Here is a 68,031-nt window from a genome sequence, read left to right as displayed (position 1 = left end):
CTGAGTCACGCACGCACAGAGCCGGGCGTCTGCAGCGACTCGTGGCGCGGGAGGCTTTGTGAGCCGCCAGGCTCCTGGCGCGCTGCTTGGCCGGGCCCCGTCTGCGCTGGGGGCACCTGGCTGGGAATCGCCTCCCAACCGGGCGCCCGGGGGAACCAGAGTCTGATCGAGGCACGTCCCAGCCCCGGGCTTTGGGGCTGGTGAGTCACCGAGGCGGGTGGTGAGCGGGACTAGGAACAGGGGGAAGGGGGCGAGGGAATGCAAGTGTGTCAAGGAGCACACGAGTGTGTCAGCCTGTGAGTGTGAGCATGGCGGGAGGGAGGGCCGTGCCAGCCGGATTGTCCGTGAGAGAGGAGTGTGCGACAGCCAGGGAGTGTGACCTGGGGAGCCCCGACTGGCCGGGCGTTGCTCTAACTGTCGTGGTGGCCGTTATTCTCTTGCACAACTCGTGTGCTGAGGGGATGGGACAGGATGGGTGAGGAAACTGCCCTGGCAGAGCGGGCCCTGCAGCCCGGCCTGGGGAGCACACGCCTCCCGTTGGGTGATGGGCCAACGCACCCACGTGTAACGGCAGCCCCCGTGGGGCACACGCAGCGCCCGGCCTGCACACGCTGCCAGGCAGCACACCCAGGCACTAACATGCACACCCAGAGAGGCACCCCCCCACCCACATGTGCAGACACACGTCCATAAAATACAGACATGGTGTGTGCGCATTGAGCTGTGCACTCACACACTGACACACCCCACGCACGCAGAGCCATGCATGTGCACAGCCCACACACCATCACACACACACACACACAGATTCCTTGGGCGATTATTTTCCTATTTCCATCTAGTTCCCTTGACGCTCCCAGCCAGAGGGGCCGGGAGACGAGCCGATGCCCAGCGCGCTCTCCTGGAAAGCGAAGGCCCCAACGGGGGGCAGATTGAGGGCCCCTCGGACGCGGAACCCCGGGAGCACGGGGAGATCTGGCAGCGGATGCTCCTCCCTCCCCCGCATCCCCCCAGGCAGGAGAATTAGACCATTAACCCCAAGCAACAAAGACAGCCTGTGTGCTGGGCCTGTAATTACAGTGAGAGCATCCGGCTGCCCCAGGACGGACGGGTGCTGGTGCCCAGCCTCCCACTGCCCTTCCCTGCCTGCCCCGGGGCATCGGCCGCTCCCACTCGCAGCCTGTTCTGCCTGCTGGGCGCTGGGGCCCGGCACAGCAAATCTTCCCTGGTGGGCAAAGACGCTGGGGACGGAGCTGTGAAGGGCACCGCTGCTGGGGCCTTGTGCTATGCTGCCCGGGGCCAGCCTGGCTCTGCCCGTGACCTGGCTGGCAACTGGGGCGCTGTGCCATCTCTCCCATCAGCTGCCCATCACACGACTCCCAACCCGGCCGTGTCCTGTCCAGAGCTGGCTCCCGGGGGGAGCTGGGCGCTCGGTGCCCCAGCAGCGGCTCATCCTCTGTCCTCACTGGTGCCCTTCCGCCAGCCCTGGCTTGGGTCGGGGCCCCGTGGGGACGCAGCGGGTCAGGCAGCCCCTATGAGTGGCCGTGCGAACCCAGCTCTGGCTGCCGTGAGCGAACGGACGGGCAGCAGCACACGGGTGTGCCCACAGCCATCGCCTGGACACAGCTCAGCTCTAGGGGCCAGCCTGGAGCCGTGGCCCCCAAGAGGGCGCGTGGGAGACCAAGCGGGTGATGTGAAAGAAGAGGGCCGAGGGAGGGCAGCGGGGAAGGACCGTGCCCAGTTCACCAGCCTAGAGACCCGTGCAAGCAGCCCCCAAACGCTGCCCTGCGCCAGCCCCTACCCAGCTCTGTGCCAGCCCCTGCGCTAATGCTGGGAACGGACAGCTGGAAGCAGAGAGCCCAGGCCCAGCCCCACACCAGCCAGGCGGGTCCCTGCAAGCCTGGGTGGGGGGCATCCAAGCCGGGGGACAGAGAACAGGCCCAGCCCCCACCTCAAGCAGCCCAATCTCTGTGGCCATCGCGTCCCCGGGCTCTCTGCCCAGGGGGCCGGATCAAGGGCATTTTATCCCCTTTCGTCTCTAGGCCCCGGTCTGAGGCCCCTCAACTCGTCACACAAATGGGCTGGATCGGGGCCAGCCCCCCGAGTGAACAGGCCCGTGGCCGAGCCGGACGGGCTGCAGCATCGATTCCCACGTTAACCGGCTTCGCCCTGCCCCCGAGTCCCATTCACCCCACGGCGCTAATGGCCGGCCCCCCTCCATCCTCGGCCGCCCCCGCGTGCACTGAAGGGCAGCATTGTTACCGAGCCGATTGGCGTGAAGGGGCTTCCTGTGCAGCTGGGGGCGGCGCTGCGGGAGGGTGACTTCACCCTGCTGGAAAGCCTCAGTGGCGCGGGGCTGGGGGGGAGCCCTGGGGGGCGGGGGGTTCTGCTCAGACCATCCATCAGGCCTGGCTGAGAACACGGGGCCCGTCACTGGGGGGGGAGGGGGCGGAGCCGACGCAGAGCCAACAGAGCCCCCCCCCAACCCCCCAGGGGCCAGGATCCTCGCCCCGATCCCGTGTGCTGAGCGTCCCAAGCTGGGTGTGGCCTGACAGAGGCCCCAAGACGGAGCTTCGATTTGCTCGGCCCCAAAGGCCCAGCCCCAGCAACACACGTGGCAACCCCCCAAGCCTATAACCCTAGTCCCCGCCCCAGCCTATAGTCCTAGCCCCCCCCGCCCCCCGCGGCCACCCCTTCCACACCCCCAGCCTATAACCCTAGCTCCCCCCTGCGGCCACCCCTTCCACACCCCCAGCCTATAACCCTAGCTCCCCCCTGCGGCCACCCCTTCCGCACCCCCAGCCTATAACCCTAGCTCCCCCCCGCGGCCACCCCTTCCACACCCCCAGCCTATAACCCTAGCTCCCCCCTGCGGCCACCCCTTCCGCACCCCCAGCCTATAACCCTAGCTCCCCCCCGCGGCCACCCCTTCCGCACCCCCAGCCTATAACCCTAGCTCCCCCCCGCGGCCACCCCTTCCGCACCCCCAGCCTATAACCCTAGCTCCCCCCTGCGGCCACCCCTTCCACACCCCCAGCCTCTAGCCCTAGCCCCCCCCCAGCCTATAGCCCTAGCCCCCCCCGGCAACCCCTTCCGTGCCCCCAGCCTATAGCCCTAGCCCCCCCCGGCAACGCCCCCCTGCTTTATTCCCAGTAGCACCAGCTGTTCCAGGTTCCGTCCTGCGCTGACGCCCCCGTGCAGAGACACACACCCCCGAGCAGCATTCCCAGCTCGGCTGGACCGTCCGGGTCTCTACGTGGGGGCTGGGCCACGTTGGACGCCCATGGCAGGAACCTGGCTGGGCCGGGCACTCGGCGCCCCAGAAAGTCACAGCCAGGCTGGGGCTCGGCTGGGGCAGCCCCCCCAGGCCAAGAGGGGCCCTGACTCGCTGCGTTCGACCCCGGGTGGTTTTCTTGCCCTGTTGCAGCCGACGGGGGCTGGAATTGGCCCACTTGCGGCTTTCCCAATGGACCAGCCCCAGAGGCCATGGCAGCGACTGGAAACCCCCGGATCCGGCCCTTAGCCCCCCGCAGCCAGAGGGGCCAGGAGAGAGAGCTCAGAGCCACGCTCTGGGTCCAGCAGAGCCTGGGGAGGGACCGGGGGGCAGGACGGAGTCTGGGGGATGGGGGGGCAGGACGGCGCCTGGGGAGGGACGGGGGGCAGGACGGAGCCTGGGGGGGATAAGGTGGGCAGGACGGCACCAGGGGAGGGCAGGGGGGCAGGACGGAGCTTGGGGGGGACTGGGGGGCAGGACGGAGCCCGGGGAGGGGTCTGTAGGAGAGGACCCGCTGCCGGGCTGTTAATGCAGGGGACAGACTACGCGGCCCCAGGGACCTGGCGAGGCGTACGGGCAGCGCACCTCCCAGGGGGCCACCCCACGGGTGTGATTCAGGGTCCCCACTGAACAGGAACATCCCAGACAGCAGAGCCCCTCGGCCCCTGACTGGGGAAACTGAGGCCACGTCTTGTGCCCGGTTCCTGACTGAGGGACCACACGCTAACGGGGCCCAGTGGCAGAGGCGACGCATGTGTGTGTGTGTGTGTGTGTGTCACGCAAGATCACGCCCCCCAATCTCTGCCAGGGTTTATACGCCCTGCCCTGAACCCCGCTGTGTACCCCCCAGAACCCTGACAACGTGCCCGCCACTACTGACAGTGAGGGGATCTGACACGCAGGGCCGGCTGAGCGTGCAATACGTGTGTGCATGTTAACACAGGCACACACAGTCCGGGGGGGGGGGTCACCCGCATTGTCCCTCACACACATCCCCCACCCCGGCTTTGCCACCCCAGCAACCGCCTCACTGAGCCCCACACCCTGACACGGGACTCCCCTCCTCTGCCCCCCCCCCCAAGTCAGCCACCTCTGGGGAGGGTCCTGCAGCTTCGCAGCGGGGCAGGGCGACTCCCCTGAGCGGGGCCAGGGCCAGGGCAGAGGCGGGACAGCCTGGCCTGGACTTGGGCCAAGTTCACACCCAGGATCTGGGAACAGGCCCCGGCCCCGTTTGTCTCCCGGGAGCCCCAGCCAGGGAGCAGGGTGCTCGGGGCTGTACATCCCGCCCGTGGGCCCCCAGCCCCCCGCAGAGGGGACAGTAACCGGCAGAGCGGCGGGGGGCGGGTCAGCCGCGGGGAGGGGGCGGAGAAGGGGCGCCCGCCCAGCGCCGAGCCGCCCGGGGCAGCGGGTCCCTTACCGGCTGCGGGTCCTGCCCCGACCCCGGGCTCCGCTCGGCTCCGGCTCCGGCTCCTCCGCCGCTTGTGACACGTGCGGCGGGGGCGGAGCCGCATCGCATCGCCCCGCTCCCCGGCGGCGGGGGCCCGGGGAGGGACCGCCCCGGGCCCGGACCCCCGCGATCAGCCCGCCTCGCCGCCCCACGCAGGGGCTCATTGGTTGTCTGAGCGGGGCCGAGGGAGCCCGGACACCTGGGTTCCGCCCCGCCGGGGGGGGGGGGGGGGGGGAAGGGAAATCCCCGAGTCCCTCCCGGCTGCATCGCTCCGGCGGCTGAAGGGGATGGTGATGGGTCCCTCCCCCAGTGTTCAGGCTGTGAGCTACCCCGAGGGGGCCGCCTCCGCTGGGTCTGGGCAGCGCCCGGGGCCCTGATCTCAGCTGGGGTCTGGGCAGCGCCCGGCCCAACGGGGGCCTGATCTCAGCTGGGGTCTGGGCAGCGCCCGGCCCAACGGGGGCCTGATCTCGGCTGGGGTCTGGGCAGCGCCGGCCCAACGGGGGCCTGATCTCGGCTGGGGTCTGGGCAGCGCCTGGCGCAACGGGGGCCTGATCTCGGCTGGGGTCTGGGCAGCGCTTGGCGCAACGGGGGCCTGATCTCGGCTGGGGTCTGGGCAGTGCCTGGCGCAACGGGAGCCTGATCTCGGTTGGGGTCTGGGCAGCGCTTGGCGCAACGGGGGCCTGATCTCGGCTGGGGTCTGGGCAGCGCCTGGCGCAACGGGGGCCTGATCTCGGCTGGGGTCTGGGCAGCACCCGGTGTGACGGGGGCCTGATCTCAGTCGAGGTCTGGGCAGCGCCCGGCCTGACGGGGCCCTGATCTCAGTCGAGGTCTGGGCAGCACCCGGCGTGACGGGGCCCTGATCTCGGTTGGAGTCTGGGCAGCGCCCGGTACGACAGGGCCCTGATCTCAGTCAAGACATCTTGCTGCTACATGTACAAATAAGAATAATGCTGCCTGGGGGTGGCTAAATCAGTGGAAATAAATATTCCCTGCCCAGGATCCTGAAGCTTTGGCGCCAGGGAGCAGAGCGTTTGGAGGGGGTGGGAGTGCGGGAGCTTTATGGGAGATTTAAAACTGACTGTTCTGCTGAGGACAGGCAGCATCCGGGGGCAACGTGGGTTTCATGGCCGTGTGGCGTTGGTGTGGAGGGAGAAAAGGGACGAGGGGAAAGGCTTGGCCATAGGTGGCTGCTCAAGCCGTTCCCCGGCGCTCGGCGTCTCTGCCTTTGAACCCAGAAAGGGGATGTGGGTTCCAGGGGCTTGGTCGCGGGGGAAGCAGAACGTCACCGAAACGCTGCGTCCTCCGTGACGCGTTCGCCCACATCTGCCCGGCTGGAAAATCACAGCAGGATTTTCTGTGAACTCTACCAGGGCTCCCGAGGGAGCAGCGGGTACAGAGCCAACTTGGCAGCCCGTGGCGTGGCCCTAGCTCTGATAACTGGGGGGGGCACCCATCGAAGGAGCTGGGTGGGAGGAAATTAACAGCATTGTTCTTGGCCAATGTAAGCGCCGAAGCCTGCCCCAGCGCGCGGGTGACTGGCGTGTGCCCGGGGCTGGGGGGAGGGTAACCTGCCGGGAAGGGACCTGCCTCTCACCCCGTGGCTCTGTCCCCAGCAGCTGGGAAAGGTGGCTCCGCCCAGGGGAGCCCCGGGACTCAGGGCCTGGGATCTGACTCTGCCCTGGCAGCCCAGCTCCTGGGGGCTGAGAGAGCCGGGCAGGGTGAGCTCCCCGGGCAATGCCCAGCTCCCGGGGGCTGAGAGCCGGGCAGGGTGAGCTCCCGGGCAATGCCCAGCTCCCGGGGGCTGAGAGCCGGGCAGGGTGAGCTCCCGGGCAATGCCCAGCTCCCGGGGGCTGAGAGCCGGGCAGGGTGAGCTCCCGGGCAATGCCCAGGTCCCGGGGGCTGAGAGCCGGGCAGGGTGAGCTCCTGGGCAATGCCCAGCTCCTGGGGGCTGAGAGAGCCGGGCAGGGTGAGCTCCCGGGCACATGCCCAGGTCCCGGGGGCTGAGAGAGCCGGGCAGGGTGAGCTCCCGGGCAATGCCCAGCTCCCGGGGGCTGAGAGCCGGGCAGGGTGAGCTCCCGGGCAATGCCCAGCTCCCGGGGGCTGAGAGCCGGGCAGGGTGAGCTCCCGGGCAATGCCCAGCTCCCGGGGGCTGAGAGCCGGGCAGGGTGAGCTCCCAGGGACATGCCCAGCTCCTGGGGGCTGAGAGAGCCAGGCAGAGTGAGCTCCCGGGCAATGCCCAGGTCCCGGGGGCTGAGAGCCGGGCAGGGTGAGCTCCCGGGCAATGCCCAGCTCCCGGAGGCTGAGAGCCGGGCAGGGTGAGCTCCCGGGCAATGCCCAGCTCCCGGGGGCTGAGAGCCGGGCAGGGTGAGCTCCCCGGGCAATGCCCAGCTCCCGGGGGTGAGAGAGCCGGGCAGGGTGAGCTCCCGGGCACATGCCCAGCTCCCGGGGGCTGAGAGTCGGGCAGGGTGAGCTCCCGGGCAATGCCCAGCTCCCGGGGGCGGGGGACCAATGGTAGCTACAGGGGTACGAGTCGGGCCTCTTCCCATCCCCCCAGTCACTGGGGCGCAGGCGTCTCCCTTGGGCCTGTCAGAGCCGTTCCTCTGGGCGTTGGGATCCATCCTCCCAAAGCGCCGGTCTGGGGTCTCCTGAGGCTGGGTCCCTCCCGCCGGGCCCCATCCCAGAGTTCATTGGGGATCCAGATTGGCTCAGCTCAGGAGCCGCCCCTGGCCCCCCCCGGGACTCTCCTGGGGGTGTCAGCTGTTCCTGTTCGCCTGCCCGCCGGGGAGGGGGAGGGGGCTGAGTCTGCCATGGCTGGTGTTATCCAGGCCCCTGCTTTGCTGTGGGGTCTGTGCTCGCTCCCCGCCCCCACGCCGCTGACCTCGGCTCTGTTTGGAATATCAGCATCTTGGCCCCCAGCCTGGCTGGGACGGGAACTACCCCCCGTAACTCTCCCTGGCAGGTTTATCCTTCTGGGCTCGCAGCAGAGCAGGGCTTCGGCTGTGACCTGTCACTGTCCCCCCAACTCCCATCGCAGGGCGGGAGGCGCAGACACCCCAGTGAGTGTCCGTGGGGTGCGCAGAGCCCCTGGGTGCCAGCCCAGAGCCCCCCAGGGGCAGGGGGCCTAAGGTGGCCTGTTCAGCCATAGGGAGTCCGTCTCCCTCCTGGTTTGTCTGTCCATCCGTCTGCTGTGGCAGGGAAGGGTTAACCCCGCACCCACACACCCACTCTCACTGCCTTGGCAGCCCTGGCCTGGAGGTGGGGGGTGGGCGTGGAAACGAAGGGGCTTCCCAGGCGTCTGGCAGAGGGATTGGGGGGGGAGGGGAGCTGCCGCAGCTGCTGGGTCAGCACATGTGCCTTCAATCAGCCAAAGGGGGACAGAAAGTCCCTGGCGCGGCTGGGTCCTGATGACTCTCTGGCTGGGCTGCTCCACACCCTCGCCGGGCCGGAGCCCCCCACAGCCAGCAGGAGACGTCTATGCACCCCAGGGCCCCAAACATGGGCCAGACGGAGCCCCAGCCCTTTCCCTGGGGGGCAGGAGCCCATCGCCACCCACGCTGGGGGACGGAGCCTGGCATCAGGGTCGGCGCCTCGCCAAGGGGGCTGCAGAAACCTGCCCTTACACTTCCCCAGGGGTGGGAGGCAAGGCCAGCCCCCCCTCCCCCCGCATGGCAGGGGGGCAGGGCCAGCCACCCCCCCGGTACGGCAGGGGAAATGCCCAGGCAGAGGATTCCTGCCAGGAGCCAGCGACAGACATCTGGGTCCATGCCCTGGCTGCTTTCCCGCTCGCTAGGCGCCTCTGTGTGCCCATGTCCCTGTAGAGTCTGGGTTGCTGTGGGATGGGTAGGTACGAGGGAGTGCAGAGAGCAGGGAGAGGGCTGGGCTGGGCCTTTGGAGACCAGGACTCAATACCCAGCTCTGCCCCAAACTCCCTGTGTCTCTCTGCACAACGGTGTTAATAACGCCTCGTCTAGTCACACCACTCCTCACTCCTGGTCTGGGCGGCACCTGGAGCAGTGGGGCCTGGATCTCCATGGGAATCTGGGCAGCGCCCGGCACGACGGGGCCCCAATCTCAGTCCGGGTCTGGGCAGCGCCTGGTGCGACGGGGCCCCAATCTCGGACCGGGTCTGGGCAGCACCCGGCATGACGGGGCCTGGTCTCGGTCGGGGTCTGGGCAGGGCCCAGCATGACAGGGCCCCAGTCTCGGTCTGGGTCTGGCCAGCACCCGGCATGACGGGGCCCCAATCTCAGACCGGGTCTGGTCAGGGCCCAGCATGACGGGGCCTGGTCTCAGTCCGGGTCTGGGCAGCGCACGGCACGACGAGGCCCCAGTCTCAGTCCAGGTCTGGCCAGCGCCCGGCATGACGAGGCCCCAATCTCGGTCCAGGTCTGGGCAGCGCCCAGCATGACAGGGCCTGGTCTCGGTCCGGGTCCGGGCAGCACCCGGCATGACAGGGCCCCAATCTCGGTCCGGGTCTGGGCAGCGCCCAGCATGACAGGGCCCCAATCTCGGTCCGGGTCTGGTCAGGGCCCAGCATGACGGGGCCTGGTCTCGGTCCGGGTCTGGGCAGCACCCGGCATGACAGGGCCTGGTCTCGGTCCGGGTCTGGGCAGGGCCCAGCATGACAGGGCCTGGTCTCGGTCCGGGTCTGGGCAGCACCCGGCATGACAGGGCCTGGTCTCGGTCCGGGTCTGGGCAGGGCCCAGCATGACAGGGCCTGGTCTCGGTCCGGGTCTGGGCAGCGCCCAGCATGACAGGGCCTGGTCTCGGTCCGGGTCTGGGCAGGGCCCAGCATGACGGGGCCTGGTCTCGGTCCGGGTCTGGGCAGCGCCCAGCATGACAGGGCCTGGTCTCGGTCCGGGTCTGGGCAGGGCCCAGCATGACAGGGCCTGGTCTCGGTCCGGGTCTGGGCAGGGCCCAGCATGACAGGGCCTGGTCTCGGTCCGGGTCTGGGCAGCGCCCAGCATGACAGGGCCTGGTCTCGGTCCGGGTCTGGGCAGCGCCCAGCATGACAGGGCCTGGTCTCGGTCCGGGTCTGGGCAGCGTCCAGCATGACAGGGCCTGGTCTCGGTCGGGACCTCAAGGTGCTCCCCTGACAGACAAAGATAAAGCAGCTCTCGGCCGGATGGGGTTTGACAGCCTGTGAACGCAGCGGCAAGGTTGAGCGCTCTACCTCCCCCCCAGCCCACAGATCTGTGTGTGGAGCCTCTGACCCAGCGGGCGCTGCAGTTTGGGGTTTTCTGTTTAGATGGGGAACGTGACAATCTCGGGCTGTTTTCTAGGTGGGAGCCGTTTCATTGCACCATGTTCATGAGTTCCTCTTTCCCTGAACGGCACTAGACAGGTGGCTTCCGTTCCCAGCCACCCCCCTTAGGAGCTGCCTCTGGTTCCTTCACTCGACAGCTGCTCCGGCCCCCCCAGCGCCGCGGCCCTGAGTGACACCCAGGGGAGCCGGAGCCTTAGCCCCACAACCTCCCGTGGGTAGGGCCCTACTCGCGTCCAACCGGCGGGGGGATAGAGCCCGTGCCTGTGGGCTCTTATCTGGCCGACCGGCTTGGCAGCCTGAGCGAACATCACCCCTGGGGGGCGCACACACACACACACACACACACTGGCTCCGCGGCGCCCGACGGGACCCGGCCACGCTGGCTAACACCCGCAGAGGCCTGGGCGCCCTGGACTGGGCCCGTGGCCAGTGCGCAGAGCACAGACGCCTTCCCACGCACGTGTATCTGCAACGGACCCAGCGGGTCCAGCACCAAAGTCCAGCATGCGGCGTCAGACTCTGGCCAGGGTCCGAGCTGGGCCCCCGGCCTGCAGCAGGAGCCCCGTACTTTTGCTGCTGAACTTTACGCACCGAAGTCTGGATGTTGCGGTTTATTTACCTGTGTGTTTGCCTTTGCCGTTAACCCCTCGCGCGCTGCACGGCACCCGTCCTCTGGGAAGCGCAAGGAGCTGTCTGCAGCACCAAGGGGCCGCCGGGCGCCGTCGGTGCTGGGGCCGTTTGGGGATCTGTAGCTTGGTAAAGAGAGAGAGTGTGCACTCCTGTGAGCACACGGGGCTGTGGGTTTGTGTATGTGCAACGCACGGGTACGTGTGCGCAGGTGGTTTGCTCACACGTGTGTGTATGCACGTGGGTGCGCAGCTGCAGCTGAATGTGTGTCGACAGCCGTTACACACGCAGGTGTGCACTAGACTGGACGTGCGCTGCCCCCCGCCTGAACTCGGCCTGACCTCCCGGAGTCAGGGGAAGACACCTCCCTCGGGAGGACATGCCCCCTGCGGGGGGGGAGGGGAATCGGCTCCGGCAGCAGCTGCTCGCCTCTTTCCAGGAAGCGGGGGCTGCTGTGCGGGCGGTTTCCGGCCGGGGGTGGGGGGCTTTGATCCTGCCCCAGGCACTTGCTCCGGCTCTGTGGGCGTCAGGTGTTTGTCTGGCACCAGAGCTCCCGGGTGGGAAAGGCTGAGTCAGCTACCGAGCAACGCCGTCATGGGGAGTTTGACGAGGTCGCGGGCTCCGTAATACCCCCCCCCCCCCCGGACAGGTGGGCACTGCCAAGGGCTTTCCAGGCCTGCGTTCGTTAGGCCGCGGGCCCCAGGCAGTAACTAGCGTTCCCCTTGTTATGGGGAGGGGTCCTCCCCGTCAGGGTCAGAGCTGGAACCCATGGGTCCTGGCTCCCCTCCTCCCCCGCTCTAACCACTAGACCCCACTTCCCTCGCAGAGCTGGGAGAGAACCCAGGAGTCCTGGCTCCCAGCCCCCCCTGCTCTAACCCACCAGCCCCCACTCCCCTCCCAGAGCTGGGGAAAGAACCCAGGAGTCCTGGCTCCCAGCCCCCCCTGCTCTAACCCACCAACCTCCACTCCCCTCCCAGAGCTGGGATAGAACCCAGGAGTCCTGGCTCCCAGCCCGCCTTGCTCTAACCCACCAACCTCCACTCCCCTCCCAGAGCTGGGATAGAACCCAGGAGTCCTGGCTCCCAGCCCGCCTTGCTCTAACCCACCAACCCCCACTCCCCTCCCAGAGCTGGGATAGAACCCAGGAGTCCTGGCTCCCAGCCCCCCCTGCTCTAACCCACCAGCCTCCCCTCCCCTCCCAGAGCTGGGGAGAGAACCCAGGAGTCCTGGCTCCCGGCCCCTCTCCCTTCTCTTCAGAGCTGCCTGCACGTTAGCTACTGGGAGCAGGGGACCTGGTGGGAGTAGGTCTGTGGTCCTCCCATGTCTCCCGCTGAGGGCAGCCGTGCAGGGCAGCCGCTGCGCTGGACGAGCCTGGGAAGCAGCCGTGCATGGGGCTCGCTCGCGGTGAGAGCGGTTAGCAGCGGGCAGGAAGGAAGCAGCAGCACCTCTGAAGGTGCGATGCACAGACAGTGTGCAGCCAGTGGGGCAGGAGGGGACGTACATGGGGGGCCTGTGAGTGCAGAGGCCTGGGAGCGTGTGCAGGGGGATGTGGGTTTGCAGGGGGTTGTGTGTGTGTCAGGGTTGTGTGGTGGGGCTGTGTGAGCGCACAAGGGGCTGGGGGGTTGCTAGGCTCTGTGGGTGGCTCTGTGGGTGGGTCAGCGTACGACAGCCCCAGCACTTAGCGCAGGCCTGCACAATTCGTAAAGCAGCGAGGGCCATATTACTCCAAAGAAAACAGCTGAGGGCCGAACCCCGCCGAACCCCCTCCCCAGCGCCGCCCAGCCCCCCCCGAAACAACCCCCCCCCCCCCCCCAGCGCCGCCTGCCCCGTGGAAATAAGCCCTCCTTCCCCAGTGCCGCCCTGCTGAAACAACAGTATTTAATATGTGATAGCGGGCCCCTAAGGTAGTATAATGAAGGTAAAAGAAAACTGTCTTTTTGCTAGAAGTAGAATAAGATCTTCCCCCCACTTTGTAATCAATTGCCCTGTTGAATGAATGAGGAAGGCAAGTGCCTCCAGACAGCTGCAACCTTTTGAGAAGGAATGGGAGCCAGACCAGAGCAGTAGAACAGGTCAGCCACCGACTTGCCGCTCGTCTCCTCAGCCCCCCGGCTCACCTACTCACCCCCCACCACTGCCCTCCCGCTCACCTCCTCAGCCCCCCGGCTGGCTCACCTGCCCCTTGCCTACTCACCCCCCACGGGTCACACAGTGAGCCCACGCGGGCCGCGTGCGGCCCCCGGGCCACATGTCGTGCAGGCCTGACTTCGAGGCAACCCTACAATAACATGGGCCCCGCTGACTCTTTACCCCTCCCTTCCCCGCGGGGCCAGAACTCCCCTCCCCACAGGAGAACTCAGGCCCTGCTGAGACTGGAACCAGCCTGGATGACCCAGGAGGCAAATATTGACAGAGGTGGGGGGGGAGTGGGGCCGGGCATGGCTGGAATGTCTGTGGGGGGGCATTCCCAGAGACGGGTGCCTACGCCCAGGGATCCCAATGGTCTGGCCCCTGGGTTGCAGGCGGGAATCCAGGCGCCGGCCCCCTGAGCTTTGGGGCTGGAGTCCCAGGAGCAGGGGCTGCTTTAGGGTCGGATTTATTGACCCCGGTGGCAAACCCGACACAGGGCGAGATCTGGCCCCGGGGAGTACGGCCGAGCTGAGGGGCCTCGGGGTGCCCCAGGCTGCATTTTGGGGTCCCCCAATGCACATCCCCAAACGCCCCGGTGGTCGCAGGCTCCTGAGTGTTCTCCACTGAGAGCCACAGCCCCATTCCCCAGAGCAGGAGCAGGACCCGGAGGGAAGCAAACAGCTGGGACCTGAGCCCCCTCCCAGGGCGCCGTGGTGAGGCAGCTGGGATCCTGGGACCTCCCTGTGCCCCCCTCGTTACCAGCCTGATGCACGGGGGTGTGGGCCGGATGCCAGAGACCCCGTCCCTCCAGGCTGCAGCTCCCCGTTCTTCCCTTGTCCAGTTAGCCTGTGTGACGAACTGGGACTGTTCTTAATGGGGTCTTTGAATGCTGGGTGGGGAGTGTTGGCTGGGAAGGTGGCGGGGGGCGGGGGCGGGAGGGTTTGGCTGGGACGGTCTGCATTGGGGATGGGAGAGTGGCCTTGAGGGTCGATACCTGAGCAGGTAACATGAGAACCAGGAGGGGGCTGGGGCCAGGTGACACCTCTGCCCGGGGAAATGGACAAAGGCTGGGGGAGGGGCCGGGGGGAGGCGGAGTGAGATGCTGGAGGGAGTTTCAGTTTGGAGCTGGCTGGGGGAATGGAGGGGAGCCCAGATGGGGCTCTGGCCTCCCAACGGGGCTCTGGCCTCCCTGAACTCCCAAGATGGACCTAACTGAGGGGTCCTGTTATCTGTACCTGCAAGACCTGTCTTGGGCTGTGTTCCTGTTGTCTAAATAAACCTTCTGCTTTAGTGGCTGGCTGAGAGTCATGGTGAATCGCAGGAAGCCGGGGGTGCAGGGCCTTGTGTCCCCCACTCTCCGTGACAGCCTGTGAGCTCTTCAAGGCAGGGATGAGCTCTCATTGGGGTCTGGGCGGCGCCCGGCACGATGGGGCCCTGATCTCGGCCAGAGTCTGGACAGCTCCTGGCGCGACAGGGCCCCGATCTCGGTCGGAGTCTGGGCAGCGCCTGGCCTGACGGGGCCCTGATCTCGGTCGGGGTCTGTGCAGTGCCTGGCCTGACGGGGCCCTGATCTTGGTCGGGGTCTGGGCAGCGCCTGGTGCGACGGGGCCCTGATCTCGGTCGGAGTCTGGGCAGTGCCCGGCCCAACGGGGCCCTGATCTCGGCTGGGGTCTGGGCAGCGCCTGGTGCGACGGGGCCCTGATCTCGGCTGGGGTCTGGGAAGCGCGTGGCATGACGGGGCCTCGATCTCGGTCGGAGTCTGGGCAGCGCCCGGCGCGACGGGGCCCTGATCTCGGTTGGGGTCTGGGCAGCGCCCGGCATGACAGGTTCCCCGGGGTCTCACTCAGGGCCCGTCCGCACTACCATCGTGAGTCACAGATCTTGCAGGGAGCCCCTGCTGGGGCCAGCTGAGAAGCCCCAGGGATGCCCCAGACAGCAGGTCCCTGCAGGAATCTCACCGCCGAGCATGTGGCCTGGGCTGTGTTGCCCTCCTCAGGCAGTGTGGGGAGATAATGAAGGGATTGGGTTTTGCAGCTGACCACAGCTGGAAACCCGCGGCCCCAGCTGTGCCAGCCCAGATGTTGCTCTGCGAGCAGCAGGAAGTTATTAATTGTGCGCCAGTGCCCCTGCCCTGCCCTCCCTCGCCAGCCAGGGTGAGAGCTCCAGGCTCAGTGCAGCGCCCCCCACACGCCAGACCCCCAGGGCCGCGGCCGGGGCGCAGCCAGGGAGGTTTCCAGACAGTCGTTCACAAGGGACCCAGGGGGTTCATGAACTGGTGACAGGCCACCAGGCATCTGGGTTCACCTCCAGTGCCCGGCCCCATCACAAAACCAGCCCACAACTGGCAGTCTGCTCTGAGGGGGACTTTGGAGACCAGTGGAACAGGGGCTGCGGGTCGGGATTGAGGGGCACCGCCGAGCTGTTGGGGGGAGGGGTGAACCCAGGGCGCTTCAGAGCCGGTGTCCGCGGCCTCGATTGCCCAGGACAGGGTTGGGGGGGAGGGGAACGCTGCTGGGTGTGTGGGGACGAGCCTGGGGGGGCGGTCCCGTTCCCCTCTCCCTTGCTGGGGCATTTCCCTTCCCGCCTTCACCCCCAGCACGGCCAGGAGCCGCCGCCTCCCGGGCTGGGGTACGGCTCCCTCCCTGCCAGGTGGGTCCAGGAACAGGCGGGAGGGCCAGCGCCGGCCACATCCTGCCAGGGACAGGACCACGGGGCTGAACCTGCCGCCGGGGGCCTGACCTGGGGAACCACCCACAGCCAGTGCTGCCGAGCCTGGAGGAGCAGTGGGGATCGGTCCGGGGGGGGTGTGCTTGGGGTGCCAGGCTCCCTGGGGGGGGCCCTGGTGCTGCCAGGATCTCTGGGGGAGTCCAGGCCCAAGGTCTCAGCCATGGGCCTGGCAGGACGGGTGCGGAGCCCCTCCCAGAGGCTCTGCTCCCGGGGCAGGGGCAAAGGGGGAGCTCTGGTTCGGGGGGACCTCACCTTGGGGCTGGCTGGGCCTTGGGGGATCCCTTATGGGGCTGGGGGGCGAGGAAAGAGGCCCCTACGTTCGACATGCTTCATCCCAGCCCCGAGGCAGGGCCCCCAGCACCTCCCATTTCCCACCACAAGCCTGGAAGAGCAGCTCCCCCCCCCCACTCACAGCCAGGTGGGCAGGAGTGGGAGGAAGGCGTGGGTGGGGGGAGCAGATGGGGGCTGACGGGAAGAGGAAGGGGAGATGAGGGAGGAGTGGGGGGGGCCGAGGGGGGCCGTGCTGGGGAGGGGAGCAGGAGGTGGGTGAGGAGCAGGCAGGGGGCCAAGGGGGGCTGAGGGGGGCTGTGCGGGGGAGGGGAGCAGGAGGGGGGCTGAGGGGGGCCGTGCTGGGGAGGAGAGCAGGAGGTGGGTGAGGAGCAGGCAGGGGGCCGAGGGGGGCCGTGCGGGGGAGGGAGGGGAGCGCTCAGGTTTCCTCAGTTCCTGTCTCCGAAGGGAGGGAGTGGAGCTAATTGGAAGCAGACGCCTCCCGCCCAGCCCCGGTTCTTTCCGCCCTCTCCTTGGGGCGGGTGGGGGCTGGCAGCCTGTGTCCGTCCCAGCAGGTTTGGGGGAGGCCCCATGGGGCGCTGGACTCACCCGTGTGCACACGGGTGCTGCCCGGCTCCGACAGACGCACACGCAGACACTGAGTTCACACCCAGCTGGCGGGACAGGGCCGCGACGGCTGGCGCGTTAGCCCTGGGTCGTGTCACCCGTTCCTGGGCCGGCTCCAGGCCCACACACTGACTCCCTGGCACTTCCAGCTGGCTCGAGAACTGGGAGCCGGATGAGCAGCTGGGCCCCGGATGACCCGGCAGCTGGCTCCAGGTTGCCCGTCAGTCCCCCCGCCCCTCCCAGCCCCACGGCGGGCACCACAGAACCCTGCCCCGATGCCAGGAGCGTGGGAGACGGCGGCAGAGGGAGACGGATGGGGCCTGCCTCCTGGGGATGGGCTCAGACCAGCTCACAGCCGGGTGACCCAGAGATCCCTGGGGGCTGGCGGCGCCGTGGGGGGAAATGGAACCCCCGGCCGAGCATGTGGTCCACTAGCGGATACCAGCCTACTACTGGCAACAAGGAGCGGAGCTGCTGCTTTAGCTCCAGGGGTAGAACTTGGTGCTGGCGGCCCTGGCGTGGGCCCCGTGGGAAGGGGGTTGCTGCCCTCCACTGCCCGGCTGGCGCCCTCAGCCGGGGGATAAGAACCGCCCTGGGTGGCCCCCTCAGAAGTCGCGGGGCCGTGCCGGGGCCGGAGGTGGGTCGCGGGGCCCAGAGACGCGACCGCTTCGGGGCAGTCCCAGGGCATGGTACAAGTGAGCAATGGTGGGCAGCGACAGTGCGGGGCATCGTGCCCTGGGGATCGGGTCCTACCACGGTGGGGAGGGCAGGACCCCAGCCAAGGGGTCAGGGATCCTCCAGGATCCGTCTTGTTGTCCTGGTTCCCGGCTGGGGACTGATGCCCCCACCATGCGGACAGGGCTGGGTCCCCAGGAGCCGCTGCCCCATAGGGGGGCCCTAAGCAAGGGGCAGGAGGAACGGATCAGGGACAGGAAATGACGGTCCCAGGGAGGGGGCTCAGAACAGCCGTGTCAGGTGCAGGGCGGGGCCCGGGGCTGGCTCTCTTCGCCGCACAGAAATCGTTTTCCATCAGCCTCCTGCTCCTGCCTTCCAAGGCCAAGGCGTGTGCAGGGAGCGGAGCGAGCCGGGGCCGGGGCCGGGGCCGGGGCCGGGGCCGGGGCCCACGCGTGGGACGGGGAGGGGAGCGGTTTGGGGGTGGGGAGGATCCTTAGCCTGGCGCTTTGGGATCCTTGTGGCACCACCCGGTGTGGCCGGGGCTGGAGCACGCCAGGCGTCGCGGGAAGCGGATTCTGCCGCGCTCCCTCGCCCCTCCCCGCCCCTGCCATTACCCAGCTCACATGGAATTCATTTGGCTCTGGCACCGGCCAGGGCCTCATCACTGGGGATTTATCCCTGCTCTGCCGAGCGCTGAAGTCAACAAACCCAGACGTGAAGTGGTCCCAGCTGTTTGCAGCCCCCGCCTCCCCCCCCACGCAATGATCTCACCCCAGCCAGAGCGGGTCCTGATGAGGTGGGGGGGAGGAGCGGGCGGGGGGCCGAGGGGGACTATGCTGGGGGGGGAACAGGAGGTGGGGGAGGAGTGGGCGGGGGGGCCGAGGGGGACTATGCTGGGGGAAAACAGGAGGTGGGGGAGGAGTGGGCGGGGGGGCCGAGGGGGACTATGCTGGGGGGGAACAGGAGGTGGGGGAGGAGTGGGCGGGGGGGCTGAGGGGGACTATGCTGGGGGGAAACAGGAGGTGGGGGAGGAGCGGGCGGGGGGCCGAGGGTGGCCATGCTATGCAGGGAGCACGGCCCTGACTCTGGTGCAGGAGACCCCTGGGAACAGGGCAGCGGGTTTGGTCGCTGATCATGGTGCGGGACCGGGGGGTGGGGGCAGGAATGACGTGAGTCCTGCAGCCCCACGAGCTGGGGGCTGGTTGGGGGGCTGGGCCAGCTCCGCACTCGAATGGGAGAGCTCAGTAGGGGCTGATCTCCCCTTACAGGCAATGCTGACCCTGATGTCCTAGTCTAGCGCCCAGGGCACCCTGCTTCAGGGGGCTCAGTAGGGGGCACCCTCATCTCGTATTCAGTGTGGGCCCTGGCACGGTGCCAGGGGCGCTGTTCTGGAGGGAGCAGGGTGGGGGGGACCGCAGTGTCCCAGAGTGTCCCTAGGGGGTGCCGTGCTGTGGGGAGCAGGGTGGGGGGCTCAGCAGGGGGGGACCGCAGTGTCCCAGAGTGTCCCTAGGCCTCACATCCACTCGCTGATTCTTCCTGCAGAACATCTCTGAGACGCGCCTTTCCCACCCCTCACGCACGCAAAACTCTGGCCCAGGCTCTGATCAGCTCAGTTCTGCAGCAGCCTTCGTTGTGGCCTGGCCAGAGCCAGTCCTGCCCCACTCAGCTCCGAGCCGAGCGCAGCTCCAAAGGCCATTCTCCCAGCCCGCTGCTTTGACCATGTCTCCCCTTCTCTGCATCCCTCCACCGGTCCCCGTCTCTGCATCCCTCCACCGGCTCCCTTCTCTGCATCCCTCCACCGGCTCCCTTCTCTGCATCCCTCCGCCGGCCCCCTTCTCTCTGCATCCCTACACCGGCTCCCTTCTCTGCATCCCTCCACCGGCTCCCTTCTCTCTGCATCCCTCCGCCGGCCCCCTTCTCTGCATCCCTCCGCCGGCCCCCTTCTCTCTGCATCCCTCCGCCGGCTCCCTTCTCTAGTGCATCCAACACAAGCTGTTGGGCTTCGCTGTAAGGCCATGGATGCCCTATCCCCACCCTACCGAGCATCTCTCACTCACCACTGCGACCTCGGCTCCCGTCTCCTGTTGGCCCCTGATCCCGGCCTCCAGCACCTGCTGGGGACAGTTCCAAACTGGCCCCTTGGTGCTTCCCCTCCCCCCGAGGAGCCCCCTGGAAACAGCCCCCCAGCTCCTGAACCCCCCCCCCCCGAGAACCCTGCTCTGCCGGGAGGCCGAGAAAAGCCCTGACGAGGGTCAGGCTGCTGGAGGGGCTGGGCTGCCCATTGTCTCCTTGTGCTGCCCGCCTGCCTGTATCCATCCACTGTCTCTTGTCTTAGCCTGTGTCTACCCACGGAGGCGGTCCCGGCAGAGTTACACTGTCACACCAAGAACAGCCACCACCTCCCCAACCAGCATGAGCGACATCACCAGACGCCCCCTCCATGGATGAGCTCTGTCCTCACTGGGCGGTTGTCAGCAGAGCTGAGTCAGGCTGGGGCACCGTGAGCTCCTTGGGCCAGGGGCCCTGTTCTGAGTCCGTACAGCGCCCAGCACATGGGGTCCTGGGCTGGGGCTCTCAGGTGCTACCGTAATACACCTATTTACAGCACTGAGCAGATCCAGAACTGGGCTCCTAGGTGCTACCGTAATACACCTAATAAATAATGTACAGGGGCTACCATTCAGGCTAGACATACAGAGCATATTTTAAGAGTGAGGGGAATTAACTCTTGGAGTAAGTCACCCCGGGCTGGGGTGGGTTCCCCATCATTAAATGGAGCCTGGATGCCTTTCTAAAGGAGAGCCTTTCTCTCAGCCCGAGGTTCTGGGCCGGCTGCAGGAGTCACGGGGGCGGATTGCTGGCGGCGCTCTGCAGGGGGGCAGACCGGATGGATGAGCAGAACAGGCCCTCTGACCTCAGACTCAGTGAACATTTGAGGTTGTCACAGCGATTGATCAGCACACCTCCTCCTCGTTTTCTCACCCTGCCCCCACCAACGGGCTACGGCTTGTCCTGTACACGTGGTGCTCTTTGGGGCAGATCTGTCACGTTCTAGATGTATCCAGCCCAGCACGACGGAGCCCTGATCTCGGTCGGGATCTGGGCAGCGCCCAGTGCGACAGGGCCAATCTTGGTTGGGGTCTGGGCAGCGCCCGGCGCGACGGGGCCCTGATCTCGGTCGGGATCTGGGCAGCGCCCAGTGCGACAGGGCCAATCTTGGTTGGGGTCTGGGCAGCGCCCGGCGCGACAGAACCCTGATCTCAGTCGGGGTCTGGGCAGCACCCGGCACGACGGGGCCCTGATCTCGGTCGGGGTCTGGGCAGCGCCCAGTGCGACAGGGCCAATCTTGGTTGGGGTCTGGGCAGTGCCCGGCGCGACGGGGCCCTGATCTCGGTTGGGGTCTGCGCAGCACCCGGCACGACGGGGCCCTGATCTCGGTCGGGGTCTGTGCTGCGCCCGGCATGATGGGGCCCTGATCTCGGTCGGGGTCTGCGCAGTGCCCAGTGCAACGGGGCCTGATCTCGGCTGAGGTCTGGGCAGTGCCCGGCCCGACAGGGCCCTGATCTTGGTTGAGATCTGGGCAATGCCTGGCACGACAGGACCCTGATCTCGCCTGGGGTCTGGGCAGTGCCCGGCACAGTTTGTCCCAAGCCAGTTGGTCTCTCAGCATTTTCGCAATCTAAATGTTAAACAAATCATCACCACAATATGGATGTACTGGAGCTGTCCCCAGGGCTTTGTCCAGTCCAGGGTCATTATAATGATCTGATAGCGAGAGTTCACATTAAGGGTTCATGCAGTTTACAGAGGAAGAGGAAACCGCACTGGTGTCATTAGGAATTATCTAATAAGATGCTTTCGTCCGATTAGGTCCCATTTCTGGTACAGGTCCGGCCAGGCACCGCGTGACTCTGAATTAAAATCCTTGGCGTTGTATCAGCTGCAGAAGGAGGCGATTAAAATGCTGCTTGTACTGAGGAGCTGTTTGGAAGCAATTCACAGGCTGGGGAGAGGAGCCGGCTTGACAGACACGGGGCCTGACGCCTCTCCAGCGCTGGCAGCTTTTCAAGCTGGACTGGAGGTTTGTCTAAAAACTCTGCTCTAGTTCAACCAGGGATTAACTCGGGGTGCCTGTGACGAACTGGGACTGTTCTTTGGTGGACTTCCCAATGCGCAGCCCCCTCTGCCTGCACAGCTCCACCAGGTCGCTCTTAAGGCGTTTAGCATCCATCCTCCTGCTGGCCACCCGCCGGCCTGTGCTCTCCGCTTTCCACCGTTCCAGGGGGACCCCGAGTGTGCCAGCCCTTCTTCAGGTCACCCCCTCTCTGCCAGGGTCGAGCTGCAGACTCCTCCGCCCCGGGACCGCTCGCTGCGATCCCCCGTGGGACCCTGTTACTGCAACAGTCCTTCTCGCTGGTCACACACTCCCAGGGGTCAATCACCCCCTGAACCGTCTCTCTCTGACTCTTCAGCCCACCTGGTCCCCGTCGATCCCCCTTCGTTTTACTGCTCCCCAGTCACTTACTGCAGGAAGCGCCGTCCACAGGGTGCAGTCAATCCCACCTCTGCCACCAGTTGTCGCGGAGTGTGGGAGACTCAGGGCCCTGTACCCCCGGCTTCCTGCGATTCACCATGACTCTCAGCCAGCCAGTAAAGCAGAAGGTTTATTTAGACGACAGGAACACAGTCCAAGACAGGTCTTGCAGGCACAGACAACAGGATCCCCCTCAGTTAGGTCCATCTTGGGGTCCCCGGGCACCCCAGCCCCCTTGGGGGGTCAGAGCCCCGTCTGCCTCCCAGCCATATCACCAGGCAGCTCCTGAAAACTCTTGCTTCAGCGACCCCTCCCACAGCCTTTGTTCAGTTTCACCGGCAAAGGTGTCACCTGGCCTCCAACCCCTTCCTGGGTTCTCATGTTACATGCTCAGGTATTCTCCTTGGTCAGTCTCCCATCCCCCAATGCAGACTATCCTAGCCACACTCCCCTGTCAGCATTCAAAGACCACAGTAAGAACAGTCCCAGTTTGTCACAGCACCCTATGGCCGGCGTGGTGCCGGGGGTCAAACCGGATGGGCCCTGGAATCTAGGTTTCAGAGTAGCAGCCGTGTTAGTCTGTATCCGCAAAAAGAAGAACAGGAGTACTTGTGGCACCTTAAAGACTAACAAATTTATTATTACAATTATATTAAAAATCTTTGTCCATAGGATAAGGGTAGCCCTGACTGTGTAAGTGTCTGTGATGCCCTCCTGCTGGCGTGTCTCACCTGTGCACTAAAGGGGCCCCTCAAGGGGCCAGCTTAGTCTCAGTGGACTCTGGAGCTATTTGCTGTAGCATCCTGCAGCCATGAGTTCCATAGCTACTTGTGTGTTGCGTACCGGAGTCTAACCAGCTAACGAGAGTACGCAGAATGGCCAGGCTGGATCTGACCCCAGCCCATCTAGCCCGGCTTGTCTCTGACAGCGACCAACACCAAAGAAGCTGGAAGAACCCTGAAGTAGCAGACGTAGCTCATCTCCCCGCTCCCCCCCCCCCCCGCATGTCTAGGCGTGAGACCACCTGCTTATCAGACAACAGCTGGTTTGCGGCACTGCTTGTCACGGAGTCCCCGGGCGATGCTCTGGAACTGCTCCCCACAAAGCCAGGCAGGACTCTGGGGAGCCTCCTCTCCCTCGGAGCAGACCGTCTTCAGGGCAAGAAGCTCACACGGCTTCACCTCCTGGGTCTCTCCTGGGAGCATTCAGCATATGCCCCTCCGTGCGCTGCCCACAGCGAGTCTGCCCCGGCGGGGTCCTGGGGAAGCCAGAGGGTCCTGCACCCCCACTTCGCAGTCAGAGGTGACTCTCGGCCAGCCAGTAAAACAGAGCTTGTAGGTCCAGCGAATGGGACCTCTCTGCCAGGTCCATTCCGGGGCCTAGCGAGGCAGACCCCCGTCTGCCCTCCCTTCCAGTCCCCAGCTAGCTCCAAACTCCAAACCCGTCCAGCCCCTCCTTCTCTGGGCTTTGTCTCTTTCCCGGGCCAGGAGGTCACCTGATCCCTTTGTCTCCAACACCTTCAGTTGGCACCTTTGCCGAGGAGGGGCCCAGGCCATCAGTTGCTAGGAGACAGAGTGTCGGGCATTTATGTGCACTGGCCCTTTGCTCTGCAGCAACCCTACACCCTTATCCCACCCCCTAGATACTTAAGAACTGCATAGGGGAAACTGAGGAAAACATTAAGAATGGTCCCACTTCGTCACATCGCTACCCCGGGCTCCCTTCACGCATCCTGTTTGCCTCATGCACCTGTTACCGCTCGCCATGTACAGCACAGGGCATAACAGGGCCTGACCCTCAGCAGGGGCCCCCGGGCTCTGGCTGTGTACGAGTAACAATCCCGCCTACATGCGTGGAGTCCCCCCCACACTTGCTCCTCCATCTGCTTCACGACTTCTCGCACAGCAGTGTCCCGCTAAACACAGGGCCATCAATAATATGGCTACAGGGCCCCCTGCTGGCCCAGCACTGGCGGGCACTTACTGGGAACTGGGCTTGTCTCGCAGGGAAGTGTCACCGTTTGTCCCAGGGGAATTAGCCCGGTACAGTTAAACCAGCACACGGAGAACTATTCTGGGGTAGGCGCGCCCCTCCACAGTTTAGCTTCAACCCCTTCCAAGGGGGCATCATTCTGTCACTGATACTGACCTGTTTTGTCAGGTGCTCGGAGACCCTCTGATGAGCCGGGCTGCAGTCAGAGCAGGCTATGAATTATTGTTAAGAGTCTTCCCACGGGACATCAGACCAGCAGAATTGTGACACTGCTCAGGGTTACCTGGGGTGTCCAGGGGGAATCACTACCACCTGCTCACAGCCCGGGGAGCCCTGTCTGTGCCCAGCTACCGGCTGGTGGTAACACAGCTGCTCTTTTCCTCGGCAGGCGCCACATTCACACAGCCCAGTCTGTTGTCTGGACCCCCACAATGAACACGGATCTGCTGTCTCCCTGGAAACAGTGCGCACCAGTTCTGTGGTGTTTCACCTCAGATCAAGACTCTCCCTTAGCACAAGGCCCTTGGGGTTACAGTGAAAGTACAGAAGAGAGCTTGAGAGAAAGCGCCAGATAAAAGCAAGTGTCAGGGTTTGGAAACATACGGTGAGAAACGAAGAAAAACATAAATCACAACCTAGAGCCTCTATTGATGAACAAGTGACTGTCTGGTCTTATACGCAAAAAGAAGAACAGGAGTACTTGTGACACCTTAGAGACTAACAAATTTATTAGAGCATAAGCTTTCGTGGACTACAGCCCACTTCTTCGGATGCATCCGAAAGCTTATGCTCTAATAAATTTGTTAGTCTCTAAGGTGCCACAAGTACTCCTGTTCTTCTTTTTGCGGATACAGACTAACACGGCTGTTACTCTGAAACTGGTCTTATACGCTATTTCTCACCCGCGGCTCTGTCTTAGGTGCTGTTCCAGCCCCGTCACCACCGGCCCACACTCTGTGCTCACCCCCCCTGCAGTCAGGAATAGGGTGACTAGATGTCCCGTTTTTAGGGCTTTTTCTTATATAGGCTCCTATTACCCCCCACCCCCTGTCCTGTTTTTTCACAGTTGCTATCTGTTCACCCTAGTCAGGAAGCAACGCCCCCTTTTCACAGATGGCAGCTGAGCCCCCCAGAGGCTCAGTGCCTCAGCCAAGGATTCGAACCCCAGGCTCCCGGCCCATCCTCCTGCTCCACTCCCACAAGCTTTTCTTCCGACGCACTTGGCTGGGATAGCGACTCTCTTGTGCCTGTGTCCCAGCGCGGCCATTCCTCTGCAGCAGCGGCCAGAGAAATGCACTGGGTCATAGACTCATAGACGATCAGGGTTGGCAGGGACCTGAGGAGGTCATCTAGTCCAACCCCCTGCTCAAAGCAGGACCAACCCCAACTAAATCATCCCAGCCAGGGCTTTGTCAAGCCGGACCTTGTGACGAACTGGGCCTGTTCTCACTGTGGTCTGTGAATGCTGACAGGGGAGTGTGACTAGGATGGTCTGCATTGCAGGATGGGATCTGCCCGAGGGCGCATACCTGAGTGTGTAACATGAGAACCCAGGAAGGGGTTGAAGGGGAGGCGACTCCTTAGCCCGGGAGACTGAACAAAGGCTGTGGGAGGGGTCGCTGAAGGCAGAGTGCTGGAAGCAGGCAGGGAGAGAGGGCTGGGGGGCAGAGATGGCTCTGACCTCCCAAGGTGGGCTGGGCTGGGATGCCCGGGGACCCCAAGATGGACCTAACTGAGGGGGTCCCTGTTGTCTGTGCCTGCAAGACCTGTCTTGGACTGTATTCCTGTCATCCAAATAAACCTTCTGCTTTACTGGCTGGCTGAGAGTCATGGTGAATCGCAGGAAGCCGGGGGTGCAGGGCCCTGAGTCCCCCAATACTCCGTGACAACTGGTGGCAGCGGTGGGATCTACTGCACCCCGTGGACGGCGCTTCCTGCAGTAAGTGACTGGGGAGCAGTAAAACGAAGGGGGATTGACGGGGACCAGGCGTGCTGAAGAGTGAGAGAGAGACGGTTATTACCCCTGGGAGTGTGTGACCAGCGAGAAGGACTTTTGCAGTAACAGGGTCCCCCGGGGGGATCGCAGCGAGTGGTTCCAGGGGCGGAGGAGTCTGCAGCTCGACCCTGGCAGAGAGGCGGTGACCTCGAGAAGGGCTGGCACACTAGGGGGCCCCCTGGGAACTGTGGGGAGCTGTGAGCACACAGGCCGGTGAGTGGCCAGCAGGAAGATGTATGCCAAGCGGCTTAAGAGCGACCTGGTGGAGCTGTGCAAGCAGAGGCGGCTGCGCATTGGGAGGCTCACCAAAGAACAGCTCATTGCCCAGCTGGAGGCGGAAGATCGCGCGAATGAACTGATCCCTGTGTCTCAGGGAAGCAGCCTGGCAAATGCAGCGCAGGCACCAGTGTCTGTCCCAGCTGGGAGTGGTCAGCCGGCTGCTGAGGGCTTCCCGAGACCCCTCCTTCCTATGCCTAGGGGAAGGGTGGGGAGGAGCCCAGCAAATACCGAGGGCGCCGTGACCCCCCTGGCCAGCAGGGGGTCCCCCCGGCGAAGCTCACCGGCCAGCAGAGGATCCTCCCGGCGGCGTTCGGCATCCGGGGAGCGGAATTGGCTGGAATGGGAGAAAGAGCTAAAACTGAGAGAGCTGGAGGATCGTGAACGACAGAGACAGCATGAACGGGAGGAGAAAGAGAGACAGCATCAGCGTGAAGAGAGACAGAGACAGCATGAACGGGAGGAGAAAGAGAGACAGCATCAGCGTAAAGAGAGACAGAGACAGGAGAATGAGAGACAGCATCAGCGTGAACTGGAACTGGCGAGACTGAGGGGCAGCGAACCCCCGGCTGCGGTGAGTGAGGGGGGACCCAGGACTGCACGGAGCTTTGATAAGTGCATCATGGCCCCATACAAGGAGGGGGAGGACATGGATGACTTCCTGGAGGCCTTTGAGACGGCCTGCGAGCTGCACCAGGTTGATCCCGCGGACAGACTCCGGGTCCTTACCCCCTTACTGGACCCCAAAGCCGTGGCATTGTACCGCCAACTGGAAGAGGCAGAGAAAGGGGACTACGAGCTATTCAAAAAGGCCCTGCTACGGGAGTTTGGGCTGACTCCTGAGATGTACCGGGAAAGGTTCCGGAATCAGGATAAAACCCCTGAGATCTCATATCTGCAACTAGCCGCCCGCATGGAAGGATACGCCAGCAAGTGGGCTGATGGGGCCCAGACGAAGGAGGACCTGGTCAAACTGCTGGTACTGGAGCAACTGTATGAGCGGTGCCCATCTGACCTGAGGCTGTGGTTGGTGGACAGAAAGCCAGAGAACCCGCGACAGGCAGGCCGGCTGGCCGATGAGTTCGTAAAGAGCCGGTCAGGAGATAAAAGGGAGGAGTCCCAAAGGAGCAATCCCACCACAACGCAGAGAGAGAGTCACCATGGGACCTCCCCGTGGGAAAATACAGAAAAACCCCATCAGAGGGGAACATCCGGCATCAGGACCATCCGACCCACTCAAGGGGACCCATGGGACATGGGCTGCTACCACTGTGGCCAAAAGGGCCACATACGGGCCCAGTGCCCCAGGCTCAGGGACAGACTGAGCAGGCCGAACCCACAGAGGGTTGACTGGGTAGAGACCCAGCCCGGCGAGAGGCAGCATTCCCAGGGAAGGGGGGCTGGCAGAGTACCACCTGCTAAGGAGGGAGGAGAGCCCCAGGCTAGCTTCTCTGGGGGGCCAGATGCTCCGGATTCAAAGTTCTCCGTTTACAGGGTTGGCGCGGGGCTGTCCCTGCGGAGCGAGTGCCTTGTTCCCCTGGAGGTGGAGGGGAAGAAAGTTTATGGTTACTGGGACACGGGCGCAGAGGTGACACTGGCCCGGCCCGAGGTGGTGGCCCCAGATCGGGTGGTGCCCAACACCTTCCTGACCCTGACCGGGGTGGGCGGGACCCCATTCAAGGTTCCCGTAGCGAGGGTACACCTGAAATGGGGGGCCAAGGAGGGCCCCAAGGACGTGGGAGTGCACCACCATTTGCCCACCGAGGTGTTGATGGGGGGGGACCTAGAGGACTGGCCAAGCAGCCCCCAGACCGCCTTAGTTGTGACCCGCGGTCAGAGCCGGCAAGGGGCACTGCCCCCTGGCCTTGGGGGGGGTGCTTTGCCTGAGGTGCGGGACCCTAAGCTGGTGGGGAGGGAACGCCCAGGGACGCGGCTCAGGGAGGCTGCAGCTTCGGACCCAGCGGGCGAGAAAGAGCAGGTGGCCATCCCTGTCCCAGTTGCTGAGTTCCAGGCCGAGTTGCAGAGAGATCCCTCCTTGCGGAAGATAAGGGACCTGGCCGACCTCAATGCGGTACAGACCATGGGACGAGGTGGCCGGAAAAGGTTCCTGTGGGAGAAGGGGTTCCTGTACCGAGAATGGGCTCCCCCAGGGAAAATGGAGTCAGGGGGGATCAGGAGGCAGCTGGTGGTACCCCAGAAGTATCGCCGCCAGCTGCTGTGCCGGGCCCATGACATTCCCCTCGCAGGGCACCAGGGAACCTGGCGTACCCAGCAGAGGCTGCTACGGAGCTTTTACTGGCCTGGGGTCTTTGTTACTGTCCGACAGTACTGCGGATCCTGTGACCCCTGTCAGAGGGGGAGGAAGGCCTGGGACAAGGGGAAAACAGCTTTAGGACCCTTGCCCAGCATAAAGGATCCTTTCCAGAGGGTGGCCAAGGTTAAAAGGGCGGCTCTGAACCAAGGGAGCCCAAAGCACAGACCTCCAGACTGGAGCGCTGGGAGAAGACCACAGCCCAGTTGGAACCCCAGAGGTATGGGGGTGGGAAAAGGGCGCAGGCCGCATAAACCTTCCCACATGCGAACTGCGAGTGCCATCAAGCACCCCCGACCTAAGGGGGGGCGTGAAACTGGAGGGGCCTGGTGTAATTCTCACCAAGGAATGGGAGGGATGCGGGGGCATCCATGGGAACGGGGGTAGGTTCGAACTTCCCCGGGTCACTGGCTAAAGTGACCCTGCTCAGTTCGGTCTCGAAGGGGGGAGAGATGTGACGAACTGGGCCTGTTCTCACTGTGGTCTGTGAATGCTGACAGGGGAGTGTGACTAGGATGGTCTGCATTGCAGGATGGGATCTGCCCGAGGGCGCATACCTGAGTGTGTAACATGAGAACCCAGGAAGGGGTTGAAGGGGAGGCGACTCCTTAGCCCGGGAGACTGAACAAAGGCTGTGGGAGGGGTCGCTGAAGGCAGAGTGCTGGAAGCAGGCAGGGAGAGAGGGCTGGGGGGCAGAGATGGCTCTGACCTCCCAAGGTGGGCTGGGCTGGGATGCCCGGGGACCCCAAGATGGACCTAACTGAGGGGGTCCCTGTTGTCTGTGCCTGCAAGACCTGTCTTGGACTGTATTCCTGTCATCCAAATAAACCTTCTGCTTTACTGGCTGGCTGAGAGTCATGGTGAATCGCAGGAAGCCGGGGGTGCAGGGCCCTGAGTCCCCCAATACTCCGTGACAGACCTTAAAAACCTCTAAGGAAGGAGACTCCACCACCTCCCTAGGTAACGCACTCCAGTGCTTCACCACCCTCCTAGTGAAAAAGTTTTTCCTAATATCCAACCTAAACCTCCCCCACTGCAACTTGAGACCATTGCTCCTTGTTCTGTCATCTGCCAGCACTGAGAACAGCCGAGCTCCATCCTCTTTGGAACCCCCTTCAGGTAGTTGAAAGCAGCTATCAAATTAAGAACATAAGAATGGCCATACTGGGTCAGACCAAAGGTCCATTTAGTCCAGTGTCCTGTCTACCAACAGGGGCCAATGCCAGGTGCCCCAGAGGCAGTGAACCAAACAGGAATGATCAAGTGATCTCTCTCCTGCCATCCATCTCCACCCTCTGTTATAGTCCTAGCCTTCACAACCTCCTCAGGCAAGGAGTTCCACAAGTTGACTGTGCACTGTGTGAAGAACTTCCTTTTATTTGTTTTAAACCTGCTGCCCATTAATTTCATTTGGTGACACCTAGTTCTTATATTATGGGAACAAGTAAATAACTTTTCCTTATTCACTTTCTCCACATCACTTATGATTTTATAGACTTCTATCATATCCTCCCTTAGTCTGCTCTTCTCCAAGCTGAAAAGTCCTAGCCTCTTTAATCCCCCCTCATTCTTCTCTTCTGGAGACTAAACAATCCCAGTTCCCGCAGCCTCTCCTCATAAGTCATGTGCTTCAGCCCCCTGATCATTTTTGTTGCCCTCCGCTGGACTCTTTCCAATTTTTCCACATCCTTCTTGTAGTGTGGGGCCCAAAACTGGACACAGTACTCCAGATGAGGCCTCACCAATGTCGAATAGAGGGGAACGATCACGTTCCTCGATCTGCTGGCAATGCCCCTACTTATACAGCCCAAAATGCCGTTAGCCTCTTGGCAACAAGGGCACACTGTTGACTCATATCCAGCTTCTCATCCACTGTGACCCCTAGGTCCTTTTCTGCAGAACTGCTACCTAGCCATTCGGTCCCTAGTCTGTAGCAGTGCATGGGATTCTTCCGTCCTAAGTGCAGGACTCTGCACTTGTCCCCGTTGCACCTCACCAGGTTTCTCCGGAGGACGGCGCGGCTACACGTCTGCGGCTGACGCTAGGCCGGGGGGAGAGGTAGATCCGCGGGGGGTCGGGAGCGGATACAGAGGGACCCAGACACATTGGAGGATTGGGCCAAAAAACCCCGATGAGGTGCAACAGGGACAAGGGCAGAGTCCTGCCCCTCCCCCTCCCCCTCCCCCCATGATGGGCGTTACCCCGCCCCTCCCCCCTTCCCCGCCAACCGGAAGTGCCTCCAGCCCCGCCCCTAGGAGCCCAGCGAGAGCGCCCTGCCTTCGCTTACGTCATCGGCATGCGCCGGAAGTGGCTCTGCTACCCCCCCCCGCCGCCGCTCCTGGGCGCTCACGTGGGGCCGGCGGTGGCTCTTCCCGCGGCCGGGGACAGGGCGCCATGATCCGGGCTGGGAGCCGGCTCTGGAGCCGGGGCGCGGCCGCGCGGGTGAGGGGTCAGAGGGCGCGCGGGGTGAAGGGCCCTATGGGGGGTCAGAGGTCAGAGGGCGCGCGGGGTGAAGGGCCCCGTGGGGGTCAGAGGTCAGAGGGCGCGCGGGGTGAAGGGCCCCGTGGGGGGGGTCAGAGGGCGCGCGGGGTGAAGGGCCCTATGGGGGGTCAGAGGTCAGAGGGCGCGCGGGGTGAAGGGCCCCATGGGGCGGGGTCAGAGGGGGCGCCGGGTGAAGGGCCCTATGGGGGGTCAGAGGTCAGAGGGCGCGCGGGGTGAAGGGCCCCATGGGGCGGGGGAAGAGCTGGGGGCGCAGAGCAGAGCTCGGGGCTGGGTGGTGTCGGGGTCACAGGGCCAGCGGTGGGGGGAGTGAAGGGGCCTTGGGCTGGGGTCAAAGGGCAGAGCCCGGCGGAGTGACGCCCCGTGGGCGGGGAGGAGGGGGCTGCCCCTTTGCGCCCCCAGCCCCCTCTGCCCCGGTGGGGGTGAGCGGGGACGGGCTGGAGCTGACCCAGCGGGGATGTGTGGCTCGGGGCCCCGCGTTCTCCAGGCCTCTTCCCTCCCTGGGGCTGAGTGCGGCCCCCGTTCAGGTCGCCGCTGCATCTCCTCGTCCCACCGAGGCTGGGCTGGACTCCCCGGTCCCCTGGGGAGGAGCTGGCTCAGGGGCGAGGATGAATGAGTTCGCAAAGGGCTCCAGTGTGGGGTTTAAACTCTTAGCTGATCGGGTTCTGCCAGCCTGGGACAAGCCCTGCTAGTGCTTGGTTGGCACAGCCCCCTCCTGTAGATGCAGCGTATACGACAGGCCGGCATAGCCACCCCACCTGCTCCAGTGACCCCCACACCTTGACCAGGGTAGCCATGGCGACGTAGCATTGGCGTAGGGTGCTGGCCTGCGCCTGGGGCGTTTTAACAACAGTGGGTGCAACATGCGACTTCCACCGCTGCGCCTTTCCCCTCACTACTGTGTGCTCTGACCGCTCCCTCCCCTTGTCTTTCCTCCCTCTCCAAGGCTCTGGCCACCTCGGCCGGCCGGCTGGGGCTTCCCGAGGCGCCCGCACCCTCCCCACACGTGGATGCCACAACCCAGGCAGGTGAGTCCCGTTCATGGTTCTAAAACGCTGCCTCTGCGGTTCCTGTGCCCGGACTTGGTGTGGTGGCCGGGTGTGAAATGAGATCGCAGGTGGCATAAGAAGCAGGAATGGAACAGCTTGCTGGAACAGACCAGGGGAGCCAGCTGGATTAGTCTCCTGGGTGTGACAGGGGACAGCACCGGTTGCTTCGGGGGGGAACCCTGCAGGAGGTAGTAGTGGGATAACCGTCTCCCAGGGGAAGTGTCTTCCGAACCTCCGATAGAGGTCAGCTCATCCTCTGATGGCAGGGTGGTTGTATTGCTGTTTATTTGTATTATGGTAACACCTGGAGACCCCAACTGCGGTTCAGGGCCTCTGTGGTGCTGGGCACTGCACAGGCCCCTGACTGAGGGTCGGGGGCCCCCGATGTGCCAGGTGCTGCACAGACTCAGAGTGAGAGGTGTTCGCCGGCCCCAAAGAGCTCACAGTCTACTGGGGTAGTCGGTTCTTTTTTGTCATGGTCCAAATTTCTTGTTCAAGGTATAGTCAAGGTCCAGACTTCAGAGAAAATAATTAAAAAATAACAATCATGATAAGTAAATAAAAAGATTTTGGGGTCCATTCAAAAGCATCTGGCGGTCCAGGTTTAGCCCTCAGTCTGTCTATTGATTACCCCTGGTCTAAACAGACAAAGGCAGGAGGGGAGAAGGGACTTGCCCTAGGTCACCCAGCTGGGCAGCGGTGGGAATAGGTGCCCTCGCCACTAGATCCAGGTGCTGCCTGGTCACTTGCCGGCAGACTGTGCTCTTGGATGTGTTTGGTAGCTCTGGCTTGCTTGTGACCAGTGCGTGTAGGGTGGCCAGAGAGCCAGTTTTACGCTCTCGCTCCATTGTCTGCTTTGCTGTGTGTGTGATGGTGCCTGGCTGGCTGTTGGAGTTGAGTTGTGCAGCGGGTTGTGGTTCTGCTGGAGATGAGCACCTGGCCTCTGCTCCCTGCCTTAGCAGAGTGACTTATGTGTTGCCAATCAGGGATGGTCAGTTTTAACCGGGACGGACCGTGACTGTCATGTACCATGGGCTGAAAATGGGCTGGTTATTCCTGGCCAGAGGCTGCTACGATCTGCTTGTGGCCGCACAAAGCGCGCGGGCTCAGACCTCTTTTGTTTGTGCCTCCTAGAAAAGCCGCCCCTGGTGATCTCCAGTGCTCCTGTCCTGCGGGGTTGCCACCTTGCAATCCCCTCTCACCGCACGGCCGTGCAGGCCTGGGTGGAGTCGCTCAGGCACTACGATGACAGACACGTGGGCCTAGCAGACCTGCATCCCGATGTCTTTGCAGTAATGCCCCGGTATGGTTCAGAGACGCGTCGTCGGCCCGGGGAGCGTCTGGGTTGAGGGGGAATGAGAACCCTCTAGGGGGAATGGCTGCCTCAGGGGGCGGGGATCGGGACGTGGGGCCCTTTCCCTCTGGGGTGCTGGCTCTGATCCGGCCCCGAGTCAGCCCCGATCTGAAGGTGTCTCAGAGCTGTTTGCTGGCCTGGGCCCCACAGTCACCTTTGCGCTGAGATAAAGCCGGCGGAACATCGACTGAACTGCTTTCTGTCCCCCCAAGGGGATCACCCAAGTGCCGGCCTTGTGGCTAAACACAGGGATCCTGTCTCTGTGGCTGCTGAGCCGGCCCCTTTGCCCAGGGTTAATTCCATCCCAGAGCAGAGAAATCATGAAACCCTGGGGTCTTTGCTCCTGATGTTGCTTGTTAAGTTGCAGCTCTGCCCACTGCTGTGTGCTCCTCAGACACACACAGCCTGCGCCAACCCCCTGGTCTCTGTGCTTTCCCTCTGCAGGGTCGACATCCTGCACACGGTCGCAGTCTGGCAGAGGAACTACAAGAGGATAGTGAGTGTGTGCAGAGCCGGGGGTGGGGACCCTGAGCGGAATGACAGCTTGTCAGTCTGAGGAGTGGGATGGAGCGTGCCCGTAGGCCAGTGACACCTGGGTTCTGTTCCCAGCTCCGGGAGTGGTTAGAGGTGGGGGCCTAGGAGTCGGGACTCTTGGGTTCTATCCCCATCTCTGTGTGCCGTCGGACGAGTCCCTCCCCCGTTGAGCGGGAGCAAGTTGGGTCAGGCAGGCCCGAGGTGCTCACGCCTGCTGGGTGCTCTGACCCGCGCTCTCCTTTCAGAGCTATGCCAAGGTGAAGACGCGAGCGGAGGTGCGCGGCGGCGGCAAGAAGCCCTGGGCGCAGAAGGGCAGCGGCCGGGCCCGGCACAGCAGCATCCGCTCCCCCCTCTGGCGCGGCGGTGAGTGGCTCCCAGCCCTGGCGGGTTCTGCCCGAGGTCAGGGGTTTGAGCCTTGGCTTGCTAAACCCAGGGTTGTGAGTTCAATCCTTGAGGGGGCCATTTGGGGATTGAGTTGGGGTTGGTCCTGCTCTGAGCAGGGGGTGGGACTAGATACCTCCTGAGGTCCCTTCCACCCCTGAGATTCTGTGATTCACCACATATAATTCAAATGAATCATCCAGATTCTGAGCCCATTACTGACACGCCGGGTGGGGGGCAGGGGGCAGATGGAGCCAGGGCCCCAGAAGCTGCGTGACTCTGGGCCCTGCTCCTGTTTCCTGTGCCCCAGGGCGCAGCCGGGGCCAGGTGGCCCATGACTGGTGCTGCCTGGGGACGCTGCCGCAGCGCGTGTGTGTTCAGCGGGGGGGGCGCAGCTGGGCTCCCTGGATGGGGAGTCAGTACAGTGCTGTGCAGTGTGGGAGCAGGGGGGCTGCTCAGGGCGGAGCCTGTCATGCCCCTGAATCCGAGGCGCCCTCCTAGCCCCCTCCTGCGGGCACTGATCCCTCCTGACCTCCTGCCCAGCCCCCTCCTGCGGGCACTGATCCCTCCTGCCCAGCCCCCTCCTGCGGGCACTGATCCCTCCTGACCGCCTGCCTAGCCCCCTCCTGTGGGCACTGATCCCTCCTGACCGCCTGCCCAGCCCCCTCCTGCGGGCACTGATCCCTCCTGACCTCCTGCCCAGCCCCCTCCTGCGGGCACTGATCCCTCCTGACCTCCTGCCCAGCCCCCTCCTGCGGGCACTGATCCCTCCTGACCTCCTGCTGCCTAGCCCCCTCCTGCGGGCACTGATCCCTCCTGACCTCCTGCCCAGCCCCCTCCTGCGGGCACGGATCCCTCCTGACCTCCTGCCCAGCCCCCTCCTGCGGGCACTGATCCCTCCTGACCTCCTGCTGCCCAGCCCCCTCCTGCGGGCACTGATCCCTCCTGCCCAGCCCCCTCCTGCGGGCACGGATCCCTCCTGACCTCCTGCCCAGCCCCCTCCTGCGGGCACTGATCCCTCCTGCCCAGCCCCCTCCTGCGGGCACTGATCCCTCCTGCCCAGCCCCCTCCTGCGGGCACTGATCCCTCCTGCCCAGCCCCCTCCTGCGGGCACTGATCCCTCCTGACCTCCTGCTGCCCAGCCCCCTCCTGCGGGCACTGATCCCTCCTGCCCAGCCCCCTCCTGCGGGCACTGATCCCTCCTGACCTCCTGCTGCCCAGCCCCCTCCTGCGGGCACTGATCCCTCCTGCCCAGCCCCCTCCTGCGGGCACTGATCCCTCCTGCCCAGCCCCCTCCTGCGGGCACTGATCCCTCCTGACCTCCTGCTGCCCAGCCCCCTCCTGCGGGCACTGATCCCTCCTGCCTAGCCCCCTCCTGCGGGCACTGATCCCTCCTGACCTCCTGCTGCCCAGCCCCCTCCTGCGGGCACTGATCCCTCCTGACCTCCTGCTGCCCAGCCCCCTCCTGCGGGCACTGATCCCTCCTGACCTCCTGCTGCCCAGCCCCCTCCTGCGGGCACTGATCCCTCCTGACCTCCTGCCCAGCCCCCTCCTGCGGGCACTGATCCCTCCTGACCTCCTGCCTAGCCCCCTCCTGCGGGCACTGATCCCTCCTGACCGCCTGCCCAGCCCCCTCCTGCGGGCACTGATCCCTCCTGACCTCCTGCTGCCCAGCCCCCTCCTGCGGGCACTGATCCCTCCTGACCTCCTGCTGCCCAGCCCCCTCCTGCGGGCACTGATCCCTCCTGACCTCCTGCTGCCCAGCCCCCTCCTGCGGGCACTGATCCCTCCTGACCTCCTGCTGCCCAGCCCCCTCCTGCGGGCACTGATCCCTCCTGACCGCCTGCCTAGCCCCCTCCTGCGGGCACTGATCCCTCCTGACCGCCTGCCCAGCCCCCTCCTGCGGGCACTGATCCCTCCTGCCCAGCCCCCTCCTGCGGGCACTGATCCCTCCTGACCTCCTGCTGCCCAGCCCCCTCCTGCGGGCACTGATCCCTCCTGACCTCCTGCTGCCCAGCCCCCTCCTGCGGGCACTGATCCCTCCTGACCTCCTGCCCAGCCCCCTCCTGCGGGCACTGATCCCTCCTGACCGCCTGCCTAGCCCCCTCCTGCGGGCACTGATCCCTCCTGACCGCCTGCCCAGCCCCCTCCTGCGGGCACTGATCCCTCCTGCCCAGCCCCCTCCTGCGGGCACTGATCCCTCCTGACCTCCTGCTGCCCAGCCCCCTCCTGCGGGCACTGATCCCTCCTGACCTCCTGCTGCCCAGCCCCCTCCTGCGGGCACTGATCCCTCCTGACCTCCTGCCCAGCCCCCTCCTGCGGGCACTGATCCCTCCTGACCGCCTGCCTAGCCCCCTCCTGCGGGCACTGATCCCTCCTGCCTAGCCCCCTCCTGCGGACACTGATCCCTCCTGACCTCCTGCTGCCCAGCCCCCTCCTGCGGGCACTGATCCCTCCTGACCTCCTGCTGCCCAGCCCCCTCCTGCGGGCACTGATCCCTCCTGACCTCCTGCTGCCCAGCCCCCTCCTGCGGGCACTGATCCCTCCTGACCTCCTGCTGCCCAGCCCCCTCCTGCGGGCACTGATCCCTCCTGCCTAGCCCCCTCCTGCGGGCACTGATCCCTCCTGACCTCCTGCTGCCCAGCCCCCTCCTGCGGGCACTGATCCCTCCTGACCTCCTGCTGCCCAGCCCCCTCCTGCGGGCACTGATCCCTCCTGACCTCCTGCCCAGCCCCCTCCTGCGGGCACTGATCCCTCCTGACCTCCTGCCCAGCCCCCTCCTGCGGGCACTGATCCCTCCTGACCTCCTGCCTAGCCCCCTCCTGCGGGCACTGATCCCTCCTGACCGCCTGCCCAGCCCCCTCCTGCGGGCACTGATCCCTCCTGACCTCCTGCTGCCCAGCCCCCTCCTGCGGGCACTGATCCCTCCTGACCTCCTGCTGCCCAGCCCCCTCCTGCGGGCACTGATCCCTCCTGACCTCCTGCTGCCCAGCCCCCTCCTGCGGGCACTGATCCCTCCTGACCTCCTGCTGCCCAGCCCCCTCCTGCGGGCACTGATCCCTCCTGCCCAGCCCCCTCCTGCGGGCACTGATCCCTCCTGCCCAGCCCCCTCCTGCGGGCACTGATCCCTCCTGACCTCCTGCTGCCCAGCCCCCTCCTGCGGGCACTGATCCCTCCTGACCGCCTGCCTAGCCCCCTCCTGCGGGCACTGATCCCTCCTGACCGCCTGCCCAGCCCCCTCCTGCGGGCACTGATCCCTCCTGCCCAGCCCCCTCCTGCGGGCACTGATCCCTCCTGACCTCCTGCTGCCCAGCCCCCTCCTGCGGGCACTGATCCCTCCTGACCTCCTGCTGCCCAGCCCCCTCCTGCGGGCACTGATCCCTCCTGACCTCCTGCCCAGCCCCCTCCTGCGGGCACTGATCCCTCCTGACCGCCTGCCTAGCCCCCTCCTGCGGGCACTGATCCCTCCTGACCGCCTGCCCAGCCCCCTCCTGCGGGCACTGATCCCTCCTGCCCAGCCCCCTCCTGCGGGCACTGATCCCTCCTGACCTCCTGCTGCCCAGCCCCCTCCTGCGGGCACTGATCCCTCCTGACCTCCTGCTGCCCAGCCCCCTCCTGCGGGCACTGATCCCTCCTGACCTCCTGCCCAGCCCCCTCCTGCGGGCACTGATCCCTCCTGACCGCCTGCCTAGCCCCCTCCTGCGGGCACTGATCCCTCCTGCCTAGCCCCCTCCTGCGGGCACTGATCCCTCCTGACCTCCTGCTGCCCAGCCCCCTCCTGCGGGCACTGATCCCTCCTGACCTCCTGCTGCCCAGCCCCCTCCTGCGGGCACTGATCCCTCCTGACCTCCTGCTGCCCAGCCCCCTCCTGCGGGCACTGATCCCTCCTGACCTCCTGCCCAGCCCCCTCCTGCGGGCACTGATCCCTCCTGACCTCCTGCCCAGCCCCCTCCTGCGGGCACTGATCCCTCCTGACCTCCTGCCCAGCCCCCTCCTGCGGGCACTGATCCCTCCTGCCCAGCCCCCTCCTGCGGGCACTGATCCCTCCTGACCTTCTGCTGCCTCTCCCTTCCAGGCGGCATCATCCATGGCCCCAGGGGCCCCACCAGCTACTACTACATGCTGCCCATGAAAGTGCGCGTCTTGGGCCTCAAGGTGGCGCTGACGGCCAAGCTGATGCAGGTAGCAGGAGTGTGCGACTGTCGGTGTACAGGGCCCACACGGGCCGCTGGGCTTCTTAGTGTGTGTGGGTGGAGTGTCAGGACTCCTGGGTTCTGTCCCGGGCTAGGGGACTGGGTTAGGTCGGGCACGGGGGAGTAGGAACTGGGACTCCTGGGTTCTGACCCGGGCTATGGGACTGGGTTAAGTCGGGCAGGGGGGAGTAGGAACTGGGATTCCTGAGTTCTGTCCCAGGCTAGGGGACTGGGTTAGGTCGGGCATGGGGGAGTAGGAACTGGGACTCCTGGGTTCTGTCCCAGGCTAGGGGACTGGGTTAGGTCGGGCACGGGGGAGTAGGAACTGGGATTCCTGAGTTCTCTCCCGGGCTAGGGGACTGGGTTAGGTCGGGTGAGGGGGAGGGGGGTAGGAACTGGGACTCCTGGGTTAGATCGGGCATGGGGAGTGGAGGGAGTAGGAACTGGGACTCCTGGCTTCTGTCCCGGGCTAGGGAACTGGGTTAGATCCGGCAGGGGGACTGGGAACAAGGACTCCTGGGTTCTGGCCCCTGCTCTTGCCCGGACCTGCTGTGTGTACAATCACTCGGCTCACTCACAGATGGAAGAGGGGTGGGCTGGGGTCCCCAGGATCTCATTCTGCCAGATGCAGGGCGCTGTTGCCAGGCGTTCTGGTCACTTGGTAACTAGGAGGTGGAGGGGTTGTGACCCCTTCCTAGAAGGTCCTTTCCTAGCCCAGCTGAAAGGGGGAGGGTCTGGCTGGCTCGGGGATGGGGAGGGCCTCAGCTGGCTTAGAGGATGGACGGGGGCAGGGGTCACCCTGGGGTAAAGCAGCTGAAAGGTACCGAGCGTATTTTGTGTTTCCAGGACAACCTGCACGTTGTGGATGGCCTGGACATGCCGACCTTTGACCCCCAGTACCTGGCCGACCTAGCACAATACAGGCGCTGGGGCCAGTCCGTGCTGATTGTCGATGTGTGAGTGGGAGCGGCAGGGGGGAGACGCGGAGAGCCATAAACCCCAGACACCCAGCAGAGGGCGTGATCTGGGGGCCTGGCGGGAGAGGAGAGCACTGGGGAGGCCGGGCCTGGGGCCCAGGAGTAGAGCGCCCCCTGCTGGCACGAGATCTGAGAGTGCTGCAGGGGTTGGGCTAGGGGGTAGCACTCCCAGCTTTCCCCAAGAGAGGTGGGGACTGGTCTCCTTGCTGCCCCGTGCCAATGCCCCCTGGCTGGCGTCGGCGCTCCAGGCCCTGCACGCAGCCTGGAGGAGGGTCTCGGGCGTGGGGGGCAGTCCCCAGGGCAGCCTTGGGCTTAGCTCACGATTCCTCCTCTGCCTCTGTTCCAGCAACAAGATGCCCGAGAACATCACGAAGGCAGCAGCCAGCCTGAAAACCATCACCCTGGTGCCAGCCCTAGGTGAGTGCTGGAGGGGCGGGGGGTGTGCTGGCCCTCCAAGGTCACCATGCTGGCCTCCCAAGGGGGCCCCAGCTGGGGGTGTTCACAAGAGCCCTGGCCTGTGGGACGCGGTGCCTTCCCTCCCTGCCGCGTACTGCCCTGTAAGGGGGGTTCGTACCATGGCCCTCACCTGCAGTACAGCAAGCACCAGCCGTTCACGATCCTCGTCCCTTCCTCCCAGCGTGGGTGGGGGGAGAATGCAGCTGGCTCTGGGGTGGGGTGCGGAGGCTGTTTATAGAGGGCTCCCTCGCCCGGCGCTGAGATGAGCCTGCCTCTGGGGTGGGGGGTCAGGAACCATCGCCGGAGCTGCCACATGGGCAGGGGGTGCTAGGCTCCCCTGCACCACCCAGATCCGGGCTGGGCTGGGCGTGCCGTGACCCCGCCCTGGGTCTCTCGCAGGTCTCAACGTGTACAGCCTGCTCAAGCACGAGACGCTGGTGCTCACGCTGGACACGCTCGCCTTCCTGGAGGAGAAGCTGCTATGGCACGACTCCCGCTACACCGCCCTGCACCCCTTCCATCTGCCCTACAGCGACTTCCCCTAGCCCCGAGGGACGGCGCCTGCCGCAGGGAGGCCCCTTGCGCGGCGAGCCTGTTGAGGGAGTCGGCCCCACTGAGCGCGTGCGGAAAGGGGACTGGCGCCGAGGCAGCGTCCCGCTGCCGTCCCACGATGCACCTGGGGGCTGCAAAGTGACTGTTCTCTGCCCGGTGGACAGGAGGGAAGCTGGGCCGCGCCCTCGGGGGCGGGAGGATGGGGAGGGTTTCCTTCTCCGGCTTGCCTGGAGCGTGACTGTTAAACGGCTTGTCCTGCTGACGCACGGCCATTAAAGAACTGCCGCTACTGCACTGCCTTGTGCTGGCTCGTCCTGTCTTCGGCGGGGCTGGGGCGCCAGGCATCCGAGCCCAGCATTCCCCGCGGGGGCTGCCGGGCCAGGGAGGGGTTTCCCTTTTGCCTGAAGGGTTTACCCTAAACTGGGGGAGGGGAGGGAGCGAGCAGGAGCACAGCCCCGGGGGGGGGGGGCGTCACCCCTCACCCTGCATGTGGCACGTGGCCATGCAACCCGTGTGCTGCGCTGGGGCTGCAGGCCTGGAGCAGCCAGCGGGGGGAGCGAGGATTGTCTGGTCTGGCCCTTGGGGCTGCTGCGGGCGGAGCTGGGATTGTCCAGGTGTGACGGGGTCCCTGGGGGGCAGCCTGGACTCTGGGACTGCTGAGCTGCCTGTCCCCCCAGCCTGTGATGCTGTGGCCAAGTTACCAGCCTCTGACGGGCACTGCCCAGCTGCGGTACACGAGCCATCTCCCGGTCACTCGAACCAACAACAGCCAATTCCTCCCCAGCCGTGCAGCCCAGTGCTGCCCCGTTCATTACCCGTCCGCCCCCCCTCGATGTGGTGAGGACACGCTCCGGCCTTTGGAAAATGAGCTGAGATTCCCCAAGTTCTTCAACCAAAACAGGCTGTTTTCGGTAAAATATAAAGCAGGTTTCGTAACCGCAGAGAGATGCAAGGGATTGCAAGTACCACGTGTGGAGATCAGAGTCGGTTACTTAAGAAACAAGAAATTTGCATTCTGAGTTCTGCAGGCGAAGCAGGGGATGGCTCAAGCTGTGTCTCACCCTGACCGATGGTACAAACAGGTCACAGATCCTCCCTCCCTGGCTGGGCCCATCCTCCCCCAGTTGGCTCTTTGCCTCCAGCCGGGTTTCCAGGGGTTGAGGTGGGGGGGAGTGAGGCCAAGTGATGACGGCACTTCCCTTCCTCCCGCGTGCAGTGAGGGGTCGGTCAGTCCTTGTTGGTCAGGCGTCTCCATTGCCTGCAGGCTCAAGGATGGGTGCTGATGAGCTGTTAACCGCTGTCTGGCGGCTCGCTGGGGCCTGAAGGCTGGCGGTGGGTGTTCCCAGCCTCATGAGGGATTTCAGTGTGTCAGACAACAGGCTGTTAACGTTCAACAGATCAAGATTTTTAAAATGACACCTCACTGGGCGTACTTTATACCCCCCATATCCTCATTGCGAGACGGGGGGGATACGGGGGGTCCAGGGTGCTGCTCTGAGGTACCGTGTCACAGCAGGTCCTGTGGGGGCTGGGGAAGCTGCGTGAGGGCAGCCTGTGTCCGTCACGCGGGGGCTCGGGCCGGGGCAGCTCCAACCCCAGGCATAGGAGCTGTCTCCCCTGGGTGTGCGACGGGTCGGCACCGAGTCTCAGGACTGCTGGCTGAGCTGGTCTGTCTTGCACAGCCTCCCTGCCCCACATGCCCCCAACCCCTAGGCTTCCTGCTCTGTGGCGCTGTCCACAGGCCCTGCAGGCGGGGGTGTGGCAGCCAAAGCTCACAGCAGGGGAGGGGTTAACATCCCCCCCCCCCCCGTGATGCCGCAGGGCAGGCCTGTTTTAGGCACGGGAGACAGACGGAGCATCACGCGTCCAGCCAGGGCGGGCTGGGCAAGCTTTGCTTGCAGGGCAGGAGGGCAGCGCCTGCTCGGGGCAGGGTGGAGGCTGGGCCATGCCACTCACAGCTGCAGCCGCAGTCACTCCCAAGGGCTAGTTCCTCTTGGCTGGGCCCGTTCCTCATCCGGGGAAGTTGAGCTTTCTAAAGACTTGGTGCCTTGCAACCGTTCTGTAAAATACTAGTAATGAACAGCGGCAGGCCAGTGCTTAGGAGACCCTATGATAACAACCCGGGGGGGGAGGAGACCCCACAATCACAAACCAGCCTTTGTAGCATTCACAAGAGGCCCTACAATAACACACTGCTGTGTGCAGCCTATCCTCGGAGAGACCCTACAATAACAAACCAACGTGCCGCCTCCAGACGTGCTCGTGTAACACGCTGGGACATCATCCCCCACAAGTGAGACGAGATCTCTGAGGTCCAGGCCCGCTCCCGGCCGGGACTGGACCCGGGGCTCGCTCCCCACGTCTCACACATGCTCTGCTGTGGCAGTGAAGGAGGCCAGAGCTGCTGATTTCTGGTCCTGTTTGTGCTGTGTCCGTCCGACTGCTGCTGGAGCTGGGGCAGGCTCATGGGAACGTCCACACCACAAGTGGAGCGAGGGCAGCAGGGTCAGCGCCTCCCTCCAGTCCCGCCTCCCTTGCTCAGTTTCAGGGTGTCGCCCGTCTCTTCCCTCCCAGCAGCCACTCCCGGGGCTTCAGGGAGACTGGTGCGCTGAGCGGAAAGTGCTGGGTCCTTCCTCTGTGTGTGGCTGCTGATTGCAGCTTCCTGCCTGGCTCTGAGCACATGGCTCACAGGAGACCTTTGGTGCCAGTGTCTGCTTGTGCTTCCCTCTCTGTGCAGTTCCTCCGGATCCTGCCTAGGGCAAGGGGGCAGGAACGGGCCCTGGATCTGTTTTCTTTGGCTCAGAACCGCGTTTTCCTGGTGGCTTCTGTGCAGTTTTAAAAAACAACATTCGACGCCATCGTCCTGTCCCTTTCCAGCCTCTGCGTGCCAGGGAGGAAAGCCGTTGTTCACCACGCAGGGCTGCCTTGTTAAATTACTACCCTGTTTCCCCGAAAATAAGACAGTGTCTTATATTAATTTTTGCTCCCAAAGATGCGCTAGGTCTTATTTTCAGGGGATGTCTTATTTTTCAGAAATGAAAAATGCCTTATTATCGGTGGATGCCTTATTATCGGGGAGGTCTTATTATCGGGGGGATGCCTTATATTACAACGAGAGGCAAAACTGTAAGTAGGCCTTATTTTCGGAGGATGTCTTATTTTCGGGGAAACAGGGTATTAGGTGTATTATGATAGCACCCACAGTCCCGAACCGAGATCAGGGCCCCGTCGCGCCAGGCGTCGCCCAGACCCCAGCAAGATCAAGGCCCCGTCGTGCCGGGTGCCGCCCAGACCCCAGCCAAGATCAGGGCCCCGTCGCGCTGGGCGCTGCCCAGACCCCATCTGAGATCAGGGCTCCCTCGCTCCGGGCGTTGCCCAGGGCCCTGTCGTGCCGGGCGCCATCCAGACCCCAGTGAGATCAGGGCCCCATGGCGCCGGGTGCTGCCCAGACCCCAACCAAGTTCAGGGCCCCCGGGTGCCGCACAGACCCCAGCGAGATCAGGGTCCCCGAGCGCTGCCCAGACCCCATCTGAGATCAGGGTCCCCTCGCGCCGGGCGCTGCCCAGAGCCCAGCCAAGATCAGGGCCCTGTCGCGCCGGGCGCTGCCCAGACCAATACTTCTCAACTGATTTACCATTGGGGGCTGCATCCACACAATATCCTGCCTGTGTGGCCCTGAGGATGTCACATGGGCTGTCCCAGCGGGCCTTGTGTTGGGAAGCAGGGGCCCGGAGAGACCGTCCCAGCCCCGGAGTGCTTGTGGCAGGACAAGGCAGTGCCGTTCTCCCCACGTTACAGATGGGGAACTAGAGCCCAGAGACTGAAAGGGGGGATTTTCCTATGGGCCGAGCCCCCGCACCTCCCCATTGAGCTCTGACAATCCGGCTCCAGAGATTGTGGCAGGACAAGGCCCTGGGTTCCTGGAGTCGCAGCCCAGCTCTCTGAGCACGAGGCCAGAACATTTTAACCTCGGGCAGGATGATCTTCCAGCGCCTTCCATCTCGCAGTCTCAGGCCCCGGGCAGCCGGGCTGGTCCCAGCAGGTCTGGAGTGCCCAGCCCCTCCCTTCTGCTGCTTTGGGTGCCTGTTCGAAGGCTGGCTTTTTCCGTGGAGGAAAGGCAGCCACAGAGAGCAGCAGGCCCGGATAGCCACGGCCAGCACCGTGCGCACGACGCAAGGCCATGCCGCAGCAGGGGCGCAGAACGCAGAGGGGCAGGTCAGCCGGATGTCACTCCATCTCTCCCCAGAACTGCCTATCTCCATAGAGACAGTGCAATCCCCCCGCCCCCCATACAGACCCCTCTGTCTCTCTATTCTAGCTATTCATCCCCAGACAGGCCCCATAGCTAGCCATTCATCCATCCCCACACCGTCTCTCTCCCTCGGGACGCATCCTGCTGTCTAGCAGACCCGGCCAGCCAGCCGGGCACCTGGCTTCTCACACTGGTGCCCATCACCGTTGCAGCTGGGTTTCCGAGGCCGTGCCTCTGGGCTGCAGGGAACAAGTGACCTGGCCAAGGCCAGACTGGAGCCCCTCCCTTTGCTCTCAGGGGTGCAACTGGCCTCTTCCTTTGACAGCCCCCTGTGTCTGCGTAAAGGTCTTAGCCAAGATTTTCACACACCCGGCCATGGGCTGCTGTCAACATGTTTGTTCTTGCAGACGCTGTGTGGTGTGTGATAAGAAGCAGCTTTGCCCTTTTTTGGTGGTTTTAGAAGACCTCAAAGCTCCCCAGCCTCGGGGGAGGGGCTGACCAGGTCCTTTTCCTCACCAGTGAAGTGCAGCCACCTCTGGGGTGGAGCATGACAGCTGCACAACAAGACTGCACCACAATTTGGGACAGGAAGTGAAGGAGAAACCTGGATGCAGCTGAAGCCACAGGGAGGGGGCTGAGTTACAGCCAGGACATCTGCCCGGGGGGAAAAGTCTCAGATACTTCACTGCCTTTGAGGGTCAGGACATCGATCAGCCACCCCTGTCTCCCTCCTACCGCTTCTCACCCCTCGGGGAAGGGGGCAGCAGCCGGCTCCCCGGGGGGATGCACCGAGAGGCCGGAGGCATCGGCACCATGGGGATTGAATTGCAGCTTGGTGAGATTGGGGGCTGATGCCGCTTGGGCAGCGTAAAAGGGGTGGAAATGCCCCCTACGAGTTGCCTCCCCATACAGGGCCTCCCAGCCCTGCGTGGAGTGGGCACAAAGGCCTGCGCCCAGCCCCTGGTGTGGGGGACAGAGCAGGCGCATGGCCAGTATGCGCGGTGCTGTGCCCGGTCTCTGCTCCCCCGGGGCCCGGTGGGAAGCAGAGGGGCAGAGCAGTGGTGAGGCTGTGGGGTGGGCAGTGACCCCATCTTGTCGCAGCCTGTGGGATTGCCCCTGGTAGCCGGGCTGGTCGCTCCCAGAGAGCGGGGAAAGCATGCCAGGATACGCTCCCCAGCCCGGAGCAGGAAGGGGTGGGACCTGCCTTGTGGGTGGCCTCTCCAGACACACGGTTCTCCTGGTGCAGGATGACATCTCACTGCCTCTGTCTGGGCCTGATACCCCTGGTTCTGCTCTGTTGCCTGCCTCTGGGTAAGCTGCGTGTTCTCCGGGTCCGCTGGCGGGGAGCTCAGGCCGCGTGGCTGGGGAATTTGAAGATGAGCAGTCGAGAGTGGGTTCAACCTTCTCTTCCCGACTTGCCTGTAGTGTTGCAGTGCCACACACAACAGCATCCAAACCTGCCCGGCAGGTGCCAGCTGGTGCCTTTAGCTCTGGGGCCGGGCCGGGGTGATTTGGAGCGGGGCACCGGGACCTGGGCTCTGTAGTCACAGCTTGGGGTGAGGCGAGCCCCAACGGGGCTCCGAAGGGCTAGACCGAGCGCCCTTCGGGCTGCGGCTGAAACTGCAGGGGAGGGAGCATCAGGGCCGGCCGGCTTTGATACACACAGACCTTGTGAGTAGCAGAGACTCTCCCACCCTGGCAGAAGCGTTCGTTGGAATGGCTCTGCGCTGGCCGTGGGCCCCTCCCAAGCACTAGTGATGGCTGGAGATGGTGATTCTCTGCATATTTCGGTAGCACGGAACAGCCCCGGCTGGCGTCGGGCTCCTGTCGTGCTGGGCGCAGCGCAGAAGCAGCGTGAGAACCAGTCCTACTGAAACAAGCTCCCAGAGACTGAAGGTGGAAAACAAGCCCATAAAGGGGAAATTACTTCTCCTAGGTCAGGCATAAGGCAGGAAACAGAACCTCCCACTCAGCGCTCTGCCAGCTGGCACGCTGGGCTTCCAGCCCCCGTTCCTAACCCAGAGAGAGGGAGGAGGTTAAAGAGTTAACATTTGCAGACCCGTAGGGAGGACACGGATCTGACTGGTGAGTTACAAATGAGCCACGGCCCTTGGCTTTGACTCGTTACTTATAATGATTTTATTCTTGAGTTCTTTGTAACGTCACCGCCAACCCCCCGACTTTACAAAGAAAGGCCGGGCTGCCCCGGGATGCGAGTGGGAATTGCCTACTGGGTCTTGTGTCGCTCTGAGTGAATCAAGTTTAAACAGCTTGCGGGGGGGAGGGGGGGTCCATTGGAGTGTAAATGCCAAGTCTGTGTGTGGGTGTGGGACGTCTGTAGCATCCCTCGCAGGGCGACGGGGGCCGTGTAAACCTGGGAAGTGGGTTGAGCATCAAAGGACTATTTTAAACTATGTGCCAGACAAAAAGAAACTTTGGGGATAAGAAAAATTCAGTGGGTTTCCCACGAAATACCTGGGGATGGGTGGGAAGCAAGTTCCCACCTGCAGACCCAACCTTCAGAGGCTACGCCCTGAGCAAAGAACCACTGTCCGGCTGACTAGCTGTTCCCGGGCTCTGAAGACCAAAGACCTGAGCGGTGTACAGGGGAGACTGACCTGGCACGGGGGTGCGTGTTGTTCTGAGTGTGGGGTGGGGCTTGCAGCACTGCCTGGGGTGGTCTCTGGGACGCTTGTGCCGGCCCGTTCATCGCTCTGTGTCTTCTCCATAGCGCTTTCACCTGAGAATAACAGCCCTAGGAAGGGCCGGGGAGTAGCTTGTGCTCGGGGCAAAGTGCCTGTGACAGGTCCCCCTGGGGGGGGAACCTAGAACTGGGGTACCACTGAACCCCCCGACCCACCAGCCTGGCCTCCCTTTACAATGTACTGCTGTGACCAGCCTGCCAAGCCCCCTCCCAGGCTCCAGCCGGCCCTTTACCAGCACACACACAGGTAGGGACACACCCAGCCGCAGTTACATACAGATGCTGTGATCAGCTCTGCATGGGGAGGCACAGCTAGGGCACCTCCCAGTTCCTAAGGCCCCCCCCCCCCCCAAGTGTAAACCCAGAGTTATACCCTCTTGCACTGCACCAAGAACTGCACAGTGCAAGCTCATGAAATTCGCCCCCTCCCTCAATGTGGAGAGGAAATACGCAACAGCTTTCTGCCCCAAGTTGCTACACCCACACGCTGGTTTTAGACAAAGCAAAAATAAGTTTATTAAATACAAAGGATAGATTTTAAGTGATTGTAAGTGAAAGCAAATTACCTAGTAAATAAACAAAACCGCAAACTGAGCGTAACACACTAGATAGGTAGGATACAAATTAGCAAATTCTCGCCCTGAGTGATAAACAGGCTGGCAGATTCTTAAGGCACAAGCTGCCTTGGCTTTCCCAGGTTTTCATACACAGGCTAAAAATCCCTTTAACCTGGGACCATCACTTCCCTCCTGTTCAGTCTTATTCCTCAGGTGTTTCCAGGTGTGTTGTTGTAGGGAGAGTGAAGTCCCCCCATGATGTCATTTCCCCCTTTTTATATCTTCTCCCCACTTGCTGGAAAGCTCTTTTGCCATGACTTGGGTCAAACAGTTCCCACTATGTAGAGCTGGCTCTGAGACATAGGCGCCGACTTCCCCTCTTTCCCGTGGGTGCCCAACCCCCCACTCTGCCCCCGGCCCCGCCTCCACCCCACCCTTTCCATGAGGCCCTGCCCCTTCTCACCCCTTCCCCAAAGTCCCCGCCCCAACTCTGCCCCCTCCCTGCCCTATTACAACCCCTTCCCCAAAGATTCTGCCCCAACTCTGCCCCCTCCCTGCCCCTATTACAACCCCTTCCCCAAAGTCCCCGCCTCTTCCCTGCCTCCTCCCCTGAGTATGCCACGTTCCTGCTCCTCCCCCACCCTCCCGGAATGCGCTAATGCTGCCAAACAGCTGTTTGGCGGTGGCCGGGCGGGAAGCGCTGGGAGGTAGATGGAGGAGCGGGGACGTGGTGCACTCGGGGGGAGGAGGAGGTGGGGCAGGTGGGGAGGGGAGCTTGGCTGCCGGTGGGTGCAGAGCACCCACTCATTTTTCCCCATGGGTGCTCCAGCCCACGAAGTCGGCGCCTATGCTCAGAGAGGTTTCTATTGCACACAGTTCCTGAGGTGATCCTTGTGCTCGTGTGAATTTCTTCAATCAGCCACCAACATTGTTTGGCCTTTTTACTGTTGTGCCTGAAAGGCGGCTTGTGGGTGTTTTCAGCCTCAGCACATTTCAGTAACAGGTACATTGCCAAACTTCATCACTTCACATACGACAATAGCACCGACAGTCCAACGAGACATTCATGTCTAGCAGACCAAGACTTTTAGGATGCTACCTCACAAGGCAGACTTTGTACAAACCCTGTGGTGAATATTACGGTGCCAGGGAGCCACAGCACCGTTCATGGCGTTGCAGAGAAAGCACCGTGCAGCCCTCTGGGCTGCCAGGTTTGGTCACCGCGTAGGCAGGGAACCCTGCAGGACAGTGAGATCTGCGGGTCTCTGCCCAAGAGAGGTGATGCCTGAGGAGTGCAGTGCTGGGGGAGTGGGGAGGGGGGCAAACACAGGTGCAGTTGCCCTGAACTGTGACAGACACTTTGCCAGGCCTGCTGCCCCCTTGTGCGTCCATTCTGGGCACTGACTGTGGAGGGGTCCTGGGAGAGAACAGCCCAGTGCCCGGCTAATTAACGGCTGTATCTCAAGGCGGGAGAAGGGGGGTGAAGGCTGCCGAGGCCCCCCTAGATCTGGCATTTCCTCACTCCCCGGGGCTACATGCAGCTGTAACAACCCCCCCCCCCCCCCACACACACACATACACACACAACCCAGCACTGCAGCTGGAGCCACAGGCCAATGTCCCAGAGGGAGGCCTGGGCAGCGGGACCAGCCTGGCCTGGCCCACCTGGTGTCCCCGGGGGGGTGGTGGGATGCTGTGGCCATGTGGGCTGGGGGGAGCCTGTCTGATTCTCACCCTGCTCCCCAGTGCGCCCGGACCCATGCGGCCTGAGCATCGTGCCCAAGGACCCGGCAGTGGCTTTCGGGGGTGACGTGGTTCTGAACTGCACCAGCACGTGCTCCAATCACACCAGCCTGGGCTGGGAGACGTCGGTGCCGAAGGTGACGGATCGGGGAGACAGATGGGTGTCTCTGCACATCTCCAACCTCACGGATTGGATCCTGGAGCCCCTGTGCTACGGCAACAACCCGCAGATCATAAAAAAAACCAGGCTCCATGTGTACCGTACGCTGAGGTTTAACCGCGCGCTCACTCCCCCCCCCCCCGCCCCCACTCCCCCAGTGCCGCCCCTGGGAGGGGAAGGACTTTTCCAAGAACTAGAAATCGGTGCAAAGAGTAAAACCCCAGAGTCCTGATTCCCAGTACCCTGCTCCTACCACTGCCCCTCCCACACCTGGGAACGGAACCCAGGAGTCCTGGCTCCCAGCTCCCCCCACCAGCCCCCTTCCACACCTGGGAACGGAACCCAGGAGTCCTGGCTCCCAGCTCCCCCCACCGGCCCCCTTCCACACCTGGGAACAGAACCCAGGAGTCCTGCATCCCAGCTCCTACCACTGCCCCTTCCACACCTGGGAATGGAACCCGGGAGTCCTTCATCCCAGCTCCAACCACCAGCCCACACAGTCCCCTCCCCCCCCGGAATGGAACCCAGGAGTCCTGCCTCCCAGCTCCCTCTTCTCTAACCACCAGCCCCCACAGTCCCCTTCCCCCCGGAATGGAACCCAGGAGTCCTGCCTCCCCGGGCATCAAGCACAGTCTTTACAAGAAGGCAGGGAGAAGCTACAGGAAGGTTCATTCCCCTTTGTTTCTCCTTCTCCCTCCCCCCCCCTCAGGATTCTCACCCCCCAAGATCCACCTGGGAGCCGAGATGGTGGCCGGTCACCAGGAGCGAATCACCTGCAACGTCTCCAGCCTTGTGTCCGGCTCCAGCCCCTCCGACATCAACGTCACCCTGAGCAGCGGGAACAGCACCCTCAACGAGAGCCACGGCAGCCCGGCCGTGGGGTACAGCTTCGTGGTGCAGCCCTCGCAGCACGGGCAGGAGATCGTGTGCCAGGCCTGGCTCCGCGTGGGCCTCCAGGTGCTGAGTGACAGCACCAGGGCCACCCTGCAGGTCTGGGGTGAGGAGCTGTCAGTACCTGCGAGTGGGTCCTTAGTCCTTAGTGTGCAGCAGCTTCCTGACCATCAGAACGGCCAGACTGGGTCAGACCAAGGGTCCATCCTAGGGTTACCATACGTCCGGTTTTTCCCGGACATGTCCGGCTTTTTGGCAATCAAACCCCCGTCCGGGGGGAAATGCCAAAAAGCCGAACATGTCCGGGAAAACTTCCCCTCCCGCGGCGGCTCTGCTCCTCCCCGACTCAGACTTCGGCTCTGTTTAAGAGCCGAGCTGCCCGAGCCAGCGCTACCAGCTTCGGGCAGCCCCCCTTGCCTCCGGACCCCAGCCGCCAGCTGCGCACTTCCCTTCCCGGGCTCCAGCTGCTCTGCTCCGGCGGCTGGGGTCCAGAGGCACGGGGGCTGCCCGAAGCCGGTAGCGCTGGCTCGGGCAGCTTGGCTGTTAAACAGAGCCGAAGTCTGAGTCAGAGAAGGAGCAGAGCAGCTGGAGCCCGGAAGGGGAAGTGCCCGGCCAGGGGTGCAGGGTCCGGAGGCAAGGGGGCTGCCGAAGCCCGAGCGCTACCGGCTTCACGGTTTGCCGGGCAGCCTCCAGACCCTGCGCCCCCGGCTGGGCGCTTCCCCTCCCGGGCTCCAGCTGTGCTGGGGAAGCGCCAGCCGGGGCCGCAGGGTCTGGGGGCTGCCCGGCGAACCGTGAAGCCGGTAGTGCTCGGGCAGCCCTTTTCGCGTGGCTGGGAGGGAGGAGGGGGAGTTAGGGCGGGGACTTTGGGGAAGGGGCGGGGAAAGGGCGGGGCCGGGGTGGGAAAGGGGCGGGGCCAGGGGCCGTGGAGTGTCCTCTTTTTTTATTTTTTAAATATGGTAACCCTAGTCCATCCAGCCCAGTGTCCTGTCTGCCGACCATGGGCAGTGCCAGGGGCCCCAGAGGGAATGAACAGAAAAGGGAATCATCCAGTGATCCATCCCCTGTCGCCCATTCCCTGCTTCTGGTCAAACAGAGGCTAGGGACACCATCCCTGTCCAGCCTGGCAAATAGCCATTGACGGACCTACCCTCCATGAACTGATCTAGTTCTTTTTTGAACCCTGTTATAGTCTTGGCCTTTACAATATCCTCTGGCAAAGAGTTCCACAGGTTGACTGTACATTGTGTGAAGAAATACTTCCTTTTAAACCTCCTGCCTATTAATTTAATTGGGTGACCCCTAGTTCTTGTGTTATGAGGAGTAAATAACACTTCCTTATTTACTTTCTCCAAACCAGTTATGATTTTATAGACCTCAATCCCTATCACCCCTTAGTCGTCTCTTTTCCAATCTGAAAAGTCTCAGTCTTATTAATCTCTCCTCATACAGCAGCTGTTCCATACCCCTAATCATTTTTGCTGCCCGTTTCTGAACCTTTCCCAAATCCAATATATCTTTTTTGATATACCACAATATACCACATCTGCACCCAGTATTCAAGATGTGGGAATACCATGGATTTATATAAAGGCAATATGATATTTTCTGTCTTATTATCTATCCCTTTCTTAATGATTCCCAACATTCTGTTCACTTTTTTGACTCCGCTGCACATTGAGTGGATGTTTTCAGAGAACTCTCCACAGTGACTCCAAGATCTCTTTCTTGAGTGGTAACAGCTAATTTAGACCCATCATTTTATGCGTATAGTTGGGATTATGTTTTCCAATGTGCATTACTTTGCATTTATCAACATTGGATTTTATCTGCCATTTTGTTGCCCAGTCACCCAGTTTTGTGAGATCCCTTTGTAACTCTTCGCAGTCTGCCTGGGACTTAACTAGCTTGAGTAATTTTGTATCATCTGCAAATTTTGCCATCTCACTGTTTGCTCCTTTTTCCAGATCATTTATGATTATATTGAATAGAACTGGACCCAGTACAGATCCCTGGGGGACACCACTATTTACCTCTCTCCATTCTGAAAACTGACCGTTTATTCGTACCCTTTGTTTCCTGTCTTTTAAGCAGTTACCAATCCAGGAGAGGACCTTCCCTCTTATCCCATGACAGCTTTCTTTGCTTAAGAGCCTTTGGTGATGGACTTTGTCAAAGGCTTTCTGAAACTCTAAATACACTATGTCCACTGGATCCACCTTGTCCACATGCTTGCTGACCCCCTCAAAGAATTCTAGTAGATTGGTGAGGCATGATTTCCCTTTTACTAAAACCATGTTGACTCTTCCACAACAAATTATGTTCATCTCTGTGTCTGACAATCAGGGCCGGCTCTAGGATTTTTGCCGCCCAAAGCAAAAACAATTTTGGCTGCCCCCCCCCCGTTCTTTAATTACCCCACCCCCGGCCCCGCCTCAACTCCGCCCCTTCCCCAAATCCCCAGCCCTGCCTCCTCCCCCCAGGCTCTCAAGCCTAGGAGGGAGGGAGGGGGAGAAGCGGCGCCCGCACCGTGGCCACTCGGAGTCTCCCCCCCCAGGTTTGAGAGCCTGGGAGGGAGGGCGAGTAGTGGCACGCGAATCAGCTGTTTCGTGCACCGTGGCAGCAGCAGCAGAGGTGAGCTAAGGCGGCCGGGGCACATTTTTAGGGGCGGCATTCTGGCGCCGGCCATGCCGCCCCTAAAAATGTGCCGCCCCAAGCACCCGCTTGTTTTGCTGGTGCCTAGAGCCGGCCCTGCTGACAATTTTGTTCTTTATTATAGTTTCAATCAGTTTGCCCGGGACTGAAGTCAGGCTTACCAGCCTGTAATTGCCAGGGTCACCTCTGGAGCCCTTTTTAAAAATTGGCGTCACATTAGCTATCCTCCGGTCATCTGGTACAGAAGCTGATTTAAATGATACGTTACAAACCAGTTAGTAGTTCTGCAATTTGACATTTGAGTTCCTTCAGATCTCTTGGGTGATACCATCTGGTCCTGGTGACTTATTACTGTTTAGTTTATCAATTTGTTCCAAAACCTTCTCTAATGACACCTCAATCTGGGACAGTTCCTCAGATCTGTCACCTAAACAGAATGGCTCAGGTTTGGGAATCTCCCTCATGTTCCTCAGCCATGAAGACCGATGCAAAGAATTCATTTAGCTTCTCCATCCTTGAGTGCTCCTTTAGCATCTCGATCGTCCAGTGCCCCCACTGGCTGTTTAGCAGCTTCCTGCTTCTGATGTACTTAAAATTATTTTTTGCTATTACTTTTTGTCTCTTTTTGAGACCATGGAAATAAAAAACAAAATTACTTCCCACAGCCAGGGACAGAACCCAGGAGTCCTGGCTCCCAGCCCCCCGCTCTGACCTGACCCATTTGTCCTCAGGCCTCTCCTAGAGCTGGGATAGAACCCCGGAGTCCTGGCTCTCAACACCTGTCTATAACTACTAGACCCTCCTCCCTTTGCAGCACTTGGGAAAGCCCCGGCAGGGTTCTCTTTTCTAACCCCACCCCGAGCTGGGACTCCGACCCTGGAGCCCAGACTCCCAGCACTGCCCCCCAGTAATACCAGGACAGTGATACCCATCGCCCCCTTGGCAGGGTGGCCAGGAGACAACTGGGGCAAGCCTGACGGTGTGGGGCACATGGGTGGGAGGTGGGGATCAGCCCCTCCCTTGGGGCCCACAGGGGGTCACTCCCAGATGGCCCCTCCTTGCTGACCCCTGCTCTCCCCCTGCCCTTCCAGCCCCGCCCCACAGCGTGAAGGTCTCCGTGGAGCGGCTGGAGTTCGGGGTCGGCGCTAACTTCACGGTGCGGTGCAGCACCGAGGGGAACCCCCCGCCCAAGCTGCACTGGGAGCTGCCCTCCAACGCCAGCGTGGAGCTGTCTGACCGCGGCCGGACGGTGACCGTGCACTCGGCCCAGCGCGCCCACAACGGGACCTACCGGTGCCTGGCACAGAACAAATACGGGGCCAGCTTGGGGCAGGTCGATGTCCTCGTCCAAGGTAAAAGCAACGGGCCCCAGGGCGCCTTCCTTCCCCTCTGCGGAGGGGCTCCGTGCCAGCCCCCGGAGCCGGGCCCAAGGCTGGGAGCACTTGGGACCCAGAGCCATGGGCTCCATGCCTGCCTCCGTCACTGGCTCCCTCGTGACGTGTCTGTGGGTCCAGGCCGGGGCTATTCATTGGGCCGGGGGGTGGTCTCTGTCTGGGGCAGGGTCCCCAGCCCTGCCGGCTTGGTATGATCCCCTTCTTGTCAGGGCAGACAGCAAGGGCTGGCTGGGGGCCACTGAGACAGGGCTACTGTGTCCTGTCGGGGGAGGGGGGGCTCAGGGGCTCCCGGGCACCCGGGTCCTGTGCGGGGGGGAAGGGGCACCTGGGCTCTGCAGGGGAGGGGGAAGGGGCACCTGGGCTCTGCGGGGGAGGGGGAAGGGGCACCTGGGCCCTGCGGGGGCGGGGGGGGGGGAGCAAGCTGGGGTTCCCCCCGACTCGTGTTTCTCCCACTGTCTCCACAGTTCCCCCAAGGTCCCGGATCGTGATAGTCGCAGTGGTGCTGGGGGCGATTATATTTCTCGGCGGCGTAGCCTTGGTAGTGTGGCGGCTTGTGAGAAAACGCTTCATGATGTCTTTGCTGCAGCCCACGGCGGCCACGGTCCAGGGCTGCCCCCTGCCCGCCCGCAGTGGGGAGGGTGACTCGGGGAAGGGGGAAGCACTGGGCCGTGAGGGGCCTGAGCCTTTGGGTGAGGACAAGGAGGAGCCCAGAGGTGTCTGAGCCCAAAGCCCTCACCCCGGGGGACTGGTTCCAGGGGCGGTGGGGTCACAGCCCTTTCCCTGATGTGCAGAGGAGCCGAGCCGGGCCGCAGCTCTCCAGGGTGCCTAGCCCTGGTGCCTGTGCGTGTGTGTGTGTGTGTGTGTGTGCATGTGTGTGCATGTGAGTGTGCACGTGGGAATGTGCATGTGAGTGTGCTTGTGTGTGCGTCCGTGTGCATGTATAATCCTTTTTCGGTGCCCTGGGACTGTTACGTTTACAGTGAGTCCAGTCCAGACGCCCAGGTAACCCCAAGCTCCCACCCCCCCAGTGGCTTACATTGGTTCCTCTTGGTTTTGTTGGTCTCAAATAAACTGACTGCCTGGGCACCTTCTGCTCTGTGTGTGAGGCTCACGACCTCCACCCTGGAGCAGCCCCCCGCGGGCGCCCATGGAGGTGTTAGCCGTTGGCAGGGCAAAGCAGGGAGCCTGTATCAGCTCTGGGCATTAGTCATTGTTAATGCTGCTTCGTATGGCCCCCGGGCGTTAGAGGGGCCCCACATGGGACATGGGGCCTTTCCCTTGGAGGTTGCTGGTTTGAATCCAGCCCCAGCTCGTAACATGTCCGTGTCCCCGGTTTGGAACGAGCTGTGGGGGGTGGGGTGGGCACAGCTCCGTTCTTAGCAGGGCAGGAACCTCCTGATGTTGATGGCCCTGAAGCATTACAAGTCTAGATTGAAACCGAACCCGAGCACCACGAGCCAAATGCAGCCTCAGGCCCCTGCACCTCTGAGCAGTCGCTGCTGTTTCTTCTGCTTTGGGCAGTGGTGGCACCGATTGGCACCAGTCTACATGGCACACCCAGAAAGGACCTGCCCCTCTGTCGCCCGTGCACCTGGAGAGGGCAAGACCCTCCCCAAAGGGAACAGCGATGGGCTGGAAGTCACGGGAAGGGACCTCGGGGAGTCCTCGAGCCCGCGGTGGAGAGGGGCAGGGCAGGGATCCCGTTTGGCGTGATGGGGGGTACAAGGCTTGTGCTGTAGGTGCAGATGAGTCAGTGTGACCGACCGAGGGAGGGAGAGGAACCAGGTGCGTCTGAGCCGGAATCCTGCCCACACGCCCAACCGAAGCTCGCAGTCGGGTGAAAATTACCCCGTCTGGGCCTGAGCCGGCCGCTGGTGAGTCTAACCGCTCAGGCAGGGTGGGGGCAGGAGCCGTCTGCTTCTTTGCAGAACTCCGGAGTAGATCCAAGTCTCTTCCTAGCTGGCCGCAGGAACACAGGGAGGTGGGTGAATCTCTGGGCAGCCGGGCTCAGTGAAGGGTAACGTACCGAATAACAGACTCACTAATAATAATTCCCTGATAGCAGCGGTGTCTGCGGATCTCAAAGCACTGGGCAAACCATCGTACCATGAAAGTGATCATGAAATGGTAGAGTTCACGGTTCTAAGGACTGGTAGGAAGGAGAACAGCACAATAAAGACAATGGATTTCAAGAAGACAGACTTTAGCAAACTCAGGGATTGGTAGGTCAGATCCCATGGGAAGCAAGTCTAAGGGGAAAAACAATTGAAGACAGTTGGCGGTTTTTCAAGGAGACATTATTAAGGGCACAAGAGCAAACTACCCCACTGCATAGGAAAGATAGGAAGTATGGCAAGAGACCACCCTGGCTTAACCAGGAGATCTTCAATGATCTAAAAACCAAAGAGTCCTACAAAAAAGTGGAAACTTGGTGAAATTACAAAGGATGAATATAAACAAATAACACAAGTACGTAGGGGTAAAATTAGAAAGGCCAGGGCACAAAACAAAATCAAACTAGCTAGGGACATAAAAGGAAACAAGAAAACATTCTATAAGTACATTAGAAGCAAGAGGAAGACCAAGGACAAAGTAGGCCCGTTACTCAATGCGGGGAAAAGACAATAACAGAAAATGTGGAAATGGCAGAGGTGCTTAAGGACTTCTTTGTTTCGGTTTTCACCAAGAAGGTTGGTGGCGACTGGACATCTAAGATAGCGAATGCCAGTGAAAATGAATTAGGATAAGAGTCTAAAATAGGGAAAGAATAAGTCAAAAAATTACTTAGACAAGTTAGATGTCTTTAAATCACCAGGGCCTGATGAAATGCATCCTAGAATACTCAAGGATCTGACTGAGCCATTAGCGATTATCTCTGAAAAGTCATGGAAGACGGGAGACGTTCCAGAAGACTGGAAATAGGGCAAATCTAGTGCCCATCTATAAAAAGGGAAATAAGGACAACCCGGGGAATTACAGACCAGTCAGCTTAACTTCTGTACCTGGAAAGATAGTGGAGCAAATAATTAACCCATCAATTAGCAAACACCTAGAAGATAATAAGGTGTCAAGAACAAATCGGGTCAAACCAACCTGATAGCTTTCTTTGACAGGGTAACCAGCCTTGTGGATGGGGAGAAGCGGTAGACATGGTGTATCTTGACTTTAGTAAGGCTTTTGATTCTGTCTCACATGACCTTCTCATAAACAAACTAGGGAAATGCAACCTAGATGGAGCTACTATAAGGTGGTTGGAAAACCATTCCCAGATTGTAGTTATCAGTGGTTCACAGTCATGCCGGAAGGGCATAACGAGTGGGGTCCTGCAGGGATTGGTTCTGGGTCCGGTTCTGGTCAATATCTTCATCAATGATAACGACATAGAGAGCACACTTATAAAGTTTGTGGACGATACCAAGCTGGGAGGGGTTGCAAGTGCTTTGGAGGATAGGATTACAATTCAAACTGGAGAAATGGTCTGAAGTAAATAGGATGAAATTCAATAGGACAAATGCAAAGTACTTCACGTAGGAGGGAACAATCAGTTGCACACATACAAAATGGGAAATGACGGCCTAGGAAGGAGTACTGGGGAAAGGGATCTGGGTGTCACAGTGGACCACAAGCTAAATATGAGTCAACAGTGTAACACTGTTGGAAAAAAAAAAAAAGCGAACATCATTCTGGGCTGTATTAGCAGGAGTGTTGTAAGCAAGACAGGAGAAGGAATTCTTCCGCTCTACTCCACGCTGATTAGGCCTCAACTGGAGTATTGTGTCCAGTTCTGGGCACCGCATTTCAGGAAAGATGTGGACAAATTGGAGAAAGTCCAGAGAAGAGCAACAAAAATGATGAAAGGTCTAGAAAACATGAGCTATGAGGGAAGATTGAAAAAACTGGGTTTGTTTAGTCTGGAGAGGAGAAGACTGAGAGGGGACATGAGAACAGTTTTCAAGTACATGAAAGGTTGTTACAAGGAGGAGGGAGAAAAATTGTTCTTCTTAACCTCTGAGGATAGGACAAGAAGCAATGGGCTTAAATTGCAGCAAGGGCGGTTCAGGTTGGACATTAGGAAAAACTTCCTAATTGTCAGGGTGGTTTAGCACTGGAATAAACTGCCCAGGGAGGTTGTAGAATCTCCATCTCTGGAGACTTTTTAAGAGCAGGTTGGACAAACCCCCGTCAGGGATGGTCTAGATAATACGTAGCCCTGCCTTGAGTGCAGGGGGCTGGATTAGATGATCTCTCGAGGTCCCTTCCAGTCCTGTGATTCTATAGTAAGCAGGTTTGCTTGGTCCTGCCTCAGCACAGAGGGCTGGACTCAAAGGGCCCTGCCAAACCCCCCACCCCCCCATTTCGGGCTCTGGGATTAGTGACAAGCCATGGCCGACTGTGTCCATCTTGTCCCAGGCACACACGTAGCTCCTCGTATTTCCATAGCGCTGAACAGATGGCACATTTCTGTACAGGGCAGATGGATCGAGTGGCAGGAAGCCGTCATGGGCGCAGAGGATACAGCCTCCGTCCACATTTCCACTCCCTGTAGTTCATATGAACAGCAGAAAGCCAACCCGAAGGTTTAAAGCCATAAACGCAGTGGGGAAAAGCATCTTTAAAGGCAGGATCTGCTCTGTCCACACTGGCCAGCGTGCCAGCAGGAGGGAGTTTGCATGGCAAGAGGCCCCAGGAAGCAGGTTAGAGCAGGTGCTGCAAACTGTTTGGCGTCGTGCGGATTTTCCTCAGGTTTGAGGAATTTCTAGGGTTGGATCCAGGGAGGTTCCCGGAGGTTTCACTGAGGGGGAAGAGAAAGGTTCTGTTTCGAACTTCACACTGCCTGTACCAAGCCGAGAGGGCAGTTACACCCACATCCTGGGGGGGGAAGCCTTGACGCAGAGCAGCAGGGTTCTGTGGCCAGCAGCATTTCTTGGAAAGAGCGGCCTCTCCCCACATTAGCAGAAATGCCCCAGCTTGGTTCTTTTCTAAAGGAAATAACCACCAGGCCAAGCATCCCGCAGTGCCCCAGCAAGGTTCATTCCCACTGTGCAAATACGGGTTCATCCTCTGAGCCTCCCCTGGGCGAAGCAGATAAGGGATAAACAAGGATTGCTGCACCCGCCCCTGAAATGCAGCCGCCTCTGGGGTGGAAGATGGCAGCAGCTTAACAGCCACATGGCAGTGCTGCTCAGGGAATGCCTACACAGTGTGGCGATGCATGCACTTCTGGGGTGGGACACAAGAGGTGTTTAACAGCCGTGCTGCACAGGGCTCACTTGCCCAAAGCTGAAATGCACCCATTTCTGGGGTGGGACGTGGCAGCTAGCTAACAGGTGCACAGCAATGCTGCCCCGGGAGCGTTCACTCAGCACTGAGATGCAGCCAGCGGGGCTCCAGGAGGTGTTTCACGGCTGCCTGGTGTTTGGGACAGGAAGTGATTTCGCCGCAGGGATGGGGCTTACGGGGCCTGTTCAGGGTCCCGCCCTGTGGGGATCTCTCAATGGACGGACTCCTGCAGCAGAGGGCAGAGGCCAGGGGCTGGTGCAGATGGTCGAAAGCCCGCTGAAGCCAGCAGAACTGTCAGCTCTGACCCATGGGTATTTAGGTCGTCACAGCCCGGGGCCCCCAGTAACTTCTCACACGATCCTGCCCTACGGGCTGCTTTTGCAGGGGCTTTAGAGGCTTTGGGGAGACTGCGCCTGGAGCGTCCCTGAGAGCTCTGCTGGTGTCCTAATGAATCCCCTTCTCCGCCCTCCGGGCTCTCGCGTCTGGCCGCCCCTCCCCAGCGCACTCTGTGGTGTGAGGACCATCCCCGGGGAACCCACGGTGACCTTGGGGAGCGCCTTGGTTCTGAGCCGCACCAGCTCGCGCACCGATCACACCCGCCTGGGCTGGGGGACGTCGGGGCCGAAGGTGCCGGAGCAGGGAGACGGCTGGGGGGCCCTGACTATCCACAAGGTCGCGGCGTGAACCCGGCGCCCCTCTGCTTCGCCACTACGGGGAGCACTTGAACGTCGCCCCGGGAAGGACCCACATTTATTGTAAGCTGCCGCGTCTGGGGCTAAAGCTGTGTTAGCTGCTCGACACCACACGCCCTCCCAGGCTGCTTCCCTCCCCCCCGCGCTGGGATAGCGTGCTCCAACCCCCGCTCCCCACCGGGCAGGTACGCCTCCAGATATTGCAGACTGGGAAACTGAGTCACAGAAGGGCAGGCATGTTTCCAACATCTCACAGCAAGCCAGTGTTTTAGCAATGGAAACCAGGCGTCCTAGACCCCATTTCCCTGCTCTAACCACTAGTCCCCACTCCCCTTCTACAGCTGGGATAGAACCCAGGAGTCCTGGCTCCCACCCTCCTGCTCTAACTCCCTAGACTCCCCACACTCCCAGCCCTGCAGCCTCTCTCCACTGACCCCTGCCCTCCCCCAGCCCCACAGCCTTTCCCCACTGACCCCTGCCCTTCCAGCCCCACCCCACAGCGTGAAGGTCTCCATGGAGTGGCTGGAGTTCGGGGTCAGCGCTAACTTCACAGTGTGGTGCAGTGCCGAGGAGAACCCCCCGCCCGAGCTGCGCTGGGAGCTGCCCTCTAACGCCAACATGGAGCTGTCTGACTGCAGCCAGACGGAGATTGTGTGCTCGGCCCAGCGCATCCACAACGGGACCTACCGGTGCCTGGCACAGAACAGATACAGGGCCAGGTCGGGGCACGTCGATGTCCTCGTCAAAGGTAAAAGCAACGGGCCCCTGGTCTGCTCTGACATCTGTGCAGTTCTGGGTCTTATCCCATAAACGGCCACCCCCCGCCGGCTCCTCCTCCAGCCTTTGTCTAGTTTCCCGGGCAGAAGATGTCCCCTGGCCCCAGCCCCCTCCTGGGCTCAGGTTACGCAGGGCAGCCACCAGGCTTTACCTGCCGGCCATCAGGTATCATCCCTCAGTGAAGTCAGCCCCTTATTTCCCATCCCCATCTAGTGTCAATGCCGACAGTGAACTAGCAAAACTCCCCCGCAACATTCCCAGGTTAATCCTCCCCACTCCCTGCTCCAATAAACGTCCAACTCGCTCCATCTCTGTCGGGTCTTATCCCGCCGGGAATGAGTCTGGGCTGAAAACACTCAGGGCTGGATTAGAGGAGATGAAATCCACCGGGCCTGGGAGTGCCGCGCCTGTGGGGACGGGAGCATCAGAGACGGGAGAGTGGGAAGGTGGGTAGATAGACGGCCACTCCCGGATCCAGCGGTGGAGGAATGTGGATGGGTAAAGACGTTAGGGGGTAATGCGGGGACGAGGTAGATACCCAATAGCTAGGTGAGGATTCAGTGCTGGGGGTGTTGTACTTAAAGTCCTGCACAGGATCTTTTCAGGGGGAATAAGGCAGAACGCCACATTTATTAGTAATACATGTATTCATTAACACTGTATTATATGCATATAATATATTACACTTACACTCACACACACACACACAAACCCATTCCGTCTTGTTGTTACCAATTAGTTGCTCCCCTTAACTTCACTGGCCAGGTGAGTTAGATGGGGGAGGGGGTGGAGCCGGGCTTCTGCCGATCCGGATCGATGCTCCCATGTTGACAAGACGAGACCCGGGGTCCTCTGCAAGACACCTCACTTTTATAGCAGCTTCCCTCTCATGCAAATCTATACCAGATTCAAACTCTGTGTCTGTGTCCATTGGTCCTGTGTGCTGCTTTCTTTTGAGTGTTGTCCCAATGCTGCAAAGAGGGTGTTTCCAAAAGAAGGTGCTTGCTTCTAACCCCCCAGGCCGTTGGTATGTCTGCTTGTCTTTAATGAGCCCACTTGACACGTTTTATTGTCCTTGGGTCTGGCTCCCAGCCCCTCTCCAACAGTTGAGGCTGTCTGGAGGTGCTGCCTTTCATGCCTTGCTCATCCACACCTCATTCATTCAACAGGGCAATTGATTAAGAGTGGGGGGGGGGGGGGGGAGAGCTCTTGTTCTACTGCTAGCAAAAAGAAATTTTTCTTCTATCTTATTCTATCCTTAGGGGCTATAATATTATACCAAGGGCAATGCAAAGTTTCTAAATGAGGCTTTGATACAAAGTCCCATGAAAACAGAGGTCACACGTGGGTAGACCCACCACAAGGTTATATGAAGAGGCACAATGTAAAGTCATATGAAAATTATCAGAGATTGATCTACAGGGGTGGCTGAACGGAGAAGTAGCTCTACTAGAACCCAGAGAGAGAGACACTAGGACCTAGAGATGGATGGACAGATAGACAGACAGATCAACTAAACTAGGATGGATGGAGAGCCCCAGATTCCAAGGCCAGAGGGGCCCATTGTGACCATCCATCCGACCCCCTGCGTGACCCAGGCCCGAGAACTGCCCCCCCAGTGATTCCCGGAGCAGAGCGTTAGAAAATCCCCTAATCGAGAGCTCACTTGAAACTCCAGGAGCAAGCTGGCGAGAGAAGCCACCTGTCTATGTCCACAGGTGCCCGGCTGTGTTCCCAGGGGCCTTGTCCGGCGCAGGGAGCTCTGTGTGTCTCAGGGCCAGCGGCACGTCCTGCTGAGAGTGGTGGCTGCGGGGAAACCAGCCCAGCTCCGGTCTCGTTCCTTCCAAACACGCCAGGCCCTGAGTGCAGAACTTCCCTGGCCCTGAGACTCCCTGGGGTGCCAGCTAAAGCCCTCTCCTCTCCTCCTCCATCCAGTCTCTGCAGGCCGGTCTCGGAGCCAGTCCCAGGCCTGGTGGCCTTCTCTCTGCTGGCCGCGGCCACCGCCTCTGGCGTCCTCTAGCACAGATACCGCCAGTGAGGGCGGCCGTGACAGCGGAGCCAGGGAGGCCTGTTCTGCAGCCGGCAGCGGCCAGGGCCCACTGCACACGGCAGGGAGGGGACGAGCGGCTGGAGCTGGGGCATGGGCAGCGTGGGGCGGTGATGCTGGGGCCGGGAGAGAGCCCAGGGACCTGCATGGTGCACGCCAGCGTGGGAGGCTCACGGGATCTGTGCTAGGGATCGCCACTCCCATTCCGCGGCCAGGAGCTCCCGGACCCCCGGGCAGCAGGGGCCGATCGGGTCTCCGCGCCCAGCGCTCAGCAATGACAAGGCGCCGTCGGGGTGGACGGTCGGCGGGCGCCACTGTGACATGGCTCCTGTCAGCACCGCGAGGCAGGAAAGCCGGGCGGGGCCTCTCGCTGGGCTGATCCAGCGTCCGTTGGGAGTCAGCGGGACGACGCCCGCCGGGCTTTGGCTCAGACAGCCAATGGCTGACAGCGGAGGGGAGAGCCCCAGCCGCCATGAGGCCGCGCCCCCTTACCAGCCAGCCCCAAGGCGCTCGGCTACTGCAATGATGGGCAGAAACCTACATCCTGCCCTTCGCTCCATGCCCAGGTTCCTGGTAATGTATTAGGAGTATTACGGCAGCGCCTAGGCCCCCCCAGCCATGGCCCCAGTCCCCAGCCCATGTGCAGGTTCCCTGTAATGTATTAGGTGTATTACGGGAGTGCGTAGGCCCCCGGCCCATGTGCAGGGTCCCCGTAATGTATTAGGTGTATTACGGTAGCGCATAGGCCCCCCGGCACACGTGCAGGTTCCTTGTAATGTATTAGGTGTATTACGGTAGCACGTAGGCCCCCCGGCCCATGTGCAGGGTCCCCGTAATGTATTAGGTGTATTACGGTAGTGTGTAGGCCCCCGGCACACATGCAGGGTCCTGTTAAGCCCTGACACTGCAGAATGTAGCTCCTGGCAATTGCCCACAACTAGCCAGTAACCGTCTGACACCGAGGCGCTGCTCGGGTCTAATCAGAGGTGCTCCCCAGTTTTCCTGGTAATCGATTGGATTCCAAGCACCAAGCACCGTGTCAGCCGTGGCACAGAAACCCGCGAGCGCAGGTTCTTTAACTGTCATTTTTAGCAGGGCTTTGAACATCTATTTCTGGCTCTCACAGCACCGTGCCACCGGCATGTAACACCTGTGCCGTCGCTATCCACGCCCGTGTGTCTCCCAGCGCCAGGCCGTGCGTTTACAATCCATCGCGGCGGCTCGGGCTGGGAGTGATTCCCGGCTGCTGTTTAAAAGACGTGCTGCAGATCTGCACTTCTGAGGCATATTGAAAACAATCAAGCGCGAACGTTGGCAGGTCACAGGGTTTGCGATGGGAATTCCCGCTGTGAACCTGCTTCTGACTAATGGTTTTACTGGAAATCACGGACACTCCACATCGGAGCAGGGCAAAGGCTGTGACTCCGCAGAGACATGCTAGCTAGGAATGCGAACCCCCACACACCATGCTCAGCATATCGCTACGGGGCTTGGGATCCCCCGTCTGCCCTGCTGGTAACACCGGCCCGACAACCTCACCCAGAGATTCCTGCATGGAGCCCAGCGACGTGTGGTTGGACTTGAGCGGGTCTTCTTCTTCTTTATATTTTACCAGTGCCTGGAGCCCCAGTCATGGCCCAGAGCCCCATTGTGCTGGGCGCTGTAATGTTTATTAGGACTATTACAGTAGCACCTAGAGCCCGTGATAGAGCAGCCCCCCCTTGTGCTAGGCGCTGTACGTTGTTTATTAGGTATATTACGGTAGCATCTAGGCGCGCCTGTCATGGGCCAGACACAGAACAAATGCCTGGTCCCTGCTCCAGTGAGCTGACACACAAAGTCAGTGTTGTTCAGATTTCTTGCTTTCAAAGACTCCAAGCGATGGAGGATTTGCCACGGCTGTCAGGGAGCCGTTCCAGCGGGTGTCGTGCTGGGGGGAGGACCCAGTTCAGGGACAGCCGGCGTCACCAAGAAGCCCGGCCTTGCCTGGGCTGGGCTATTTAAAGAGGAACAGGCACCTGGCCAGGTGCCGGCTGCAGCTGCCTGGGAAAGGGCTGGGAAAGCTGGAGAGGGCAGGGCCCCAGGGCAGGGCCGGGCCCCAGGGCAGGGCAAGGCAGGGGAGGGAAGGGCCGGGCAGGGTTGGGCCGAGCAGGGCAGGGCAGGGCAGGGCAGGGGAGGGCCGGGCAAGGCAGGGCTGGGCCAGGCAGGGCAGGGCCAGGCTGGGCAGGGCAGGGCAGGGCAGGGGAGTACCGGGTAGGGTTACCATACATCCTCTTTTTCCCAGACATGTCCGGCTTTTCGGCACTCAAACCCCCGTCCGGGGGGAATTGCCAAAAAGCCGAACATGTCCGGGAAAATGGCGGCTCTGCTCTTCCCCTGACTCTTCGGCTCTGTTTAAGAGCCGAGCTGCCCGAGCGCTATGGGCTTCAGGCAGCCCCCTTGCCTCCGGACCCCAGCCACTGGCCGGGCACTTCCCCTCCCGGGCTCCGGCGGTGCAGGGTCCGGAGGCATGGGGGCTGCCCGAAGCTGGTAGCACTTGGGCAGCTCGGCTCTTAAACAGAGCCGAAGAGTCAGGGGAGGAGCAGAGCCTGCGGCCGCGGCGGCTCTGCTCCTCCCCGACTCTTCGGCTCTGTTTAAGAGCCGAGCGCTACGGGCTTTGGGCAGCCCCCATGCCTCCGGACCCTGCGCCGCCGGAGCCTGGGAGGGGAAGTGCCCGGCTGAGGGCGCAGGGTCCGGAGGCATGGGGGCTGCCCGAAGCCCGAGTGCTACCGGCTTCACGGTTTGCCGGGCAGCCTCCAGACCCTGCGCCCCCGGCTGGGCTCTTCCCCTCCCGGGTTCCAGCTGTGCTGGGGAAGCGCCGGCCGGGGGTGCAGGGTCTGGGGGCTGCCCGGCAAACCGTGAAGCTGGTAGCGCTGGGGCAGCCCTTTCCCCCTGGCTGGGAGTGGGAGGGAGGAGGGGGCGAGGTTAGGGTGGGGAAGGGGTGGAGTTGGGGCGGGGCTGGGGGTGGGGAAATGGGCAGGGCCAGGGCCCGTGGAGGGTCCTCTTTTTTTATTTAATAGATATGGTAACCCTAGTACCGGGCAGGGCAGGGCAGGGGAGGGCCGCAAGGCAGGGCACCGAAATTGCTAACGGTGGTGCTCTCTCTCCCCAGCTCCAGAGGACTGTCCCGACCAATTTGTTTTGCGGGCTTGAAGTTTGGGAGCTGGGCGCCTGGGCCCTGCGCGGAAGCCCTTATGGACCATACGTTGTGATGGCTCCGTCCCTGAGACTGTGTGAAGGGAGACGTGCTGTTTTGTTAGTTTGCTTTGGCGTCCCCTGGCCCAGATCCGCTGGTGATGCCGCCGTGGGGCTGCCCATGGATCACACCCGCATTCGTTCCCCTTATCGGGGCACAAGCCAACTAGTGACTGGGGCTAGCAAGTAAGTTCCCCTAAAGATTGTTCCATCAGTGCCCACCAGGGGGTGCTGCTGCACCCTTTGCCATGGGCGCTGGCGGGGTCTGGCCTAGTCCCCTGCAATACACGGGGGTGCAGTGCGACGCGCTCGTCTCCAGCACAGCTCACAGGAAGGCCGAGCGTGATCACGTGCTCTGAGCTCGGGACCTGCCCCGCAAGAATTCCTCTTTGAACTAGAGCCGAGCTTTGAGAAAAACAGCCCGTCTTGCTTTACAAATTGTCCGTGAGGGGGAATCCTCCACTCCCCTGGGAACCTTGTTCCAGGGGTTCATTTCCCCCCTTGTGAAATATTTATTACCATGATCCCTGCTGCACAGGTGGGGAAACCGAGGCACGGAGCGGCAACTCACCCGAGGTCAGACCTGTGGCAGAGCTGGGACTAGGACACATAATCTCCTGCGTGCCAGGCCAGTGCACTACCCATTAGACTGCACTGCCTCTCTGCAATACAGTACAGGGGCCAGGTGTGTACAGAACTGGCCGGCTAATATCTCTGCCCCCAGTGCTTCATCCCGCACTAGGGCAATGCAGGACGGACGCTACGACTCAGGAATGGGAGGCCATCGGGGCTGCAGCTGCCTCCCTCTGACTCTGAGCACCCTGGAACGCCCTGCGGCGAGACGCCCGAGCGGTGACCCACCCGCCCGCAGCCTGGCCAGGAGCAGCTGGCTCCCGCCGGATTCCCCTCCACCCTCCCGGCCAGCTGCTAGCGCAAGCCCACGGCTAACGGGCCACATGGGCTGCACTGGGATGTGGAGGCTCTGATGGGGCCTGAGGCGTGACCCTTCCCAGCTGCCGGGAGATGGCATCTGACGGGCCTTTCTCGCTGCTAGTGCCAGGCGGCCCTGTCGCCACGTGGGGGCAGCGAGCTCCTGTCCATGCGACTGAGGGGCAAGCTGGAGGGGCGGCGGGGACCCAGGGACCCCAAGCCATGACGGGGGCCCCTCGCGACGGGGTTCTGAGGGGAGGGTCCCAGCTGCCCCCATCGATCTGACCTGAATTCCCACCTTTCGTTCATTTCACACAGGCCTGCAAACACGAGCAAGGTACTAACCTGGGCCCCACATCCCAGTCCCCACGGCCCTGAGTCCCAGTCCCCTGCCCTCGGCCAGATTAGAGCCCGTGCCCCCTAGAGGGGAGAGGCCCTTGTGTCCCATTTCTGGGCCCCTGATCCCACCTTCAAGCGACCCGTAACCCCCCTCCTCCCCCGATAGTGCCCCCCTTGTGCAGTGAGTGCTGGTTACTTGGGCTGAGGGCAGTGTGGGCTGCTGGGGTGGGTGAGG

The 68,031-nt window shown here is 62.2% G+C and overlaps 3 protein-coding genes across 4 annotated transcripts in view; 2 read left to right on the top strand and 1 right to left on the bottom strand.

The window, feature by feature from the left end:
* Window positions 1–4,794, bottom strand: part of S1PR2 (sphingosine-1-phosphate receptor 2) — a 20,052-nt gene extending 15,258 nt beyond the window's left edge. Inside the window, exon 1 of the mRNA XM_054013224.1 lies at window positions 4,692–4,794. Within this exon, the coding sequence (XP_053869199.1) occupies window positions 4,692–4,790 (99 nt within the window). The 5' untranslated portion in view covers window positions 4,791–4,794. The remainder of the gene's footprint in view (window positions 1–4,691) is intronic.
* A 25,668-nt stretch (window positions 4,795–30,462) lies between these two features.
* MRPL4 (mitochondrial ribosomal protein L4) lies at window positions 30,463–40,438 on the top strand. Its single transcript, XM_054012566.1, has 9 exons — window positions 30,463–30,591; window positions 31,595–31,676; window positions 32,832–33,000; window positions 33,496–33,547; window positions 33,831–33,948; window positions 38,042–38,148; window positions 39,006–39,115; window positions 39,483–39,553; window positions 39,992–40,438. Exons 1-9 carry the CDS (start codon window positions 30,544–30,546, stop codon window positions 40,135–40,137), a joined length of 903 nt encoding a protein of 300 aa, XP_053868541.1. The 5' UTR covers window positions 30,463–30,543; the 3' UTR covers window positions 40,138–40,438.
* A 4,480-nt stretch (window positions 40,439–44,918) lies between these two features.
* LOC128828509 (vascular cell adhesion protein 1-like) lies at window positions 44,919–55,583 on the top strand. Of its 2 annotated transcripts, none has more exons than XM_054013234.1 (5): window positions 44,919–45,231; window positions 49,404–49,661; window positions 50,270–50,557; window positions 54,195–54,455; window positions 54,962–55,583. In XM_054013234.1, the coding sequence occupies exons 1-5, from the start codon at window positions 45,180–45,182 to the stop codon at window positions 55,216–55,218; spliced, it is 1,116 nt and encodes a 371-aa protein (XP_053869209.1). In that variant the 5' UTR covers window positions 44,919–45,179; the 3' UTR covers window positions 55,219–55,583. The 2 variants fall into 2 exon arrangements, with proteins under 2 accessions (XP_053869209.1, XP_053869208.1); XM_054013233.1 differs by lacking the exon at window positions 44,919–45,231 and adding an exon at window positions 45,597–45,707.
* Window positions 55,584–68,031: the final 12,448 nt, after the last annotated feature.

This window comes from Malaclemys terrapin, chromosome 23 (assembly GCF_027887155.1).
Source record: "Malaclemys terrapin pileata isolate rMalTer1 chromosome 23, rMalTer1.hap1, whole genome shotgun sequence".
NCBI lineage: Eukaryota > Metazoa > Chordata > Testudines > Emydidae > Malaclemys > Malaclemys terrapin.
This window is presented reverse-complemented; position numbering and strand designations above follow the sequence as displayed.

Excerpts from the sequence above, each read along its gene's own strand:
- MRPL4 (XM_054012566.1), top strand. The coding sequence starts at position 30,544 with ATGATCCGGGCTGGGAGCCGGCTCTGGAGCCGGGGCGCGGCCGCGCGG. Across the intron at positions 30,592-31,594 it reads GCCGGGGCGCGGCCGCGCGG|GCTCTGGCCACCTCGGCCGG; the intron begins GTGAGGGGTCAG and ends TCCCTCTCCAAG. Across the intron at positions 33,001-33,495 it reads GTCTTTGCAGTAATGCCCCG|GGTCGACATCCTGCACACGG; the intron begins GTATGGTTCAGA and ends TTCCCTCTGCAG.
- LOC128828509 (XM_054013233.1), top strand. The coding sequence starts at position 45,644 with ATGACATCTCACTGCCTCTGTCTGGGCCTGATACCCCTGGTTCTGCTC. Across the intron at positions 45,708-49,403 it reads GCTCTGTTGCCTGCCTCTGG|TGCGCCCGGACCCATGCGGC; the intron begins GTAAGCTGCGTG and ends CCTGCTCCCCAG. Across the intron at positions 49,662-50,269 it reads AACCAGGCTCCATGTGTACC|GATTCTCACCCCCCAAGATC; the intron begins GTACGCTGAGGT and ends CCCCCCCCTCAG.